Source organism: Lactuca saligna, chromosome 4 (genome assembly GCF_052625555.1).
Source record: "Lactuca saligna cultivar CGN05327 chromosome 4, ASM5262555v1, whole genome shotgun sequence".
In the NCBI taxonomy this organism is placed as follows: Eukaryota; Viridiplantae; Streptophyta; class Magnoliopsida; order Asterales; family Asteraceae; genus Lactuca; species Lactuca saligna.
In genome coordinates, this window is record NC_136420.1 from 118,981,911 (window position 1) to 119,053,999 (window position 72,089).

Sequence of the window (72,089 nt, forward strand, 5' to 3'; positions counted from 1 at the left end):
ATATATATATATATATATATATATATATATATATATATATATATATATATGTAAACTAGGCGAATGACTGTGCATTGCGTAGAAACACTTATATAATTGAAGTCTTTACAAACATATGTTTATATAACAATAACATTCTTGGTAAATTTGATATAATAATTTGTATACTAAATTCTTATAATATATTGATTACTTTGAATTATTTATTTTGAATTGTATGATAATATATATATATATATATATATATATATATATATATATATATATATATATATATATATATATATATATTATAACTTATAATCTCAATCGTTTGAATGACTTCTACCCGCGAGTTACACATGAATAAAATTAAATAATATATGATTTAATGTTATTTTTAGTTGTTGTTATTGTTAATTAACTTTTTAAAATTTATTTGCTTACTGTTTTAATTTTTATCATTATAATTATTTAAAACATCAAACATTACTTTTTTATTTTAAAGGTAACAATATAATCATTTATATAGAGTTATTTTTAACTATTGTTATTATAAGTTATTTTAAGCTACTCATTTGGAAACTTTAACAATTATAAAAATATATTTAAGAAATATTTTAGTTTAACTGAGAGTACAGTTTAGTTTTTGCATTTATCACTGCAATTTATCAATTTTAACTATTTTCAAAATACTCTTTGGTATTTTAGGTGAAACTCAAATTCATATTTAAGTTGACATTATAATGCGCAGAAACACCTAAATAGTTAATGTCTTTATAAATATATGTTTTTTCAATATAACAATAACGTCGTTGTTAAATTTGATATAATTATTGTTATACTAAAATGATATAATATATTGACTATTTTGAATTATATGATACTATATACATCTATTATAACTTCATAATCTCAATCGTTTGAATGACTTCGACCCGCAAGTTATACATGAATAAAATTAAATATAATATTTGGTTTAATGTTATTTATAATTGTTGTTATTGTTAATTAATTTTTTAAATTTTAGTTGCTTAATTTTTTAATTTCTATCATTAGAATTATTTAAAACATTAAACATTATTTTTTGATATTAAATGTAACAATATATTCATTTATATTGAGTTATTTTTAACTATTGTTATTGTAAGTTGTTTTAAGTTACTTATTTGAAAACTTTTAACGATTATAAAAATATCTTTAGAGCATATTTAGTTAAATTGAGATTACTATTTAATTTTTGCATTTATCACTACAATTTATCACTTTTAAATATTTACAAAATATTCTTTGGTTTTTTAAGTGGAACTGAAATTTGTATTTAAGTTGATAATGTAACGTTATATTTAAGTTAATAATTTAAGTACTTTATAAAACTATTCTCAAATTGTAGCTTTAAACTGATAATTGTTTACATATAACAACATATTAAATCTAATAGATTAAGTATAATATGTTAAAAGTTAAAGACATAATTTTATAAGTAGAAGAAATATATTATTTTAAAATTGAAATTTAGTTTGTTTATGATTACATTTTAGGTTTGATATTTATTTAACCTTATTAACCAACTTATAATCATTATTAGAAAGACACTACAATTTATTATTTTTAACTGTTTACAAAGTATTCTTTGGGTTGTTTAAGTTGAACTAAAATTTATATTTAAGTTGACATTGTAATGTTATAATTAAATGAATTATTTAAGTATTTTATACAAATTGTTCCAAAATTATATCTTTAAAATGATAATGGTTACATCCAATAATATATTAAAACTAATAAATTTAAGTATAATATGTTAAAACTTAAAAAACATAATTTTATAAGTAGAAATAAATATATTATTTTAATATTAAAAATTATTTTATATATGATTACACTCTAGGTTTGATATTTATTTAACCTAAACCAAATTATAATTATTATTAGAAAGAAATTGAAAAGTTATGGGAGTTTTAAATGAATGTAGTGAAAGTAAAAATGCTTCGTTTATAAGTATATATATAATGATTAAGTTTTACATATAAGTAATTAATGCATGTTTGTAGTTTGGGGTTAGTATTTAGTTGTGTTGTGTTATATAATATTTATTGTTATGTTGAAAAGGATACATTGGATTAATTGATGCTTATTTTAATGTGTAGGTTTACAATTACTTGATGCCTATTTTGGCTGGGCAGTTCTGGATGATGGGGAGTACACAGGTGTTGTTGATAGTGCCAAAGAGTTGTTGTGGGCTGTTGATGTTGTTCATAGACTTACAACGAATACCATCACATTCCAATGTGAACACCCACATCATTATGTTAAAGGGGCATTTAGGATAGGCCATGAAGAGGATGCGGATCGACAAAGATGTTGCATGGTTTGTCGTTGGTATGTAGAGTATGGTAGGTGTTGTATATTTCTTAAAAATTTAAATGGTTGATAATAGATTGGACTTTGAATATTAGTGTTCATATTGTATTGTATATGAAGTTGTATATAATTTTATTTTGGGCTTATGTTTACATCATTCTGTTAAAAGGGCATTTTAGTCATTTTTTCTTGCTATGTTGTTTGAGTAGGATGAAGTATAGTTAAAACCCAGGTTATTTTGGTGATGGAGTATATTTAATTGTTTTACCATTTTTCATATAGGCACGTAAGATCCGGATAAACAACAAGTATATATCTTACCTTTCCAAAATGCTATTCAAAAAGTGAGATCATATAGTGTATACTTTGTCAATGGTTACAAGCATATACTCCTTATCAACATTGCTATGGAATAGAATTTCGTAACAAATGCCGTCACAAATTATCTAGGCTTCTTGTTCCATATCAAAACAGGTAAACGAAATCAAATTCTATAGCAGAATTGTTAAGAAAATACCTACGAATGGCACTTCCATAGCAAATCAACTATGGAATTGGTTTCCATCACTAACTTCGTTGCATGGTAACCACAATAATTAATTCCATAGTAGTAGTACAATGGAAAGTAATTTCGTAACAAATGTCATTGGAAAATTGCTACAAATTTTTGTTCCATAGAAATATCGGTAGCATAATACTAACGGATATGAAGTCAGTAGCATTTTCCCTAGCAAGTCCCATTCTCGCTACCAGAAATAAAATCCGTAGACAATGTGGTAGCAACATTGCTATGGAACGACATTCCATAAGACAATGTGGTAGCAACATTGCTATGGAACGACATTCCATAACATGATCCATTGCAGATTAACAACGAAAATACGTTCCATAGCGACCTTCCCTAGCAAAATCGCGTTTTTCTTGAAGTGATAGACCTTGCCTACAAACATTCTTGTTTAGGTTAGTACAAACTTATTGGAATCAAACACCAAAAAAAATCCATGTTTATTCAAAAACCATCCAAACTCTAAGTTCTTCTATGGAACATACAACACATCATTAAGTGTTAACTCTTTTCTATGTTATACCATTTCTGGAATGTTTTAAACATCAAATTTAAGTGTTTAGAATCACAATTTCAAAAATAAATTTTGCCTCAACTTTGACTACCTTATAATTCTTGAGTCACTCCCTCTTTGAGCACACATGACATGTAGCGTCCATCTCAATCCATCACTCAATGGAGTTAGCATCCATAGAGTTTACTTCGGAAATCGTTTCACTTTGGATGGTGACATTTATGAAACCATTTATACCCTAAATATAAATGTTTAGAATTCTAATTTTCTAAAAAATATTTTTGCCTCTTGCTTGGACAAAATTCAATATAATTAAAAATCTTTATTTGAACAATTACGAAACTTGATTTCTGATGCTGAAATTCTAAAATTTGTTTTCTCATGCAGAAAACGGATGCATATATTATAATATCAGAAAACATGATGTTTTCTTTCAACAAAAATATTTAAAATGTGATGTTTTAAATAAAATCAACTTGTTTTCTAATTTCCAAAGTTGTTTTAAATAAAATTGAAGTCATTTTTTACTAAACAGATGTTTTTTGTTTCTCACAAAACAATACAGTCTGTTCAAGACTACTTTAGCCCCACTTAAACCTGTCAAAAATGAAATCTAAGTTCATAATCCAGTAGTCCTGACTCTTAGCTTTCCAGGGACTACTTTCACAAGTTCATACGATTTTGATACAGTTTATTATGAATTTTACAAACTATGTATCATAGCTACTACAAAACTAACCAGTCAGTGAAAACGTATTTTTCACCATAGTTAGATTTGTTTCCAGCTTTCTGCCAAAATTAATTAAATGAATTAGACTCATATACAAAACTCTGAGAATTGGTTTCAACAAAAATTAAGCATCCATTACAAAGTTATAATTTTTCAAAAATTAGGACAAATTAGAGCATTTCACAGCAACTCGTAAATTGTGTTTTTGAGTTAAGCTAGCTTCTTAATGCATTAGGTACTTAATGAAATTAGTATCGAAGCTGGAAAATTCGATACTTAATAAAAAACATGTCTTAATGAAATAATGACCAAAGGTGCTTCAAAATCACAAAACAATCCATTTTTTTCTTATGAAAATCGTACAATATCAAAATAATGTATGTAGAATTGTTTCCAACTTCTAGTTTGATTCGTACAAACGAATTTTGATTTAAGATTGTAAGAATAATATTCCGGTTGTAAAGTAACAAGTGAAAGACATATAATAGATAAGGTTTCGTAATATTATCAAAGAGAAGTACAAATACAAGGAAAGGGAAAGACATAATATATGGACTACCTAATTAGGGTTTCCTAGCGAAAAGGCCAAATCATAAAACCCAATACAAAATAAAGCCCAAAATCTTATTAGGTAACACCCCCCCCCCCCCCCCTCAAACTCACAATGCAACATCAATAAGGATTGAAAGTTTGTCAGACAGAAAATGGAATCGAGGAGCAGTCAACGGCTTCATAAGAATATCAACAATCTGCAAAGAGGAAGGAACATAAGGAAGGGAGATAGTGCCCTTCTGGAGATGACGATGTATGAAATGACAGCCAATCTCAATGTGCTTTGTGTGCTGATGAAACACTGAATTCTTGGCAATCATTTTCGCAATCTCGTTATCACAATACAAAGGGGTATGCTGAGAGATGTGAACGCCCATATTTGCAAGAAGCCATCTCAACCAAACAATCTCACAAGTGGCCATAGCCATGGCTCGATACTCAGATTTTGTAGAAGATCGAGAAACAACATCTTGTTTCTTGCTTTCCCATGATATAAATGAATCTCCAAGAAAAACACAATACCCAGTAGTGGACTTACGATCATAAATATCACTATCCTAATTTGCATCACTATAGGCACGCAACTCAAGAGAGGATGTAGATGGAAACATAACAGTGCGGAACTAAGTATCGCGTAAATATCTCAAAATACGAAGAACAACTCCCCAATGAACACTAGTAGGAGCAGTAACAAACTGGCTAACCACATGAACTACATGAGCAATATCCGGTCTAGTAACAGTAAGGTAAACTAAACTCCCCACAATGGTACGATAAAGACTTGGATCTGATAATGGGACACCGTCAGTTGGAGAGTAGTTTGCATTACTCTCTATAGGCATATCAACTATTCGATTATCCGTGAGTCATGCATGTTCAAACAAATCTGAAATATACTTCGTTTGAGATAAAAGATAACCCTTTAGAGATTGAGCAACTTCAATCCCCAAGAAATAACGTAGCAATCCCAAGTCTTTCATAGCAAAACAGTAAGTCAAATCAAGCTTTAAAGACACTATACCATCATGATCATCACCAGTAATAATCATGTCATCAACATATAAGAAAAGAATAACCCGACCGGCATTCATACATTGAATAAATAGAGCCGAGTCATGATTACTTGGTTGAAAACCAAGAGAAGTAATCACCGTATAAATATTCTAAAACCAAGCACAAGAGGCTTCTTTGAGGCCATATAGTGCCTTTCGAAGTCGACAAACTTCACCTGGTTGGTGAGCAATACCAAGGGGAGGAGACATGTATACTTCCTCATGAAGATCACCATTCAAGAAAGCATTCTTGACATCCATCTGATAAATCTTACATTGGCGAATGGAAGAAATTGCAATCAAGGTGCGAACAGTCGTCATTTTTGCAACAGGAGCAAACGAATCCTCATAATCCATACCGTACTTTTGCGCGTACCCTTTCGCAAAAAGTCTAACTTTATAACACTCAATGGGTTCATCAGAATTTGTTTTGATTTTATAAACCCAACGACAACTAATTGTGTGTTTTTCGGGTGGAAGCGAAACCAGATCCCATGCATGAGTCTGATAAAAGAGCTGCAAGTTCCTCAGCCATAGCGATCTGCCAAAGGGGATCAAAAACGGCCTCTTTGTAGGATGTTGGCTCAGAGAGATGTTGTACATTAGCAATAAAGGAGGCCAACACCAGTAAGTAAGAGGAATAGACGAATTCAGGAAGCTTTGTGGACTTTTTATTATGATAATGCCTCAATAGAGGGGGGTCTTAATGATTTGCAGGAAGAGGATCAACGATAGGTGGTGGATCAGCCGCATGTGGTGGATCAGCAGTAAGTGGTGGATCTGTGACATGTGGTGGATCATCAATGTCAATGCTAAATGGATCAATAGTACGAAGCTCCTCTTGGGTTGCATCATGTGACTGAACAGGAATGCTATGGAATGGAATATGCTCCAAAAAGGTGACATTGCGAGATACATATAGTTTATGATTTGAAGGATCATAGCACTGATAACCTTTCTAACCAATACCATATCCCAGAAAAATACAAAGAGTTGATTTTTAAGATAACTTATCTCTCTCTACATGAGGTTTCAAGATAAAACATGTACACCCAAACACTCATAATGAAAAATAATATGGGAGTTGTCCAAACAACATTTCATAAGGAGACTTCCCCGAAGTGTACGCAGTAGGAATATGATTAATAACATAAGTGGAGGTATGAACAACTTCTCCCTAAAAAATATTGGAAACTTGAGCAGAGAGTAGTAAGGATCTGGCAGTTTCTAGGAAATGTCAATGTTTTCTTTCTGCAACACCATTCTGCTAAGGAGTGTCTGTACAAGATGATTGATGTATAGTGCCATCAGATGCCAATAAATGTTTAAAATCATTGGAGTTAAATTCTCCTCCCATATCACATTGAAAACATTTTATGACAGCAGAGTGTTGAGTCTTGACAAGAGCTCTGAATTCACCATATATGGTGAAAAAAATCAGACTTGCGCTTCATAAAATAAACCCACGTATAACGAGTGTAATCATCAATAAATGAAACCTAATAGTTAGCTCCTGATTTGGAGGTAATCGGAGAGGGACCCCACACATCAGAATGCACAATATTAAAGGGAGCAACAGAACGGGTGACACTTTTATTAAACGGTAAAGTAGAAAATTTTTCCAGTTTACAACTACAACAATCAAAAATATCATCAAATTTCAAAGAATATAACACACCAATGGAAACCAAAAACTATGAACAAGATGCTGACACATGTCCCAAATGAGAATGCCAAAGAAAAAAAAAAGATGATGAAGGGTTTAAATGAAAAGACGACAAATCGATACTAGATGCAACAACATCAACAACATGTAGCTGCTCCAAGACATAAAGTTCCCTAAGTCTACGGCTTATCCCAATCACCCTACGAGACCGAATGTCCTATACACAGCTGAATGAATCATAAAAGAAGACCCAACAACCAGATTTACACAACTGACTCACCGATGCAAGATTCAATACAAGTGTAGGAATGTAATACACATCTATTAAAGATATATAAGGAGTGACAATAGAACCAACACCCTTTACTGACATGGGTGTAGCACTAGCAGACATAACATAGACAGGTGTACAAGAAGATAATGAAGCAAAAGATGAAAAATTTGGTGACATGTGATGAGATGCACCATAATCCAATATCCACAATGATGAAAGAATACATGACATGTCGGATGAAGATAGACCTAAATGAGACATGGAAGCTGACATGACAGTTAGATTGGAAGCTATGAACTATATGAACTGCTCAACAATATGTGGATTCAAGGCTGATGCTGGTGTGAAGTCTGATTCATTCTCAACTGAAGGTGTAGCAGCAACGTACTGTGGTGGCCTAAAAGATGAAAATAAGAGACATGACTATCCAGAAGACTTGTTCTGTTGTGAAGACTGAGACTGTGCTGGTGATCTTGTTTGTTGTTGCTGCTGATTTCCTTTGCTTGTCAGCAAAGGACAATTTGCCTTCCAATGGTTCTTATTCTTAAAGAAAGCACACTAATCAAATAAAACTCTGGGATGATTTTGGTTTGAAGATTGAGGTCGTTGTGGAACAGCAAAGACAGCAGGAGTGGTTGTCTTGGGAGCTTTTTCAGTATGGGACTTGATATGAGTTTCTTCAACAATCAACTCGTAAACAACCAAATCAACAGTGGGAAGAGGTGTATGATGCCAGATTCATCCACACATACCTTGAAAATCCGAACGTAATGCCATCAAGAACTGAACCAGAAGTTTCTCTTCTCTTCTATCAATATAAGGCTTAAAAGCCTTAAACACATCAGGTTCTTTAAGAGCTAATTGATCCTACAAATCCGACATAGTTGCATAAAATTCCTGAACACTGAGATTGTTCTGTTGGAGGGCTCGAATATTAAACTCTAACTAATACTACTTTTCAAAGTTAGACTGAGTATACAACCTAGCCAAGTGATCCCAAACCTCCTTTGTCGTGTCATACTTCGCCAACTAAGTACCAATAGACTAGATGACAGAATTATTAATCCAAATAATGATCTTGGAGTTATCAGTCTCCCATGAATCCAATAAGGTTTCATAATTATTGGCCTTTTCGTCTGTTGGTTTCATCTTGTCACCTGTAACAATCCCCTACATAGTCTTGCCCCGCAATAAATTTTCATAACATAACTCCGATAGGCATAGTTTTCGCCATCAAGTTTAATACTAATGGATTGAAGAGAATCATATTTTGGGGCCATATTTCAATATCAGTCAAACAGTAAATACGAGTAGCAGCAAAAACAATTAAGATCTCGAAATCAACAAACCTAGACAAAACGAAACCCTCAAGATCGACAAAACGAACAAATCAAACCAAACCGAATACAGAAACGAGCAAAAAAACCATGCCCAAAATTGCAAACAGTATCAATGAACAGTGCACGTGAATAGTACCGATGAATAGTGTAATGTACCGATGAATAGTGTAATGAACAGTGTCGATGAACATTGTCGTCGATGAACAGTGTCACCAGTGAACAGTAACGCGATGAATAGTAATATCGATAAACATTAATGCAAACAGTATCACTGGTGAACAATACTAATCGATGAACAACACTGATGAACAATAATCGTCGATTAACAATAACTCACCGATGAACAACAATCATGAATAGTAATGTCGGCGAACAGTAATCGGTGAACAATGCAGATGAATAGTAGCTCGCCCGCAAAACACGAAGGGTACAGATAATCAACTGAGCTCTGATACCATGTAAACTAACAAGTGAAAGACATATAACGGCTATGGTTTCGTATTATTATCAAAGAGTAGTACAAATACAATGAAAGGGAAAGACGTAATATATAGAGTAGCTAATTAGGGTTTCCTTGCAAAAAGGCCCAATCATAAAACCCAATACAAAATAAAGCCCAAAATCTTATTAGGCTAACACCGGTAATGTACGAAAACAAACAAGAAAATAGAAAAACTAAGGCAAGTGTTTAACACGTTGTCCTTAAAACAAATTCGTCCGCTACCGGGTGTTTGTTTCGCAGGATACAACAGTTTGAAGTGGTTCTTCTAGACCACCCGAACCCTCAATAAGCTTGGATTATATCCTTAATATAGCTAGAAAAAAGAAGAAAATGAAGTGGGGGAAGAAAAGAGTTTTCTTTCATTCTTTTGTTGTCTTCAAATGGTTGTAGAGTAGTGATATTTATACTACACATTCTATAACCTCTCATTTAAACACTTCTATTAATCATAAATATTAATGTGTGTTAATATGTAATTAAATTGTAATATTAATTACAATTTCAGTTACGAAAGAAAGAAATATTTGCAAGAAAGGTCCCTGAACTTTTCTTTTCTTTCTCCCACCCATTAAACTCTTTTATTGATGTCTTCCAAAACCCTACTTGAAGGATTAATTTCTCATTCATATTAAATCCATTTTGGACGTGTTAAAAACTAAGAAAAACCCATCTTTATAAATTGGTTAACACCAATTTTCCATCAACTTTTTCACTTGATATTAAGTTCTTGCATAAACAACTACTTACAAAATATAGTAAAGTTATTAGTAATAAATAGAAGTTGAGTTTACAAGTCATTATAAAAGCTAGATGGTTTTATTAGGGAAATATGATAACTGAGTATGGATTCCATATAATTGCACCAATATTTTCTGCCTTTTGATGATGACAAACTAGAGGTGTTTTGTTAACCAAAAATTTAATATGTTTTTAAAATTTTCCTCAACTTAGGTAAAACTACACTCAAATATCTCTCCTCCTTTTGTGGAAGTAAAAAGAGACTACCCAAGCTCCTTATTTAACCAAGTTCCCCTCAAATACACATCCCATGATAGGTGAATAGGTTAAAACGACAGTTTAGTTGGAGGGTAAATAGTCTAGAAAAATAATAATAGTATGTAATGCAGACATGCTAAACTAGTATTAGGTTATCTGTTGGAATTTGGTGGATCCATGATGTATACAAGGGGGTAAGTACATCTACACTAACTCAGAGTCCAATTTTACTATTTCATTGGTTAAAAGTGTTCAACTACTATACAAATATTACATACAAGCATACTCGAATCGTAGGAAAAAACAAGAGCATCAATCAAAGATTATGTATGGCTTAAAAAGTTAATATGTATGTTTAGTCATGCATGTCCCAATATAAGTTAAGCCTTTAACAAACTAATAAATTTCTAAGGTGTAGCGATGGAGATAAAATGATTTAGTGTGATCAACTGTCCATTAAAGATGGTTGATCGAATTTTCTACAAAGAAGCATGTAAAATATGCATTTTAGAATAATAATAATAATAATAATAATAATAATATATTTGAAGTATTATATAACTTTTATAAAACAACCATGTCTTTCTTAAGTGACATCATATAAAACATAACGATAAGATATAAATTAAAACATATCATACATATCTAAGTCTCACAACCTTAGTAACATTTATGATTTATCCAAGGTATGTGACATTGGTGTTTGTTATGTTGGGGTGCAAAGACTTGATCAGAATAATCGAAAATAGAATACCTTCTTGGTCAGTGAATGATCAAAGAGAAAATGCCCTCTTGGTGAGTAAATGCCTAGAAAGAGAATGCGCTCATGGTGAGTGAATGGATGGAGAGCGAACACTATCATTTATCAACATAATGCTTCTTTGGTGGGAGAATACAACCTTGGAAAAATAATTCTAAGTAATTAATATGATTGTGTATTTGGAAACTATGGTAGAGAATTTGACTAATTTTCTCTTGATGTTGTAAAGGCGTTGTTGTTATTAAATGTGCTCCTGACCTTCATAGATGTGATACATTGCTATTGAATGTTCTTAAATGAAATAAATATGCTTCATGGATGTACTGGTACTTCTTTATGTGACCAATGTCCTGCAAAATGCGCTCCATGCTTAGTGGATACACTCCTGATGATGGAGAATGTGCTCTGAAGTTCATGAAAGGTGGCCATGTGCACTCCTCAAGGTTGAAGATATTCTAGAAGCATTTTCATGGTGTTTTGTGATTGGTTGATTCCATTTATGGTCTAATTATGGATGGGTTTGGCCCATTATAATTTGGGTATATGATATTGGTTAAATTAGTCATACAATATAGGTAATTATTTTAACATTTAATAAACAACAATTGTAATTTAATGATAAATATGCTACAAGATGGTTAAAATGTGATAAGTATTATCAAAATCTCATGATAAGGCTAAAATAAGAAGATTGGAGGAAAATATGGAGTATATAAGGAAGAAAATCGAAGTTACCTTAAATTACGCGGTTAGCACCGCAACCGATGAGGGATAACGTCGCAAAGAAGAGTCTTACTTCAAGAACAATCTTTGAAGATCACGTGTGGCGACGCGAAGACGAATCCTCAGTGACGCTAAGTTTTATTTTCTATAAATACAAAATGTTTACAACCTAATTGGTGTTCAGGAAAAAAAAAAACCTTGTATATTACGACAACTAAACCCTTTTATCATTTAGAAGGTAAAAGAGATCAAAGAATGAGTATATTTGAAGATTTTCTGAAGAAAACTTGAAGAATTCATTAGGTTTGCAATGTTTAACATTCTTTTTATGGTTCATTCTAGTTTTTCTGTAAACACGAGAGGCTAACAAGATTATCTTCTGCTTAGATGTAGATGAACTAAAGTAGTATGGTGTAAAAGTTGATTTGAAGTTATGAAATTGATTATTTATTACTTTTTGGATTAATTCTTTACCTTATTTGTTAAAGTTCATATTTTTATTATTTACATCCGGGTTGTATGTAATTTAGACCATTAATATAATTATTGTAACTTGAATCTTAATGGTTTTGAACATAAATTATTAAGACCGGTGATTAAACCAATCCTAGAAGTTAAGTAATAATAATTGGTAATTTTGACATTTAAGAGAGCATTAGTTTAACCAAACTATGCTAAATTTTTATTTATGATCAATAAAAGATAGACATTCAATTAATTCATAAGTAATTCGTTAATTAAGTTGGTTTTTAGGTTGCTATTTTTATGACTATTATTAGTTACTTATAAATCATTAATATTAGTAATTGGATCTTAATTGCTAATTGTCTTATATATGGTAATCGTTTCACGAAATTATTGCACTATCAACAACATCACCATAGGAAAAAGGGTTTCGAAATCTAAGTATAAATGATTTAATATTATTGTCTTCATTAAAACCTTTGTTTGATAATTCGAGATTAAGTTTAAAAGTAACGTTTAAAGACAAACACCCCCTTTAATTTTTTTTTTCGTTTAAGTTAATTTAATTTCTTATCAGTCATACTTGTTTCTCAAGAGGTCGATACCCTTATCTACCACAACTATATTATATACTCGATCAGGTTCACTGTATGTGTATATTGGTAAAGTCATGATAAATTAAGGATCTATAAATTTCACACTTGAACATTTTTAGTATAAAATTAATACATTCAGTTTTTTGCATAGTTACCGAGGAACATTTTAATATATATATCAGATTATTTTAATTTTGTAAACTGTTAAATAAGTTTTTTTTAGTTAGTTCTTAGATAATCTAAATTCATGATATTTGGGTCTCGAAAGCCAAAATTGATTATTAGCGACACATTACCAATAAACCTGCTAAAACAAAAGTTTTAGAAAAATACGATGTTTTTTTTAATAAAAATAGTAGGTTTAAACCGAAAAAAATCAAAATAGAAAGACTTTTATATAATTAATCAATATCCTAAACATTCCATCCTAATTATTGGTGAGTTTAAAAAATCAAATTTTAAAAAGGAAGCTGAATCGTATATAAAAATGACATTTTTTTTCTTGAATATTATACCTTAACATACATTGTTACTGATAAATAAAAATTGTTGTATAAGAATTAAGGACATAGAAAAAAATCAATATCATCTTAAACTATCTTCTTTGCAAGAGTAATCAAAATTGGTATGAGGTCGTAGTACCTTGTTAAGTTGGTATTTGCTAAAACTTTAAAGGATTTCTAAGCAAAAAGATTTTAGAATTATGATGGTTGGAAAATAAGGTTTTTTTTTTTTTTTTTTTTTTTTTTTTTTTTATAAATATTTGGATTAGCTTTATAATGAGAAAAATCAATAAGTTAATAAGTTATTTTTAAAATTTGTTTGTCTTAACTTATACTATATATATATTTAAAGGTATTTTAGAGTAATATTATCTTTTACATATCTAAAAGTTATATAAAATTAGAAATCCTAACTTGTTGAAATTCTTAAAAAGATCGATAAAAAGTTATTTTAAAAGTTTTTTCATTTTGTCAAACGATTTTATTTATTTATTGATTTTTTAAAAAGCTAATAAGTCAATAAATTGTTTTTAAATGAAATCTCAAACACCCTCTAAAATTGTTATACTTATAAAACATCATGAATTTTCTTCATATAAATTATCTAAAAATTAATAAAACTAAATTTTTGTTAGAAATAATTTATTAGATTCAATCTCATATTGTTCTTGTTATAAAGGTAAACTAGTCTAGGGTTTATAAATTATTCAAAGCGTTACAAATTTTTTTTTTTTTTTTTTTTTTTTTTTTTTTAATTTTTAATTTTTTATTTATTTATTTTTTTTTGTTGTTTGTTTGTTTTCTTTACTGTGAGTGATACTGTAAGGATTGATATATTTTTTCTTTGTTCTAATAGCAAACTAGATGAAATTCTTTTCTCTCTAATAAAATTAATATTTTGATATGGAGAATTCTCGTGCTAGACCTAATATGTTAGACCAAGAGTTGGATATTTCTGTCTATCCATTGTCTCGTTTGTTAACTTGATCATTTATTTATTAGATATTTAGATTAGATGTGGAGTGGTGATTAGAACCTAGAATGCAATTTGGAGATGGGTGGAGGGGGAACAATTGAGGTTTCACACTGTTCATGAATTGTTCCAAAAAATAACCAATTGTCTCTTAGTTCAAAAAAAAAAAAAAAAAAAAAAAAAAAAAAAAAAAAAAATTGATGTTATTATATGGTATCTTTGGAGGTTTAGAAATAATCACGTTTATGTTTCAAGAAAGATGAAACAAAATGATATTTTGGACTCTATTGGGGAATATTCTTTTCTTTGGTTTCTAATAGAAATATGAAATCTTACCTTTTTTGGGACAATTGGTTATAAACCCTTTGTAATTATTTGGTTTTAGCTTCTTATTAGTTTTTTAATTTTTTTTTTAGTTTTTTAATTTTTTTTTTTAATATATGGTTGGCTTTTTCAAAAAAAAAAAAATAATAACGGAAGTTTTGGTTCTTTCTAAAAACTAATGAAATTTATGATTATATTTTAATTTACCGTATACGTCAAAAAAATATTATAAACATAAAAAAAGGTCAAAACTATCAAATACTATCTCTGTACGAGTGGATTATAGTTGTTATCAAGCATTAAAATAGGCACGTAAAACTATGAGAAAACGCTCATTCAATTTAATTCAATCCAATCCTCCTAATATTTATGTAGTGTATCGATTCTCGTAAATTATACAACAAGTGTAAACATCTTCCATGACACCATTCATTTACACCCATGCTTTTCAGCAACGTCTCCATTTTCATCTAACACAATTTGATTTTTCATACCATATTTACTGTCTTAAAAAATTATATAATACAAATTAAATGATACGTTAATATTATATTTCTTTTAACTATATATACTTTAAGATAAAAAAGAAAACCTATCAACCCACAAACACATCAATTGCTCAACAATGGTGGTGCAACACCACATTCTAGTGTTCATATGGCTTTCATTACTCTTGGTTACTTCGTCTATTTCCGAACCCATCACCACCGATCACCACCGTCAGTTTGACGTGGACGAGAGAACAATAAACCGATCTCCGGTGAGGAGCCGTGGAAGAGGACGTAGCCGTGGTGGTGGTGGTCGAAGGGTGGGTGGCGGTGGTCAAAGGGTGGGTGGTGTTGGTAGATCAAGAAACCGAGGTGGATCATTAAACTGTGATCCATTATACGAGTATCTATTTGGAAGATGTGGTCAATGGCCTTTCTCACGTACTTCCCCTAACAACCCTTTTTTATCCCGGCCTTCCCCTCGCCGTCCGCCACCTTTACCTCCACCGGTAATCCCGTCTCCGCCACCTGCGGCTCCACCTCCATCTCCTGCGCCTGCTTCACCATCACCACCACCTCCAGTTGTTCCGTCTCCTCCTCCACCTGATCCATCGCCTCCGCCGCCACTTGTTGCTTCACCACCGCCACCGGTCCCAACTCCACCTGTTTTGTCTCCACCTCCGGACTACATCCTTCCTCCTGCTGTACCTGAACTACCTCCTGGTAATTCGTTTCAGGCCCCACCATTGGTCCCAATATCGTTTTCGCCGCCTTGGAATGGTGATTTCAGTCCTCCATCGCCGATAGTTCCTATATCATTCTCACCGCCAGCCGGCAATACCAATCCGCCGGACTTCTCTTTCCTGCCACCACTCGTTCCTATATTTTCTCCACCGCAAGGAGGCACCGGGACACTTCCAGAGTTGCCGCCGATTGTCGATCCTGGACAGCAGTTTCCACCGGAACTCAACCCCGGACAACAATTTCCACCGGTAATTGACCCTGGACAACAGTTTCCACCGGCATTCGACCCTGGCCAACAGTTTCCACCGCAACTGCCGTTTACGTTTACACCTCCAGTAGAATGGGCAACGCCAATACCGGGGATAGAGCAGTCGCCAGAAATCATAATGCCACCACCGGTGGATGAGAATCCAATGACGGAAGGGCAGCCGTTCTTGTCAACGAGTACGCCGGAAACACGAGAGGTTCCGTTGGATCTGCCACCAGAAGGGATGGATTCTCCCCCGCTAGCTTAATCAACTTGAGTGTATGAACTTTAATTTTAGCTTGTAACATATTTTCTGCCTTGTTTTTATTCAGTCAAATTAAGCTAATGTTATCCAAATTAACATGGTGTGACGATGAGGATTGTACCGCGGGTAACACTAAAATAAAAATGATTTATTTTTTTGATTAAGTTAGGCGTATTTGGAATTGTTTTTTAAATTTTAAAAGGGATTTTGATAAAAGGATTTATGAATTATGATTTTTTTTAAATGAGTTTTTTTAAAAAGATAATCGGATTACCTTGGGAAAAGCCAATAATTTAAAAGATGTTTGCTTAGTTTATATTATATATCATAGATCCAAAATGATTTAGGTGTTTGTTTTTTCAAAAAAAAAAAATATTTACAATCTGTGGATCATATTTGCAAACATTTGCAGTAGAAGATGTGGACCAAACGTTTGTAGTTTGAAAAAAGAAGATTCTTTGTTTTTTAACATCTATAGTATTAGAATAAATTAAATTGATTAAAAAAAACTTTAAACAGTTTTTCAATAATTTTATGATTTTATTATAGATAATTAACAAATATAGATTAAATTTTGTTGATTATTGTATAAAAAGTGAAAATAAAATAGTAAGAATTATTGTATATATTTGATAAAAACCAACAATTTTTTGTGGTAAAGTTTTACCTAAATATTGTAATTAGGGATAAAAGAATTTTAATACATAACATGAATGCAAATAAACTTTGATTTTAAATGAAAATTTTCAAAGTTTTTATTTTATTTTGTCAATTAAATCAATTAAAAACTGACCATAAATAAATATTCCAAAAAATGAATGATGCTACATTAAATAATGATTTATAAAATCTCTATTTTAATAAAAGAATAGTTTTATTCTCATTTGTATATGTATCATTTTATTAGGTTTCTTAATTAATGCATATGTTATTCTTTTTTTTTTACCATGTCTCACTTTATTATGCCATCTAATTAATGAATGTTATTTATCAACCTATTGATTCTTCATTTTAAATTTCAAAATTCAAATTTATCACTCTAATTACATTAAATTAATAACATTAGAATAAATATTAAAATAAAATTAATACAAATTATAAAGTGATATAATTTCACATATTTATTTAAATCAATGATTATAATTTCATATAACTAAATAAATCTATTAATTAATAATTTATTTAAAATAATTGATTAATAATTTTGAGTTTTTATTATAAAAGTTCAATTACTTTTGTAACCGTGATTTCCACAGGTTATAAACTAGTTTTGCATAAAAAAAACCCTATTAGTCCCGTATTAATATTCAATGTTTCCTTTTTAGTTTGTTCCAAAATAAAAGCCTACTTCTAAAAATAAATATCATTTTTACCAAAATACCTCTCATTATTAGTTAACCTACCATGGAATAAAATACAAAAAAATGTTACAATTGTCATTTCATTTAAGAAAGTTTGTGATGATTAATGTTTTCTTAAGTGGTTTTTATCTGTGGACAATAATTTTGGGAATGAGGGTGTATAAGACAATATTAGGATATTTTTTTTCATATCTATATAAGCAGCTCTACTAACTATTATTGTAATTAAATATTTATTTATAAATTTGGCACAAAGGTCATGATTGTGTTGACGAACCTTTTTTTCTTTAAGTATTGTAACTTCTTTTTTTTCAAATTATTTATCATATATAAAGTTAGAATAAATATAAGTTTAGAAAAAAAAAACAAAAACAAAAATATATATGTTTTTCTAGGCTAGAAGATATCTGAAGAGGTTTAAAGACTCTGGTCCAAATTTGTGTCAAGAAGATGACGCATATGTTTTTTTAAGTTTGTAGTCTTAAAAAAAAACAAACAATCTACAGAACCTAATGTATATGTGCGGTCAGCACGACGCGTACAAAAATGGAAAGAAGATCTAGAGACAAAAAAACAAACAACACCTTATTAACTTTTTGCTTTTTCAAATAACTTCTTGAAACTTGCTTTTTCAACCTTACCAAGAAGCCAAATTGACATTTTTTCTCCTTTCCAAATAGTTTTTTACTTATTGGCTTTTTAAAAAAGTCAATAACTTAATAAGTTTTTTCAAGAAGCAATCATAAACACTCCCTTATTTTATTTGGTTCATATGATTTTCCCTAATTCAATTTCATTGCATGATATTGTTCCATATACAAAGACTATCTTACTTATTTTAATATGTTTTTGCCCTTTTCATTTTACTATTAACATACTTTAATAAAAAAACATAATACCCCCACATCTCTCTCTCCGTCTCTCTCTCTCTCTCTCTCTCTCTCTCTCTCAAGCATGACCATGTTCATGACTATACTCTTGTTAGAGTTCATCCATCCTTGACTAGCGAAAGTATTAAGCATACCCTTGTTGTGGTGTTGAATCTGCAAAATGACCTTTCTACAATTTGCAAGCCTATTTATATTAATATGGAGAGGGCTATATTGGTAATTGTAGTTGCAGGAGATTAAGTGGTCGTGGTGGACTTGAACTTTGATCTCTTTCATGTGGAAGCTTGCAGTTGCATGTTTCGCAGTTGAAAGATTAAAGAGTACCATCTTCCCCAGTAGGCATGAACTCACCACATCCATTTGTTATGATCCATCCAATGGAAATTGTTTGGTTCTTGATGTATTCTTTGTCCCTTATAATCATCATGGTGTGTTATTGTAGGTGTAGATTCATGTGGGTGGTTATCTAGATTCATGATGAAGATGGGACAATGTGATTGTTTCATGCAGTTCATGATGATTGCATTAAGGAGCATTTTGTTAAACATATTCCTTGCACTACAAACATACCCACAAAGCCATATACATCTGAATAAACTCTACTCCTACATGTAAATTACTATCTAAAACCCTAATAATTACTTGATTATGAACCCATCCTCCCAAATACGAACCACCCTCACCCAAACGACTCACACCCTTCAAAAAAAGAAATACATAAGAAATAGGTCTTAACCCAGTAAGTCGTGCTTTGTTTTTTGCTTCACATGTAAGGAGTTTGGAGTAAGCGTGAGCAAAAACGAACCTGGAAACCGACAAAAAACTGACGAAACTGAAACCAAAGCATAAATTGATGGTTTGGGTTGGTATTATTTAGAAACCGAAAATTTTGGTTCAGTTTCAATTTTAGGAATGTATAAAACTAAGAGAAACCGAACTTTATAAAATATATGATCCACTACTAGAAAAACAACTTTTTACGACGCGCAATGCGTGTCGTAAAAAGCTGTCACAACTAGCATTTTTGCTAGGAAATTCTACTTTCATGCAATCATTCACCTAGTGTAATAACTTGTACAATAAGTGAATATGATACTTCATTCTCATTCAAATATCTCTCATGTTCAATAAAGAGTTTGAAACTCTTAAAATTCCGATTCAAGTTTGTTATGGACTATGAATTCTTTATTGGACCTAATGGGCCAATAAACCATTAACTTAATTCTTTTAAGCTAAGAGTCTTAAGTTGGGCCCTATTTGAAGTCACATTCATTAAGATATAGTATTTTGGGCTTTAATGGGCCTAGGATGACCCACACCTTTCTCATGGACCTTATTTGAAACGACCCAAAAACACGACCCAAAAATTTTCGTTTTTCAATATAATCTAAACCGTAATATAAGTATCATAACATAAAACATACGCGATGTATCCCCAAAAGATAATAAAATATTGTGCGGAAAACTGTATCATACAACATCAATCCAAAACATCAAAAGACATCCCCAGGATAAAAGCTATGCTGTGGTGTGTGCGATGCTCTCACCCCGAGCTCTTCCCTTTGCTTGCGGAAGTACCTGAAACCAAACTGAAACTGTAAGCACGAAGCTTAGTGAGCTCCCCCAAACTACCACATACCATACAATAACATATAAACACATATTGGGCCTTGCCCACTGCATCGGACCGAAGCCCGGAAACTGCATCGGACCGAAGTCCGGAACTGACTGGGACCTTGTCCCCTGCATTGGACCGAAGTCCGGAACTAACTGCATCGGACCGAAGTCCGGAACTGACTGGGACCTTGTCCCCTGCATCGGACCGAAGTCCGGAACCAACTGCATCGGACCAAAGTCCGGAACTGTCTGACTGAACATGGCATAGTATAACACATCAACTAGCATAACACATATACGACATGCTACATCGGGCCGTGGCCCGGAACACATAATACTTAACACATAAAACATAGCACACAAATCCTATTCGAACCACGAAGGCATCGAACATACCAACTACTGCATCAGACCTAAATCCGGAAACTACTGCTAACTGAACGGGTTGGCATTGTGGCCTTAGACCCGTTCCTACTGGAAGGAAACTCACCTCGTAAGCTGGCTGCTGAGTGTGTGGCTCGGAAAGCTAACGGCGGCTGCTCCTGAATCTCCTCGGCTACAAGTCCATAAACACACTCAATCAAATACTAAACACTGCGCTTGGGGTAAAATGACTCTTTTACCCTTGGTCAAAGTCAACTCTCCTTTGGGCTGACTCGCCGAGTTGGGCCACCCAACTCGCCGAGTCCTACTCTCACTTTTCACTTTTACTCACTGCTACTCGTCGAGTCTGGCATTGACTCGACGAGTACCCTCTTGATCCAAGAACTCAGACAATCTTCATCCGACTCGCCGAGTCGTATGAACAGACTCGACGAGTTGTTCTTGATCCCAAGAAGATTGCCTTGGACTCGCCGAGTTGATGAACAACTCGCCGAGTCCCTCCATCATTGAGTTCACCCTCAACTCGATGAGTCCACTCTCTAACTCACCTCGTCCGCTCAACACTGACAAAACTGAAGAACTCGGAACTCGCGACCCAACTCGTCGAGTCGTTCTTCCGACTCGCCGTGTTGCCGCCATGCAACTGATTTTTACTTGATTTTGTTTGAATCCAATGCATACAATTGATAGATCTGAGTCCAATAAGCTGATTTACCACGTAAAGTTTCCAACTTTACGTGCACAACCTCATGAATAAGGGAAATAAGGCTAAAAGATGCATAAAATGGGTAGATCTATGGTTATCATGCAATATAACTCCAAAAAGACAGTAGATCTGGGCTCTACAACACCCCAACATTCAGATCCATAGCTATTTCGACTTAATAAGACGTTCATGCAAGTGTAAGGCTTGGAACAAGCATCAACTAGCTCTTAGGAGAGCTCTAATGGAAGTTTAAAGCATATAACAAGATGGAACTCCGAAAATACCTCAATTAACTCTGATTTGGCCTTGGATCTTTGCACTACAACACTTCTCCTTGCTTCTTCCTTCTTCTCCTTCTTCACACCTTCACAAAATGGCACCAAAACACATATAAGCTCTTCAAGGGAGGTTTAGGGTTCTAACACTGCGTTCTCAGGGTGAGGGAGGCGAGGATGGGGGCTATAAGGTGGTATAAATAGTGAGCAACCCGGGGATTTTAGGGTTTCACCCAGACAGATGGACTCGCCGAGTCAGGATATGGACTCGCCGAGTCCCCGGCTCACGCGTGCCCTCAGGCGCGACCCTACTCGGCGAGTCAGGCTAGAACTCGCCGAGTCCCTCTTGAAAAACTCACTATAATTACCAATAAATCAACATACCGGGAACGGGTCGTTACATTATTGGGCCGAGACCCTTAATAAGGGCCCAATAGGCCGAAAAATATTATTAAACTTCGTAAATTCGAACAAGACCAATAATGGGCCAAATCAATTCATCATCATCTCTCTTAAGCCCAAATTTTTGGCCCATTACCCATTATCCATTAAGCTTATTAGACAAAAAAAAAAAAAAAAAAAAAGGAAAATGAGGAAATTTGTACATTGGACACCTCATGTTTGCATGGTGGTTTTCCATGCAAACATCACCTCACCATGTCTCTCTCTCTTCTCTTATTAATTTCGCCCAAAACCCCCACCACCCACCTCCATTCTCATTTCAAACACCTCCAAAAACCTCTCTAGATCACCTCCTTCTTCCTCTAAAACTTCGAGTTTTTGAGTGTAGCTTCAAGAGGATTCTTCACCAAAATCATCATCCTTGGTAAGTTTTTGCTTAGATCCATGGTCTAGTTTCCTTATTACTTCAAAAATCTCCTCTTAACTCATGGAATTTCGTGATCTTGTATCTTAGAATCCATTCAAGCCCTAAAACCACCTAAGGAGCTTACTAGGACCAAAAATCACATCATTTTCTTCCATTCTTCTTCTTAACCGAAATATCCAAGCAAATGTGAGTTCATACCCCTTGTTTTCTGTTTTTATATGATTTTTGGGGGAGAATACAAGTTGCTTTGTGTAGATCTATGTGTATATGCATGACTATGTGTGTTTTCCATGAATTATTTGGTGATTATGTGTTGATTTCTTCATTAATCTAAAAATATGTCAAGAACTTGAACTTTATCACTTGGATCCTTATATGAATCTTGAGAGAAGTATGTTTTATCAAACATAATACATGTAAACTAGTATATACTGGATTTATACACTTGATATAGAAAAAATGAGTGTTGTGGTTAGAGATCTATAAACTAAACTCACAAAACAGCCTTTGACAGAAAAGTTTTGGTCCAATCTCGGACTGTTTTGACCATCCAAATGGAAGTATTTTTCAAAATTTTTTTACATGGATAAAGGTCAGGTTTATACCTTTACAATGACTACTCGCACGTTTTCATACGATTTTTCTACAATTTTTGGCGAATTTTACAAAACTGTCTATCATATTTGAAATAATTTCGGACCAACTTGTGAAGATGAGCAATTTCACACTTGTTAGAAACCATTAAAAATTATGAGAAAATTTTTGAACAAAGTAGACAAAATTTCTAAACTTTGAGAATTTACAGATTCAAATTTTGACTTACGATGATTTTTCTACAAGTTTTCAAACAACTAGGTCGGAAAAGCTCAAAAACCAGGAAATGTGTATTTTCGCAAAAACCAAGCCAAAAATATCACAAAAATGGGTTTAAAATGTTATTTTTACCACAAAGTAGTCATCAACACAAGTTTTTTTAACAAAACTGGAGATTAAAGTATTATGCTTACAAAAATTGGGTCTTAATTGTAAATTTTGGCTTATTGGGCCAAGAACGTCATTTTTACAAAAAGCGGGCTTTTTATATCAACTTGGTAAATAATCAAGCTAAAATAAACAAAACAATAACAAACGGGTTAAAAACGATATTCATATCCTTATTGGACCTGGAAATAATGTACGTGTTTAGTGGGCCTTAGTGTCCTTTTACATGTATATTGGGTCTAGGATAGACATTCACATTCCTTTTGTGCCTGGAAATAATAGACACGTATAGTGAGCCTTAGTGGTCCACTTACATGTTTATTAGGCCTGGGAATGGGTTTTATATGCATTCTCCTATTTATGCTATTTTAGTGAATACTTGAACTCAAACCAATGATAAACCAACAAATGGATTTAATTTGATCATTTTCTAGGTTATTGGGCCTTAGTGACCCATTTCTATGTGTGATAGGTCATATATACTACTTACATGTTTATTGGGCCTCATTGACCCATTAACATGTACGACGGACCTTGGATACTATTTGTGTGCTATTTGGGTCTGTAAATACTTTATATGTGAAATGGGCCTTAGTTGTCCTTTCATATATATTTCGGGCCCATGTTATATAATCTCATTCCATTTGGTTCTTGAAATGATTTACATATTTAGCGACGCCTTAGTGGTTCACTTACATGGATCATTGGTCCTAGAATGAGTTTATACATTTTCTTCGCGTAAATTCGATTAAGGATCTAGCGAGTTTTTATCGGTTGGCACCTATTAAGTGTATGATCGTAGCCTGTAGTTATAACCAGAGTCTCCTGGAGGGAGAACGGGGATTTGTGTATAGATCTATACGGGGTTGACACCCCACACCTCAGCTGTTCGCTACAGTTAGACTTACTCAGTCTAGGGTGACGAAAACCTTATTCTATTTTCCGTCGGTGTCCAACGGCGCCAAGACACGTGAAATTGTCATTATTTAGTATGGTTATGACGACTCACTTAGAGGAATTAACGTTATGAATTTACGAAAGACATCTTTTTTTTTTTTTTTTTTTTGGCAACGTTGGGTTGTCTTGGAACATTCTCTTTACATGCTCTTACACTCTCTCTACATTCTCTTTACCTTTTTAGTCAAATAAGCAATAGCATAGATGCATTAAATCAAGATCTAACACAAACACACTAAACGGTTTTCAGAAAATATCGGATTTTCTGGTGGTTTTCAAAGTTATACAAATCATTTTCACAAACATGCTTATGAACTCACCAACATTTTTATGTTGACCGTTTTCGAAATAACTTGTATTCTCAGGATACCGCTGAAGCAGGATGAACGAAACAAACTAATGGATATTGTGTGATATTTTGTTTCATCATACTCTTACTATTTTGGCATGTAATATTCAAATACAATACTCGATGTAAACAATGAATGTTGTAATATTACATGTGTGATGATGATGATGTTATGTTTCAATTATATTCACTGTAATGATATTTCAAGATGAAGTAATGCGCAAGCCCCCAAATGTTTCCGCCGTTTGGTTCGGGGGTGTGACAAACGCTCAGATGATGCGCAAATGCATGTCAAGGAAAGCCCTGTCATAACGAGAGACGACACGCTTTTGCTAGTCGTCTATTTACGACACTCATTTATGACACGCATTTACAATGCACAGTTATGACACACAATGTGTATCAAGGAAGACCCTGTCATAAAGGAAGACAACACGCATTTGCGTATCGTAACCTTACGACGCGCGTGTTTATGACACACAATGTGTATCAAGGAAGACCTTGTCATAAAGGAAGACGGCACACATTTTTGCGTGTCATAATTTTAAATGTTTTTAAAATTATATATTTTTTGATAGATTTACTAAATTTCAAATTAAATAACATATTAAAAGTCTCATAATACAAAATAAACTACTACAAACAATAAATATAATTCTTTGCACTAATATGTCAAATACATATAATCATTCCGATAGTAAGTAAATGTAACACATTGCTAATATTGCATAATATTTATTATAGAAAACAAAACATGTACAACATTAAAAGAAACCCATGACTAAATTCTCCTTTGACAATTTCCTTTCTAAGAGAATAACCTGAATGCAGGAACTTTGAGAGGTTGCAGTGCATAAAAGGAGGTTGCTAGAGCTGTCACAACCTACACATGGAAAATCGGTAACTTAACATGCAATACAATACAAGATGATATGATAGAGACTGATTTAAGTCATTTTCCACAAATCTTATATCCACGTGAAGGTGGGTATGATTTCTATAACTTCATTAAGTCATTTAAGACTGAGTGTATACGAGTCTTGATCGTCAAAGTCAGAAACTTGCCACTAAAGGCATAAAATTCCCATTTTACCCTTTATGGTCTAATTGCAAAATCTCTTGCCTTTCTTCTCTTGAACCAATTTATCTCATCTCATAAGAATGACTTAGACTTATATCGACTAATTTCATGAAGCTACATCTTCACAAATTTATAAAATTTATCTATACCCTTATGGTTAACTATTCACTCAAAGTCAATTCTTTTTAAACTTTGGGTTCATACATGATACCCATATTAAGATATAAAGAAGAAGGATAGTGGTTTTACTTGGAGTTCAAAGAGTCCTTCAAAGAAATCTGATAGGTAATGATCAGGACTAGTGGAGAGTCCTTGACCGACATTATCGAAAGTAGGACTTAATCTTGTGAAAGTCTCTCTCAATTCGATAGCTTAATTTATATTATCCTATATCGACCGACCTTGCAATTGGTTTATCTATAGTTTTAATCCAAACAAACCGAGTCAAATAAGAATCTGAAAAGTCCTCTGTAGCATATAAATATGATTTTACTACTACCGAAATCAGATAAATAAACAAAAACATATAGTATCACTTTGAAGGTCAACTTCTTAAAAACAACAAAAGTTAGTATTGTTTCTCTATGTAAGATTCACTTTCGTTAATTTGCATAACAATTGAGTTCTATAAAAGTTGAATCAAACTGGGGAAACTCGCCTTGAAGAGATGAGAAACATATTTGAATTTAAGAACTCCAGGGTTGGGTTGTAGATGGTGGCGTTGGTCGTCGTGCTAACTCTTTCGATTCAACTTAAATATCATATGTTCTATTCTTGGAAGTCGGATCTATGGAGGACATTGTTCCTTCAACGAAGACAACATTGATACTATTTTTACTTCTAACTTGAGGCAAAGCGCGAGGTCTAGCCTCCCCAGCCAATATTGTTCAACATTTAAGGTAGATGCTATTTTAGTGTATGTATGTATATTGTATAGAGGGTCCTAAATGTTTTTAATAATAATTAAAATAATTATTTAAGATAATAACAGATAAAATAATAAATAATTAAGTATCTAAAATATAAAATAAAAAATAAAAATGCTCATTTTAATATTTAAACCGGATCAAAACCACATCCTGAAACAAATCCATTTTCTTTTGCAAAATACAAACACATGGACCAAATTTGCTGTTACTCTTTATTTTATTCATATAATTGGTAAGTCACATCCAAAATTCAAATCGATGTAGCTTCAATTTTGAAGGCTCTTAAACAACTATATAATAATTGGTATATGGTAACTCATTCAAATTTCAAATCGAGTAAGCTTAGGTGATGGCGGGTTCGACCCGATTCCGTTGAAGGTTAGTTGTTAACTTTCTATAAAATAATCATTTCCATATTCCTCCAACAATTTCCATATTCTCTAAACCCAAATTACAATTTCCACTTTCACTGTGCTTTTACTGTTTTATGTGTTCAAATTTCTCAAACTGGATTTAATCACACGATCTCCAGTTTCCAAATCGATCACTTGAAGCTTTTGCTTCCATCTTCAATTGTCAATAGCTGGATCAAAAGATGGCGCAGTGCTATGAAGAATTGCCGGAGGAAATCTGGGAGTTAATACTGGACGGATTGGGCGATGATCGCCACTCAGAGTTGGAATCACTTTCGCTCGTATGCAAACGATTGATGGCGTTAACTAATCGCCTCCGTCTTCGTTTCACCATTGTTGATCAGACGTATTTCATTCACGGTACCATTTCTCCCCTAATTCATCGATTTAGACACCTCAAAACCCTAGATCTCAGTAAATTAAAGCACGGTTATCTCGAAACCGCTCTTCACGAGGTCGCTCGTTCTTCCGTTGCCTTGAATTTGGAAATTCTTGATATCTCCAACCACGATTCGATACCAATTGAAGGTTTGAAAGAGTTGGGATTGAGTAACAGGAAAATCAAGGTGTTGAGATGCGCCAATGTGATCAAACTGCGGGATGAGGATTTGATCTCGATAGCAAAATTCCATCCAGATCTGGAAGAATTAGACGTCAGTTTTCCTCGTCATAAATTCACAATCTCTGCGTTTCGTAATCACAGTATAAGTGAACTTATGATCACCGATGAAGGAATTCAAGGTTTGTCATCCGGTCTCAAGAATCTGACTAAAATCAACATCTCCATGAACCATCTTCTTACAGACAACTCTCTTTCTTATCTATCTTTAAATTGTTTGCGCTTACAAGAGGTGTCATTCATAGACTGTACAATGATCACCATGGAAGGTGTTCGATTCATGCTGCACAACAGCCCTAATATAACATCAATCTCCATGCGTCTCATCTCTAACCTCCATAGATATTCTTCACTTTTCATCAACCCTACTACCTCCGGGAAAACCTTAAGCAGTCTCCACTTCAAAGATTCAGATATTTCTTACGAATTCCTCGAAGCAATCACAAAATCCCAAATCCAATTAAAAAGCATCTCTCTTTCTAACTGCAAAGGTTACACCATAGATGGAATCTGGAACCTCCTATACACATATCAATCTCTCGAGTTTCTCGATCTTTCCAAAAACGATTCCCTCACCGACACCTCCATCACAGGCTTATCTCACTACCTCCATCATCTTATCACCATAAAGCTCAACTCTTGCAAGCTAAAAAGTAAATCCCTGCTCACTCTCATAAAAAACTGCCCCTCTCTTGAAGAAATCGAAATGAAAAACACAGATCTTGGTAAAGAAGAAGAAGAAGATACAGTTACGGGTATTGCAATTCACCCAAATTCAAGTATCAAGTTCTTGAATTTATCAGGAAATGCAACTTTAACAGACGAATGCCTAATCAAGATCGCATCAGTTTGCCCTAATTTAAGATTTCTTGATGTGAGCTCATGTTCAAGTATCACATCCTCCATAGATGAAGTCTTAAAAGTTTGTCCTGAAATTATCCATTTAGGGATTGAAGATTGTTTAGGGGTAAAAAACATAGGATTAAATAATGAGCCTTTGAGATTAAAGAAAGTGTATATGGGTAAATCAGGGGTGAATGATGAAGGATTGGTGGGGATTGGGGTGAGGTGTAATGAGCTTATGAAGATCGACATGAGAGGGTGTTTTCATGTGACAACAAGCGCTGTAAAATATGTTGTTAAAAGATGTGAGAAGTTGAAGGAGATTAATATGATGGGGTGTCCTAATTTACACGTGTATATGGTTGATTGGATGGTGTTTTCAAGGCCATCATTGAGGAAATTGGTCCCACCTTCTTATGCTGTTACTAGTGAACATCAACGCAAGCTTCTTTTGCGCCATGGATGCCAAATTTGTGATAAGTAGGTTAGGTTGCTGTTATTGGAGTTGATGTGGGCGTTTTGGTCATTTTGTTTGAAAATAAGTTTACTTGAAGTTGCATTTATCTTTTGTATTCTTCTTGGTTTGTTTTGTTTGTTTTGTAATTAGAATTTGTTTTGTTTGTTTGTAATTAGAATGGCATGTAGATTGTGAAACAAATGTGTGCAAATTTAGATTTAGCTTTGGAGAGCTTTTGTTGTATATTTGTTATGTGTAGTTAAAATTTAGAAAGCATGTTTACCAAATTATAGTATTTTTGAACCTATTTCCCATATAATCGTATTTGCAATGGATGAAAAGTAAAAAAAATATATATATATTTTTTAATATTTGTTTTTACTTATAATAACTTTTAAAATATATTTTTTCGTTTAAATCATTATAAAATATGTATTTAATACATCATACAGTTGAAATATTAAGTCCTAAACACGTTCGAATCCATAGAAAAATAATAAGTTGTATATCATTTCCAATTGAACATGATACCCTAAATATCTCCTGATTTGGAAACTAATTACACATATTTTGATACAAAATATGAAATTCATTCAATTTTTATTTATCCGTGTAAAATCTTAAACCACTTTACATGACTTGTTTTGAATAAGGAATCATAAATATCCAACAATTGTATTGGTAAATGTTTTTTTTTTTCTCAAAATGCCATAAATATTCTGATAAAAAAAAACTCATATTCTTATTTGTTAAAATTTGATAGTTATAAGGAAAAAACAAAAACAATACAATCCCAACTATTTTTATTTCTAATCTCAAACAAGTAATAATGAAATAACACATAGAAAATTATTCAAAACATAAAAGTAGCCAATCACCTTTTTATGTAGTAGTACTGTAGCAAGGTGCTTGATCTTTTGTAGTCAGTTGTTCCACTGAAAAATATGGTCAAAAAGTATATAAACCAAATAACTTGCAACCACTAATCAGTTCAATCTATATTCTTATAACAAAAAACACAAGAATCAATGTTGAAATATAACTTGATAAATGGTTTATAATGATGATCTACTGCACTATTCATCTACTTTTAATATCTGGAAATCTGAATTGGTATCTAAGGCAGATATCATGAAAGGATTCCCAATAATGCATTTTTATATTTCTAATCTCAAGCAAGAGGTAAGAAGACTACAATTGGGAAAAAGCTTATGCTTTTTATTTACAATAGAAAGAGTTGATAAAAGTGATTACAAAAGGAATGAAATGCTAAGCTGTTTATTATAATAAATACATAAATAAATAAACAAGCTAAGAATCAGGCTCGTTCCATTTCATGTGGTATTGGGCTAAGTGCAATAAAAGTTTGGACCCTTAAAAAGATTCAAAGTGTGTTGATGTTACGAAGGATGTGTTATTCGAAGACATTTTTCAGAATTACAAGTACAATGTGTTAAGGGGAAAGGATGAAGAGTCAGAGTTCCCGATAGCAAAATTTTCTCTTTTCAATCCGAACTATATTGTAGAATCTTCTAAAAGTTGTAGCATCAATGGATCAAATAGTCTTATCATGAATGGATCGTGTAGACTCCTTTTAAGCATGTTAGAGCATTCATGTTTTGCTATTATCATGAGATTGCATTGTTAGATTATGAGTTGGCTACGAAGTTCAAAAAGAGTGTTCCTATCCTAATACAACATCGAAGAGCATATCAAAGTTTAAAGATGGAGAAGATGGAGATATCATTCATGAACTAGAATGGGATGCCTACTCATACAAGAAGAAGAATAGATCCTTTGAAAACTCATTTTTGAAGATCAGTGATAAAAGATAAGTTTCTTTCGCAACTCTACAAAGTATTTTGATTAGAGTTACCACGCTTGATTCTAATTTAGTGAAAGACTGAAAAATAGATTATGAACTATCTGGTTTCGTGGATAGCTGTTTAGAAATCGTTTGTTAAGTGTTGTTGATTTGTTATTTGATTGAAGACTTCAAATCTTATGGGACTTGTCACAACGGGGGAGAATGTTGAGACATAGTTTTTTTTTGTGACAGTCCAAAGCTTTGTTGTTTATTTCCGAAGTAGTTTTTCACAATTCGTAGTATAGAAGTGAAGTTTTGATGTTTGTATTTGAAGTAGTTTGCAGAGCATATTATACTCCTTCGGATTGGATTATCACATGGAGTATAATATACTCTACGAACTACTTCAAATAAAAAAACATTAAAACTTCACTTCTATACAAATTAATGTGAGAGTCTGTATATGTGTTTGCTCATGTGTTAATTTATGATTGGTTTTGTACCATACAAGAATCACTATCACACACACTCTCTCTCTCTCTCTCTCTCTCTCTCTCTCTCTCTATATATATATATATATATATATATATATATATATATATATATATATATATATATATATATATCAACGATTTTTGTAAGTTTTTATATTTATTGGAGCCATTTTACTTTTCTTCTAAGATCATTCAAAATGCTTACAATGTTATTTACATCATTTTTTATTTTTAATTTCATATTTTACAATTGGTCATTCTTTTCTTATCCTAATAGATAAGAATGAATGTGGATTAACAAGAAACCCCTTTGAGATAGTCCAAGCAAATAATAAGAGATGACGAGGAAATGTCCAAATACTAACTATCTAAATGTTCTTATTTCCTCATAAGAAAAATACACATATCTAATTCTTAGCTGACAAAAAAATATATCTAACAGTTTTATTTATATTTAAACAAGAACAAATACAAAATTGAAAAGGTAAGACAGATGTATCATAAGTACCAATTAAATACAATAAATTAAAATAAAAATCAAAAGTTTTTATAAGTTACATTATTTAATTATTTTGTTCTTACTGCTCTAATAATGTTTAGTAAAGGTTAAAAAATAGATGTATCATAGGTACTAATTAAGTACAATGAAATAAACAAAAAGACTTCAAAGATTTTTTTAAATTACATTATTTAATTAGAAAAGTGTTGGTCGATTAGAAAAGGAGTGTGTGCTTTCGGAAAGAATTAGATAGAAAAGAGCGTATGATCGATTGTGGACAACAAATCAAATGAAGATGAAGACGATGAGCATCTGGAAACGGCGAGAGTGCATTTCATTGGAGGTGAGCATCAGGCATTGGCCAAATGACAGGCGTTAATGGAGATTTCTTGAGTAGAGCAAAGAGGTGGTATAAGAGGAAACACTCACAGAGGGTTGAGGAAGGATGAAGATGAAGGCGGTGGGTTTCTAAGATAGTGGAATATACTGGATGAGAGAGCGGTGCGGAGGCAGTAACCATGGTTGAATAAGTAAACCTGATGAATAATAGCATCTGTTAGGTACAGTTCATAAGGGGGTTTGGTTATATATATATATATATATATATATATATATATATATATATATATATATATATATATATATATATATATATATATATATATATATATATATATATATATATATATATATATATATATATATATAGACACACACTAGGTTAAAACCCGTGGAAACCACGGGTATGGAAGAAGAAAACTATTGATAATTTAAAATGGTAATGAAAAGGCAAAGATTTATAAAAAAATTTAAATTTAGACGTTTGTGTATAAGTTTGTAAGGATTACTATTTTCTTTTTGAATTACAAAAACAAATTGCACATACAACTTTTGCTATGTGTAATTTTGTAGATATATTTTTAATTGAAGATGATATCTCAATTAAAGACATATCAAAGCAACAAATAAAATAAAACTAAACAATAAAGTAATTAACAATTGAATTAGATAATATATACAGGGATGTTCAAAAAACATTGAACATATTTGATATTGTTTATTTAATATGAAAGATAATCAAATTAATAAACAATAAAATTTATAAATTCAATAGATGAATGGAAAAAGGAAGTGTATTACATTACATATGTCATAACAATAAAGAAAACACTGAGAAATCATTTGCAACACAAGTTCGTGCAAAAAATCGATGGTGAATACTTTCAAAACTAAATCCGATTGTTAACCTATGCCAATAACATTCGTATTTTCATTTTGATTACAACAAAGGGGGAATAAACGAAGAAATTGTCGACAACTAAAGTTTGAACTATAATTGGTGGTGAAAACATTCAAAAAATGGGATTCGACATGTTAAAGGTATAAATCTTTCGTAGATTAGTCACTCATACATTTAATTTGGTTGGTGAGAGTGAGGAAAAATCCAAAAAATGTTTAATTTTTCTTCGTTATATAATCAAAGAAATTATAAATTATGATTGATGATTACTTATTTAAAGACCAAAACTTGTTCAACTAAAAGAAGAGAGGTTTGTTGCAATGAGAAGATGAAGTAATTGGGAAGAATCTAAGGGACGAAGTCAAGTTTATACAAGAGAATGAAATACTCTATTGAGAAAATTATATTGTAAACTTCAATGGGTTTAAAATTTTGATATATATATATATATATATATATATATATATATATATATATATATATATATATATATATTTATAAAAGTATGATTATGTTTTTTCGTCAAAGACAATTCATTTAGAAATTTATGATTTTTTTACAGGTGTCATCCAATTAAACATCCATCAAACCAAAAGAGGTAACCTAGTGAAATAAATATGATAATTTGATATTATAAAAAAAAATAAACGAATTCACATCGCTATTTTTTGCATTAATACAAAGACACTTAAATTTCATTAAATTGAAAACATGACACTATATAATAAAAAGGGAATGCGTTTAATTAATGGCACTAGGTACTCCTCCTTCAACTAATGAACAAATGAATAAAGTTAAAACATTGATTTGAATGATAAACCTTACAATAACCTAAACACCTTTAATGAATGATTCCCCAGAGTATCTTTATCCCTAATAATGATAATTAACCAAAAATCTTCAAACGCTAATAAAGAAAATGGGATTCAAGCAACGTGAATAAACCAAATAATCAAGATTATGAAACTAATCAATTAACTTCGGTATTGATCAAGTGAGATTTAATAAATATGAATGACCTGATAATCAAGATTATCTTACCAATCAAAATATCTTTGTTTTCCTATGTTCCTAAAATCAGATGGTAACAACACATGAGGAAAAAAAACTTTTTTTTTAATCTTCTGCTACCATCACCTGTATGCACACCAATATCAAAATATAAATCACAACAAATCACAGTGCAAATTACATTTTTCTATCTTTTGGTTGAACAGTATAAAAGTAGCATCAAGTGTTGAATAATTAAATAAATAAATGGACTAAGTTGTTTTTTATGTTTTAATCCGTGAGCTACATGATAAGTTTTAACGGGCATTCAACCATATCAAAGCACTAATATATATATATATATATATATATATATATATATATATATATATATATATATATATATATATATATATATAACTCATCCTTAAAATCAATCCTGAAATATGAAATAAATTATCCTCTCACTCTTAGTTGCAATTATGCATATAATATAATTTATTATCACTGAATTTTCTTTCTATAAATTTCACTTTGGATTCAGACACATAACCATAGAGTAAGGATAATACCTCAACAATGGACTCATTTCCCAAATCCATGAGATCCACAAATTCATTCCTAGAAAAAATAAAAAATAAATTCTCACCCCAAAAATCAATCCTTGAAAGATCCAGAAACACAACTACATTATGAGATTGATGACATTTTGATTAAGGATGAAAAGTATAACCTCTTAACATATAAACAATCTTTGAAAACATGTATGAATTACTCAGGCAGCTTGAAGTGACTCAGTTTGCTTTCGATTTGTCAAACATTTCACCTGCATGAAGGACCATCTTTAGATTAGATTACACAAGAATATAGGAAGCAAAGAGCATTTTACTGTTGACATGTGAACACTTTCCACAAAAATTGGACTTGTTGATGAAATAGTATAAGTTTGTGTTACCCTTCATAATAAGAGTAAAGGTTAAAAAGAAATTAACTAAAACCTTATTACCTTCGAGCAGCCATGGTGAATACCACCGAATCAACCATTCAATCATGTTGCATTATGTCCTGATCTGAGCCTGCATATATTACTCAAAATTAGGAGCAACAGTTGAATACCACTGAATCAACCGTCCAATCATAATCTCACAATACTTATTTGATAGTTTTAACTGTAAAAACTCTGACTTTTCTCTCAAACATTTCATCAAACAGATTATGTGCATCAGAGAAACATGCAAGAGAACTTACAATACCAGGGAAACGGTCACTAAAAACGAATGTGTACACATTCTTTTAATCGATGGTAGTGTGAGAAGATAAAAGACGCTCCGATCTTCTTCTAGATAAAAGCTTCGATACACTCTAGGCTGGGGTGGTGGTCGTATCCTTTAAAGTGATTTAGGCTAGGGGAAACTGTATGTCATTTTAAATGTAAACAATATCTCCAAGATTTGGGGATTTGATGTATTTTAAAATTTGAAGCGCTGATTTGGTTTCCAAAACCATTGGAGAAATTGTAGAAGTAACGGTTGAACAATAGAACGTTTCCAAAATTCTTGCTCTTTTTTTTTGTTGGATACTATCGATTTGAAACTGCTGAAAAGAAGGAGTATATGTTTGACTGTAAGGAAAATGCGGAATTTCACTTAGACGTTTTGAGCGGGAAAATTTTATTGGAGAGGGCTTAGCAATTGCCACGTGGCAATAAATGTACTTATTTATTAGGATTACTAGGTGTAAAACCCATGTATTACATGAGTTTAATTAAAGAATATATATATATATATATATATATATATATATATATATATATATATATATAAATTTAAAAATTTAAAAATTTTGAATTTATAAGAAAAATACGAAAAATTTGAATTATTAAAAATAATGAGACTTTAATGTATTGAATACATTACATATATAAATTCTTTTTAATAAATACTTTACATATATATTATCTTACACATTAAATATGAAATTTTAATTTAATAAAATGAAAAATACAATAAAATGACAAGTGGAAAATAGAAAATTTAAAAAATCTAGAAAATATCATGTGTTCAAATGAATGAGAAGATGACATGTGGCAAAAAAACCCTTCATTTATTATAGTACTAGGTGTAAGTCCCATATATTACATGGGTTCATTTTAAAGAAAAAAATTGAAATTCTAAACATTTAAGAGCTTTGAATTTATAAGAAAAAATTAGAAAAATATTGAAATTAAAACTAAATTGTTTGTTTTTCTTTTAAATTAAACAAATAATTTAGATAAATAAAAAAGGAAACTAATGAAATTTTAATTTATAAAATTTGAAATTAGAAAGAAGTTCATTAATGAAATTGATATGTATTTATTATTACATTTATTGCAATTATTAAATTTTAAATATTATGTGGAAATTAATAAAATAAAAAAACCACAAAATGTCATGTAGAAAAAAATTAATTGAAAATAACCATAAAATAACATGTGACCAAATCAATGAATCTGACATGTGGCAAAAAAATTCTTTATTTATTAGGAAGGATATATATATATATATATATATATATATATATATATATATATATATATATATATATATATATATATATATATATATATATATATATATATATATATATATATAAAATAGTGTTGTCGCTAATTTGATAAAAATAAGGTTAATGTTATCATGTGGACCAGATGTAACATATATGTACGTTAAGTTCTTAATTATGGTGGTGACTGTGCCCATTTGATGTTCCTTAACATGTTTAACTAATTTATTTTTTATTTTATTATTTAGTGTAAACTATATTTTTCATAATTATAATCACTAACTTTTTTGTTGTTGAGATGCTTCATTCATCTAAATGAACATTTTCATCTTATTGATATTTACCTACACAAACCATAATCTTGAACGGTTTATAGTATTTTTTAAGCTAACTTCATAATATTTATAAAACATGTTTTAACTATATAAAGCAAAGGTGTTTTAAATCGAGTGTCATACAATATAAAAAATAAAAGATGTTATTGGAATTTATATTTACAGGTTCAATTGAAATATAGTCTGAGATAACTCCAACCACATTAGATAAAATTGCAAAAAAAGTCTTTGTGGTTGGCAAAATTCTGTAATTTTAGTCTAAAAAAGTTTAGTGGTGTATTAGTGGTCCGATTTTGGATATTTTTAGTGTTTTTGGTCCTTATACAGTTAAAATGACTATTATACCCTTTAGATTTCTATTTTAATTTTTTTATATTTATATTATTGTTTTTAAATAATTAAAGATATTAAAAGTCTCTCTCTCTCTCTCTCTATCTATCTCTCTCTCTCCGTCTTTGACTTGTGAAAGTCAAATGGACTTATGAGGAAACACGCTAAAGCACTTTCCTTCCCTGATCAAATTGAAGCCATATACAAGTGAATGAAAGAAAATTAACCAGTTCTTCTTTTTCTCCTCGTAACCATTCACCACCTCCATCCTGAAATGGTGTTAAATATAGGGCATAACCCTCTACATCTTCACGAATCTACAACCTAAATTCATCAATTCTTAAACACCACCATTTCACCAGCCCCTTACCCCACCATAGGACCACCTTGTACAACTCTCTATTGACCAAAATCACCACCAAATACTACCCAACCTTCACATTTTATGTTTACCTTTCTTCCTTCACTGTCGAGAATAGGCACCACCAAGGAGTGGTGTTGTTGTAACCATCGAACACCACTAAAAAACACCACTGGTGGCTTTTAACCACCGTGAACCACACCAATAACCTACCACAAACTCCACCTTATATCCCCTACTGTTAGATTAATCAAACACCACCTAAGCACTCTCAAACACCACCGGTCACCATCCATAGTTTCACTAACCACCTCCTCCCAGCAAGGTTGCCGGAAAAATGAGAAAGAAGGAAGTTGGAAAAAATGAGAAAGAAGGAAGTTTGGCAACCCACTGCCACCATCCTCCAAACACCACCCAAGCACCCTCAAACACCACCAGTCGCCATCCACAGTTCCTCCAACCACCTCCTCCCACCAAGGTTGCCAGAAAAACAAGAAAGAAGGAAACCTGACAACCCACTGCCACCAACCTCCATAACTACTATTGTCGAAATCCTTTCTCTTTTATCTCCAACTCGTCGCTTTAGTCAAGCAGAAGTAGGAACACAATAACAAGTGACCGACGGAGCAGCCTCCTGCCGTACGTCGCCACCAGCTGTCGCTGCAAATTTCAGAATCAAAATCCAAATCCGGATAAATCAGATCTAGTTTAGAGGATACAAAGTCGATTTCTAGGATCTGCGATTGACATTCCCCTCTTAATTCGAGTGGTCGATGACAGCGGCTTTAGGGTTCTTCAGTTGAAGCTTTCACTTGATTTTGTGATTCCAGTTGCTTGAGCCTACATTTGTTAATGGCATCAAGATCTCATAGTAGGCAATGAAACATCAAGTTTAAAACCCTCATCCAACCTTCCTTCTTCAAAAAACAATTGTTTATTCTCTCTTCAAAATTCAAACAATCTCTGCATAATGTCCCCTTAATCCGAACCACACACATACACATAGAGAGAAAGAGAGAGAGAGAGAGAGAGAGAGAGAGAGAGAGAGAGTGAGAGAGAGAGAGAGAGTTGGGTAGGGTGGGGGTGGGGTGTAGGGGTAGTAATTTCCTTTTCTTTTTCTTTTAGTTAAAATAATAATAAAGTCCCATTTAATAATTACTGACTCAGAAAGTGCTGACTGAGAAATGTCTGTCAGGGTAAGAAATCCTGATTAAGTAAGAAACCATTGTGTTTGATTGTACATCTGACCGAATGTGCCGACTGATAGAAAATGACAATTTACCCTATTGCTCTATACAGTGATGGATGAAGTTGCTAAAGAATTATAAAAATATACAAATTGTCATTCAACAATTCAAACAGTTCATTCATTTACCAGATTCACATTCATCAATCAATTTAAAAGATTGATAATCAGCCATTAATTTGAAGTTTAATAAATTTGTGTTACTTATGAGACATGCAACAAACACTAGCCATAACACTTAGAGCTAGAATATCAAATATTAAAAGGAAAACAAATGATGAACTCATATGAATACAATCACATATAATCTGAATAAAAAACATAAAGTAAAAACATCAATCCCTGAAATAAAGTGATTGCATCTTGAATTTATGGAATAAAAAATAGAATAATAAGATCCAATATTATTTCTACATTAGCCACACTACATCAGAGCTTGGAAAATCCAATAACAGATGAGTGGTCTAGCTCTTATTGAACCTATAACTTTATTTGATAAAAATTCAATTCATCACAAAGTAAAGAACAATTACACAACATAAATAGAGATTGTCTAGTCCTGTATTGTCATAAGTCATAACTCATCCAGGTGAGATATGAAAACAGCATGAACTTGATTTGGTTTTAGTAAGAGACTGGTAGGAGTTTGTTTTCACAACATAATTTGGTTTCACACATCCAAGTGAGATGAAAACAACATGAATTTCATGTAGATTGAGGCATCACATTGTTTACGAAGGGTTTCACACAGGTTTTAATAGTGGAATGACCAATCATGATGTCATGGCTCCAGGTTCAACCTAAATTGATGTACAAGCAAATCAATTGAATGATATTTAAAAGCATAAATTCCAATATTAATTGATTCAGATAGAACATGTTAGGTTTTATGTATTACAACAATCCTATGGTGCACATACAACCCTAATGCTTTGGATCTAAGTTTTCTCTAGTTATACATGCAACAAAAATTATCCAAAGCATGAAGCCTATAACTAGCATACAATTTGATATTTGAATCATAAAATACTAGTTAGAAAACTACTTCCTTTTGTAGCTTGTTGTATTTTGGCCTTTAAGAACTTAGCACCCCAAGTGTGATGCTTCAAACGGTTCACAACACACCATGAACAAATGGAGGAACTTGAGAGAGAGTATGGAGCACAAAAATCGATTATAGTTCTTCCTAGAAGACTTAGGTCAACCAGTTTTGGCTAAGGGGTAACATATATATAATGTAGGATTCCAAGGGTCTTGTGTAAACCCTAATCCATACACATGGGATTACGATCCATAACTTATGTGGATTAACTCTTTATGGATTCTTACATAAACTTAGTCTACCATGGATCAAAAACCCAAACCATATGGTTACTAGTTTACATAATTAGTCCCCGTTAATTTAATTAGTCTCTTTGGATCACTAAATTAATTCCAAATTAATTCTTGATCAATAGTAATTAAATATTATAATTTCTCAATTAATATGTAACGTCCAAACTGTCAGGTATCATTATTATTCAATTTAGGATTCATGTTTTAAGGTCTACTCGACGAGTGGATGATATGACTCATTGAGTAGCAGCGGGATGGGACACGTCATTTAATGATTTAACTCGACGAGTCGGGAAGGGGACTCGACGAGTAGGAGTTGGCGGGGTTTTGGGGTTTTGCACCCTATATAATGGACCATTAGCGCCTCCCACTATCTTTTATCACCCCTTGAGAGCCATAACCCTAATTTTCGTGTCTGTGAGCCTTGTGAGTGTTTTGGAGCTTTGGGAAGTGATTTAGTGAAGGAAATTTGTAGACCGAGAGCCTAGCATCAAGGAAATCCATGTGGATCCAGAGTCTACTTCAGTTTGGGCACATTTTGGAGGTAACCAACTGATTACCTTGATCTCTTCCCTTCTAGAATCTCTCTTTTGTAAAGTTTAGGGTTTCTTTAGCTTATTTATGAAGGGATTATTATGTGGGAGCTAGATCTGAAGTTGAAACTTCAGATATGAACCTCCTTTGGGTCCTAAGTTCATAAAGTTCTTAGTATTGTCATGAGAGAACCCTTCCTTATGAGTAAAACTTCATTCCAAGCTTGGATTCGAATTTTGAGGCACACAAATACGTAAAGGTAGCAAGTTTACTTTGCTAATGCACTCTATGGGACCTAGATCTACTATTTGGATCGGAGGAATAATTCAGAATCGCTTGATCATGGGAGTATTCGTATAGACCCGGCGAGTCTGGGAGATGATTTGGCGAGTCGGGTAGGGTTTTTATCTGAATTGGTCCCGCGTGGACTCAACGAGTCTGGGAGATGACTCAGCGAGTCAGTTTGGGTTTCCAAGCACTGGGTCACGTATTGACTCGGCGAGTATGTTAGAAACTCGGCGAGTTGAGTCGAGTAACTCTTAAATCAGGATGAACTCGATGGAGAGAAAGTTGCACTCAACATATAGGGAAACATGGACTGTTGACCATCGACCAATGACCTTGACTTTGACTAGGGAGTGTCTTGTGCCTTCCAAGGGCTTTTTGGTAATTTAAGTAATTATGGAGTGGACCACTTGTGGGTACAGGCGAGGTGGTTGAAGCTACATCTGGAGGGGTAGATAGTATTATTCGGAGCTGCTAGCGAGGTGAGTTATCCTCACTATATCACTAGGGTCTAAGGCACCAAGGCCAGCCCTTTAGGTTTTTATATAGATTATAGTATGTTGTATGTGGTTATGATCTGCTAGATCGGTATTCGAATAGACAAGATGTTGTTATGCTTTATGATTCGTTAGGATCGGTATGTTAGTGACCTGGTTAGGTTGGTATTCTGGTTATAAGTGATTGCTATGATAAATGATCTGTGAGATAGTCATATCTGATATATGTATGCCAGTTTATGTCATTTATGTGAACATGATTATTTGTTTGATGATTGGGTTGAGGCGGTCCTGCTTGTGCTGAAGGCCAACACACTCGACGAGCGGCCCGGATAGACTGTCGGCCCTACATGACGGTCCAGTCATACCGAAGGCTCAGGATAGATCTTGATAGACTCTAGGCCTTGCAAGGCGGTCCAGTCAGACTAAAGGTCAAGTATGCATGTTGTTGTTATCTGTTATTGATATGGTACTATCGGTGTAGTATTGGTATTTTGGGGGTATCTCACTAAGCTCTCGGACTTACAGTTTCAGTTTATTGTTTCAGGTACATCAGGAGATCGTGGAAAGGCAAGGGCGTGATCGTGGAAAGGCAAAGACCATGAACAAATGGAGGAACTTAAGAGAGAGTATGGAGCACAAAAATCAGTTATAGTTCTTCCTAGAAAACTTAGGTCAACCAATTCTGGCTAAGGGGTAACATATATTTACTGTAGGATTCCAAGGGTCATGTGTAAACACTAATCCATACACATAGGCTTATGATCCATAACTCATGTGGATTAACTCTTTATGGATTCTTACATAAACTTAGTCCACTATGGATCAAAAGCCCAAACCATATGTATCACTAATTTACATAATTAGTCACCGTTAATTTAATTAGTCTCTTTTGATCACTACATTAATTCCAAATTAATTCTTGATCAATACTAGTTAAATATTATGATTTCTCAATTAATACATTAAACTTATAATATATTAGTAAATCATAAATAACCTCTTACTCAAATATCCATCCTATCAAATTGTCTTGGTGATATGCAACCCGAAATGGACCATGCTACTCTAACAATTATAGTTATGGGCTTAGACACCTAATCCAATAGAAAAAACCAACAAAATCAAAATAAAAAAACATAAATTGGATGGTCAATTTTAATTCATGGCATATAATCCAAAATTAAAGAACAATCCCATATCAATTGACAGAGGAAGGGACATACCTATTTTCTCGATAAAAAAAGGAAGAAATGGAATCGATGGAAGAAGGAAGCGATAACGATGGCGATGACGACAATGATGATGATTTTCGTCACTGAGAAAAGGAGCAATTTGGCTCAAGACCGGAGGAGATGGACAAGGGGTAAGCTTGGGAAGTTTATCAGTCAACAACTTTTTTTTTAAGCTCTCGTTCAGATGAAAAATACCATGACAGATGGAAAAATGTGCAAATCAAACTGGCTGGATCGGATTGGGTCAGACAAAAGATCTGACCGGACCCAGTCAGACCCAAATTAAACAGGACATAATTTAAATAAAATAAGTTAAAATGAATTATTTAAGGGTATATTGGTCATTTTAGGTGAGGTATGGACTAAAACCACATGAAAATACCAACCATAGGAACTAAAACCATACAAAATATCTGAAATTGGACTACTGATGCACCGTCAAACTTTTTTGGACCAAAACCACAAAATTTTGCCAACCACAGGGACCATTTTTGCAATGTTGTCACCAAATTATTTCCGATAACCTCTTTTATAGCATTGTAAAACTAAATTCTTAAATTTTATAAACACGCATATATTGTAACATACCGACTCCCAGGTATAATATTTAATAAATTATATTCATTTTGTCAAGGCAACTCGATGAGTTGGAGGTCCCAACTCGCCGAGTAGAGTTTGAGATGACCGCGTGATTTTTAGAGTCTACTCGACGAGTTGGGGGGACCCGACTTGACGAGTAGGAGTTGAGTGTGAAAACCCTAATTTTCAGGGTTTGCACCCTATTTAAAGGACCTTAATTCCTTTACCTCGCCTCCCTCATCACCTTAGCACACTGAGAGACACCCTAATCGAGCTATATTCATTCAGAGAGAGAGAGAGAGAGAGAGAGAGAGAGAGAGGCTAAGATTGTATGTTTTTGTGCTTTTTTGGAAGGAGTTTAAGGAGCAAAAGGCTTAGAATGAGAAGGGCTCTTAGATCTAGTGTTCTTTCAGTGTTAGCTGCCACTTGGAGGTAAAAAGATATTGCCTTGAATATTTGTTTGTTAGATCTCTTCACTAGGGAGTTTATGGCCATTTCCATCTTCTTTTTGAGTCCCTTAGTGTTTGAGCATGCCTTGAAGATGGGACTTTAGATCTGGACAGTATGAGGTCCTTTGGGCGTAAAGATTCAAGCTTTATCAAGCTATTGGCCAACTTTCATGCATTAAACCCTTAAAGAGCTTTATTTTTGGCATATTGAGCCCTAGATGTCATGCATGGACGTAAAGCTTGCAGCTTTACGTGATATTTCAGCCTTGGAAGGCTAGATCTAGAGTATGGGGCCTTAGTTTTGCTTAACAACGTTTGAATGTGAGAATGGACTGAAGGGACTCGATGAGTTGGTGAGCCAACTTGACGAGTTGGTTAGGCTTTTCCCTAATATTCTAGACGCGTTACAAACTCGACGAGTTGATGAGACAACTCAATGAGTTGAGTTGGATTTTCCTGATATTTCAAAGAAACGATGGAACTCGACGAGTCACATAGATGTACTCGACGAGTTGGGTCAACATGGACTGTTGACTCGAGTGTTGACTTCCGTTGATTTTTAGGGTTGGTCAAGTTATGGATTATGGAATAGAGGGGTAAAATGGTCTTTTAGGCTTTTCGAAAGTTAGAAAAAGGGTTAGCTTAACAACTTTAGAGTTGTTGTTATAAAGTGGTAATCAGAGACGATTATGATATGTAGGCGGAGTCCTAGACCGATTGTTGAGTACAAGACCCACTTGCTTACATATGAGGCGAGTATTCTCACTATACTTACCTGAGTGGTAATAATGTGTGACCAGAGGGTCTAATCTGAGTATTGACATGAGGGTCTTATGTGCTTATACTGAGTTACATGATATATTATGCATTCTATCTTTGTGATTTATGTTGTATATTATTTTGTGCCTTATTGAGTTAGGACCAGAGGGTCCAAAACGAGCTGTGAGACCCGAGGGTCCTTACGGAGATACAGGACTGGAGGGTCCAACCCAAGCTGTGAGACTGGAAGGTCTTCACTAAGATATTGGACCAGAGGGTCCAACCCGAGGTATGAGACCGGAGGGTCTTCACTGAGACACATGACCAGGGGGTCCTTATCGAGTATAGCCATGAGAGGCTAATTATTTGTGTGTGTGGTATTTTAGGGAACTCACTAAGCTTCGTGCTTACAATGTTGTGTGAAATGTGTTTCAGGTACCTCTCAGGATCGCGGGAAGGCATCAAATACTTAGACCTTTATATATAGATATATATATACACACACACACACACACACACATATATATATATATATATATATATATATAAAGTTAACCCATGTAATACATGGGTCTCACTACTATTATATAAGTAAAGACACTATTGGAATTTATATTGAAAATGAATGTCATTAATTTAAGAAATATAAAAGGTAATTTCAATTTCAAATGAACTAGGGAAGAATCTTGCGTTGCGGGGTTGGATAAGAAAAGAATTTCTTTAGTTGAATTTTAATGTTTGACTATTGTAGTGTTGTCATGGGCTATAAAATTCATACACAAATAAAAGTAACCAAAGGGATGCCGAAAAAAAAAATCCTCGAAAGTGGTTTTTTTAACCTCTTTGCATTTAAAATTGCTATAATGGCAACAATTTGAAGGCCCATTTTGTTTGTGAAGTATCATTTGCTAAGAAATCGTTCCAAAAGGCTGACACTTGGGAACATGCATTACTCATGAATCAATCAATGCATTTGGTATAATTTGATTCTATTGTTGCCCATTCCATTGAACTTATAGTTAATTTGATTGCAGAAATTGTAGAAAACTTAGATTTTTGATTCCCCGGCTAGGTTTTTGACATGCTAAATTGCAAAGAAACAATATATGAAAAAATATTAGTTATCAACAAATCTAAAAGAGAAAATGAAAAAAAAAACATTCAAATGTACTTTACTTTGGCAATTACATCTCCTTTTGTGCTTTGCTGTGACAATCTAACACTCTATTTTATATCTTTTCAATTTTATGTTGTCCCACTTATATAGATATGATATAAATTAATAACTTATTTAACTTATTAATAAATGTTTTTTAAATTATTAATAATTGTTGATAGTTGATAAGAACATGCCATGTACCATAATTTATAGCAACACACTTTCACGTATTCAAATATATCCACTTATCATGCAAATAGAAAAGCAATTTTGACATTTGTAATTGGGTAAAGCATTCTACTTTGAAACTATAATGCTATGATCGGGTATTATTTAAAAACAACCACCCACTTATAACATTTTACTTGGAAAGTACAATGCTTTTATAAGAAAAAGAAGGAAGTTACCATCTTGAATTTTAGTCACAGCTGGTGTCCGGTTGACACGAAGATCTCCAGAAAATGATTTCACTTTTTCATCAATTACTTTCTTTCTCTGGTAAAACTTCTATAGTAGATTTTATGGCTGATGCATAAGCTTCTATTACATCTGATATGTCTATAGTATAAATTGATGAAAAGAGAAACTAACACGTGTAAACTCTAAATACGTTGCTATTTAGTGTTTCTTATCTGGTATAATATGGTCAAATATTTCCAAGCATATGAGTAACATCTACTAAGATCAAATATATGTTAGAATTTAGTATCAACCAACAACCAAAATAGTTTTTATATGTAGATTTGGGGAGGTGATTGGTATACCTGGTAATAACAACTTAAACAACCAAATCCACTTCATAAACATGAGAAAAACCAAATATAGATCCTATAGATGAAAATATAACTAAAATTAGTAAACATAAAACCTAGATTACTCAAATAAAACAATGTCTTACATCTATTGCATATGTCTACCATGACCAACAACTTTGTATGATCACGTCATCTAATTAAACTGAAGGTGTCATTTATTCATGTAACACACACTTATGGTTGCAATTAATGGTATGAAAAGTTCGAGGATTGGAATTCCGTAAATACCGTTGACTATGTCTGTTAAAAGATTGTATAAGGGTTGGTCTGTGTATGTTATGGTAAAATGAAGCAATCCAGAGTAGCATCACCTACATATCTTAAAATGGGTTTTCATATAAAAAATGTAAAGAACATATTACTTAATGTAAAGAGTTGAACATGTACATGACAGTGTCCACAGTTCTGCACTAAATACAATATATGCGGCCTGAAAATAACATTTAGATACATCGGCAATATGGAGGACACTATTTGACCACTTTGGTTACCTCTTCTTGATCTTGACAAATTATCAAATAAAAAAACATAAAAATCAATCTACCACCATTGGATACAGTTGATTTGTAAAAAAATTATAGGAACTTTTTTACTTTGATCGTAAAGAAAAATGTGTTAATGGTAAACCCGGAAAGCAATCAAAATATAATAGTCTTTTTTGTAATTGACCTTTTTATTTCTATAATCAAAAGTTTGTTAATTTATTAAGGTAATGCATAAAATAATGTTTAAATTATACATTGTATCTACAGGTAATATACACATATTATATGCAAACTAATTTCATTCCTACATATTAATCAAACGTGAGCATGGAATGTAATGATTCATTCCATTCCATTGCCCCATCATTCCGTTGTCCAATAAAACGGATCGTTAGAACCTACATGTAAAGTAAAAAGGCTAGAGAGAAGTCATATTACTTAAAAAAAAGTTGTTGTTGATATAAAACAAACGTAGATTATTTATATAATCTTCAATTTCTAGCTTCTACAACAACCTTACGCATGAAGTCCTCAGCAACGGTTGGTGTAACAATGAAAAAATAAAAATTAAATCGAGATTTTTTTTGTTGAAATGGCCTTTCGAAATCTGATAATGTATTTGAACAAATAACACCCTGTAAGAAATTGAGAGAATAGACTCAACGATTATTCAGGGCTAAGACTCAAGAATTTTATGTGGTGCGCAAACGCTTCAACATTTAATAAAACTCAATGTTGGTATCGGCCCATGCAAGAAACCTCAGTCCCAAGGTTTGTGAGCTTCAACTCAGAACAACGATATGTTGTTGTTTTTCTATGAAACCGAACAGTTCCTGTTTCACACAATATTCATTCAGATCCATAATCCAAAATTTGTCGAATCAATTTCATCTATAACATAATAAATGGTTGAAATTCGATGATAATGTACCCTTAAGCAATCATAAATGACTTTAGAGGGGATGTCAACTTCTTATGTTTACAAATCAGTAACCAGTTTGTGTTTTCCTCGAAGTCGCGCACTCAACAATAGAAGATGATGGTTGAAGATGACTTCTTAAGTGTGGCGGTCACAGGTGGAAAGAAAATAGAAGCGTAAAGAATAGAAGGAGGCGATGGTGAACGGTGACTGGTTCGATGGTGATGAAGGTTATCTGATGGTGAAACCAAAACCAATCGAGGAAACTTAACTTCGTATCTTGCAAATAGAGGGATTGAGGGAAGAGTGAGAAGGGGTTGAAATGGAATCTGATGAGTAGTCGATGAAAGATAGGGAAGAAGGACTGACAAAATCAAGCAGTGGCGGTGGGCACTAATCTTATTTCTATTGGCTTCCGGAACACTTAGACAGGCATTGACACGTAGTAGGTAATCACTATCCCACCCACTATAGAAGATAAAAACAATAAATAACAAAAAAGAAAAAACCATCAATAGAAACAGAGTACTATTCCCTAAAGGACTTTTAAATTAATCTAGATATATAATATGCTTTAAGATAGCAAATTATTTTTAACCGCATGACATCTTTTATACTATAAGATAGAAATAAAAAGGGAAAATGACTTGTAAGGGTAATGATGTTTTACCCGTGTTCACATTATACCATTAACGTTTTTTTTTAACACAAAATACCATTAAAATGTTTTTTCTGTACATACTTTACCATTGGTAACCGGATACAATAGGTATCCCGGTAATTTATTTATTAAAAAAAAAAAAACAAATTATGTGGAAAATACGTGGCTCACCCCTCTCCATTAAACACCCTCACCCTCACCCTCAACACCCCGTTGTGTAATTTTCTCAGTCGAAGTTGAGATCGATCATGGCTGGTCCATCTAATGCTTCCTCCTCCTCTACGTACACCTCCAACACCAGATCGAAGAAAATCAAGTCAAAAATCGAAACTTGATTTTGCAAATCCCTGTGATTGTGGCTACCCTTCTCGTATCTGGACTTCAACGACCAAAGATAATCCTGGAAAAGAGTTTAGGGTTTGCCCTAATTCAACGGTATGTCGGGTTTATTCTATATGTAGTAAGGTCTTTCAATAATTTTCGTATATTTGTTTTAGGATAACCCAGAAATTAAATGCAAATTCTGGGAATGGGTTAATGAAGAAGATACAGTCAACAAGAAGAAAAGAGATGAAGTGAGAGCACAATCCTGTGAAGTAAGGGCACAATCTTGTGAAGTGAGGATTGCAATTATGGACCATGATTTCAATATTTACAAAAAGAAGACAGATGAAGAATTTGATAAGATAATTAGAAAAATTAGCAGTCTCAAAACATATGTAATTGTGTTGTTTATGTTGTTTGTAGTATCACTTTTAAGGGCATAAATGTCAAATTGTAATCGGATATTATGGTTGTTTTGCTGAATATGATTGAATGAACATGTTTTGCTGAATACGATTGAATGGACATGTTTAGCTTAAGTTTGAATATGATTTAATCTTAAGTACAAACAACATTGAATGAGCATTCATGCATTGTCTTATTAGGGTAATAATGTGCAAAATGTTACCCCTGTACAAACAACTTTGCAGAATTTTACCTCTTAATGTGCAGAAGGGCATAATGGTCAAAATGAAGGGCATAATGGTAAAAATATGATTTAATGTGAGTAATGGTAAAAATAACTTTGCAGAATCTTTTGTTTGAATATGATTTAATGTGAGTAATGGTAAAAATAATGTGCAGAATGTTACCCTTGTACAAACAACTATGCAGAATCTTGTGTTTGAATAATGGTCAAAATGCAGAATCTTGCAGAATTTTACCTCTTAATGTGCAGAAGGGCATAATGGTAAAAATATGATTTAATGTGAGTAATGGTAAAAATAACTTTGCAAACAACTTTGCAGAATCTTTTGTTTGAATACGATTTAATGTGAGTAATGGTAAAAATAATGTGCAGAATGTTACCCTTGTACAAACAACTCTTGTACAAACAACTATGCAGAATCTTGTGTTTGAATAATGGTCAAAATGCAGAATCTTGCAGAATTTTACCTCTTAATGTGCAGAAGGGCATAATGGTCAAAATGAAGGGCATAATGGTCAAAATGAAGGGCATAATGGTCAAAATGAAGGGCATAATGTGCAGAATCTTGTGTTTGAATATGATCTAATGTGAATAATGGTAAAAAATAATATGAAGGGCATAATGGTCAAAAACAAGGAATCATATGTAAAAGCAACATTGAACGATGTAGATTATATTTAAAGGGTAATAACAAACAAAAGCACTGTTTTTAATGTGCATATTTACATCAAAAGACAAGCATGGTTTTTAGCAAAAGACAAGCATAGTAATTTCATCCTTAAACAAACAAAAGCACAGTTTTTAATGTGCAGATTTACATCAAAGGGAATCATTCCAGTGTAACAGGTTTATTCACACTTAAACCACATCCATCCTTGGTGTTGACCACCCTACTTAATGCCACTTTAGTGATCCTCTCTGAGTATTTCCTTTTCCTCTTCAATGGTTGTGCTCTTTGTTCAACTTCAACAACGGGTTGTGCAGCAGGTTCCTCAACAACAGGTCCATGAACTTGGTCCTGATCAGGTTCATGAACTTGTTCCTGATCAGGTTCAACAACAGCTTCAACTTGTTCATCAGGTTCAACAACAGCTTCAACAGCAGGTTCAACAGCAGCTTCAACTTGTTCATCAACTTGTCCCTGATCAGGTTCATCACCATCTTCAGCCAGCTCTTCAATCTCAGATTCAGACTCAGATTCATACTCATTTTCAACTTCATCCATCTCTTCAATCTCAAATTCAGACTCATCCTCAACATCAGGAACATGTTTACCCTTCTTCTTTTTGGCTTTAGTACTTGGTCCTACATTAAAATTTATAATGCATTAATAGATAATACTTATATTTTTTTTGGTAAATGAATGATACTTGATATGAAAAAAACCTTCTTTGGACAATGGACATGTTATTTTGTTGTGTCCTGGTTCTCTACATATGCTGCATTTTGTAATAGCCCCTTTCTTGCTAATAGTATGACGACCTTCTTTTTCTGAAGCAGCCTTCTTCCTGTTGACTTTAGGTCTGCCAGGTAATCTTTTACGTTTCGGGGGCAACATAGGTTGACCTTCCCAAGATGGCCACATTTCACTTCCATTTAAAGGATTAATTGTATACTTATAGCAATTTCCAAACATTTCTGTTGTGAACCAAGTTGCCACATAGTCTTCCACATTCTCATTTAGATAACTAATAGCAGCCATGGCATGTATACATGGTATACCGCTTAGTTGCCATCCTCTACATGCACATGTTCTTTGGTTCAAGTACACAGCATAAACCTCATGTACTGACCTCACCTCAAATTGTTGCACTCCACTGGGAATTACATACCAATACCTATAAAATAAAGGAATATAGTATAAAATTAGTACTTGGGAATTACATGCCAATACCTATAAAATAAAGTATATATACCTTAGATGTTTCCTCTTGTCCACTATTTTCTTTCTAATAGATGGACATATGGCTAGATTCCATTTCTGCCCCTTCAATCTTTTACAATACATCCTATCCATCACAAACCTCCTAATTTCCTCTAACATTGTTATAATCGGCTTTTTCCTAGCATGCACAATTGCAGCATTAAAAGATTCACAAATACCATTCTCAATGGCATCACAAGACCTGTCCAATACAAAAAAAGCCCTAGACCAGGATTTTGGATCTCTTTCCATCAAGTGATCATATGCTTGTACATCAATCGCCCTAATCTCTTTCATTAAACCTTCAAACCTCTGCACAGTTGTGGCCTTTGCAGCCCTCCAAAACAGCTTCCTATATGCAGCACCCTTAAATTTTTTCTTGAAATTAGCATAGACGTGCCTAGCACATTGCCTATGCTCAGCATCTGGTACTCTTTCTTTAACAGCCTCAATAAGACCCTAAACATGCAACATAAACATAACAATAAGATAAACATAACATTAAGATAAATAAAACGGTAACCAATTAAAAAACAGTTAGGATAAATACCTTGTGTTGGTCAGAAAGTAAGGTTAATCCTGCCCCATTTCCCATGTTAATGTCCTTAAGTAGTAAGTTTAGAAACCACTTCCAAGTTTCTTTGTTCTCAACTGCAACTACTGCCCAAGCAATGGGGTAAATATGGTTGTTAGCGTCTCTACCTACAGCTGAAAGAAGCTCACCTCTGCAAATACCTTTTAAAAAGCAACCATCTACACCTATAACCCTCCTGCATCCTTCAATCCAACCATCCTTTACACCTTTGATACAAACATACATCCTAGAAAAATAAATTGTGGAATCAGGCATTGTATCCGTCCCAATTTTCACTGTTGACCCTGGATTAGCTCTTAATATCTCAGCTCCATAACTCCATAATTTTTCATAATGTGTGTTCAAACTGCCTTCGATCTCATTAAGTGCAAACTTCTTTGCATTCCTGCATTGTCCAACACTAACCTTCACATTGAAAATTTTCCCAACTTTATCCCTCATTTCCCTGTAACTCAATTTGGGATTTTCTAAAATATCATTAACAAAATGTTTCCCTATCCATGAGTAAGTAACAACTGACCCAAACTTGAAGGTTCTAGCACAGTTATGCTCATTACGTAAGGACTTAATTTGGAATGACTTTTCACTGCTCATCCAAGTAGCCCATAGTCTAAAAGGACATGCTGCCTTTCCTTCACTAGTTTTACAACACCTGACTAACAACCTAGTTTTATCATTTTTTTCATACCAAAGGTTAAAACCGTTTGCTACTACATAGTTTGAGACAAGCTGTTTAAGTTCTTGAGGGTTACAAAACCTCATACCAAGGATGGGTTGCATTGTATCCCATTTCTGAGTTGAGTCGTGATAAGGGTAAATTGGGGCTTCTTTGGTTCCATTATCTGAATCATCATCCTCATCAACAAACTCATCTCTAGGGACAACACTAATATAGTTAAGAAAGGGATCATCAGATTTAGTCAATGGTATTACCTCTTCATTGGGTTCATGATCAACAGATAGAGCATCAGACATGACCGAGTCTTTATCTTCATCAGAGCTTTCACTATCAACATTTTTTTCTTCCTTTTCTTCCTCTATCCAGTTAAGCACCGAATCGTTGTAGTGATCAATATATACATTAATCTTTCCCTCGTTACCATGTGCAACATCAAGAAACCTCCTGTAGTCATCATCGTTTTTCAGTGGTGTCAACCCATCACGCATTGACTTATGCCCAAGACAGTAGTAGACAACAGGACACTTCCCCTTTGTGACATCCTCAAGAACATGAATGAACTCCTTGAAATTTAATCTACCAAAATCGACATCTGTAATTGACGTTTTTTGATTCAGGTAGTATATAAGATGAGGAATGGGGGAAAACATTCCATCGTAATGAACATCTACTTGAATGTAAGTTGATCCTTTTGCATTAGATGGACCAGCCATGATCGATCTCAACTTCGACTGAGAAAATTACACAACGGGGTGTTGAGGGTGAGGGTGTGGGTGTTTAATGGAGAGGGGTGAGCCACGTATTTTCCACATAATTTGTTTTTTTTTTAATAAATAAATTACCGGGATACCTATTGTATCCGGTTACCAATGGTAAAGTATGTACAGAAAAAACATTTTAATGGTATTTTGTGTTAAAAAAAAACGTTAATGGTATAATGTGAACACGGGTAAAACATCATTACCCTTACAAGTCATTTTCCCAAATAAAAATAGATAGATTAACACTAGGTAACAAATTAATATTAATAATGTTTTATATGGTGAAACTTCCTTATACTCTTTTAAATAGATACATGATAATACCCATACACCTAAAAATAAGATAAAAAGACAAATTTAGCCTAAACTTTCGATTACCATTTGTCAAGAAATAACCAAAAGAAAATTAAAAATAAAAAGACCAAAATAGCTTATGAAATCGTGGATCCATCGGTATTTTGCTAAAAGTATTTTAGTATTATTATTATTATTATTTTAATTTTAGTCATTTTTTCATGCGAAGTCGTGGATGACATCTAATTTAGTACCGACATCTAATCTAGTATTTCATCTCCTAAATGAGATTGTAAATGTGTCTAATACATAAAATTATGCATTCAAACACTTTTATAATCTTAATTGAAGAGAGAAAATCCCACATGAGATTTTGGAAAAAAAATAAATTACAATGCTTAAATTTGATTTTGGCTAAATTGTTGTAGATTATTTATTATTATCCTTCACATTATCACAATGTCAAATCTGGAATTAAAAAAACATGTCCTTCCATAATTAAGTAAAATCGATAAAAAAAAAAACCAACATTACTTGTGGCACGTCGAGTCGGATCAAATCAGTAAAAACCGTGTAGTTCAAAAAAAAATTAATTGGACCGATCGAACGTCTTGAAAAGTAGTAAAAACCGGCTACTCAACCATTAAAATCGGATTTTTGAGAAAATGATAATCAATTTGCACAAGGAAAACTTGTTTTTTTTTTTTAAAAAGCTAAATTGCCACAATAATTTTTTCACAAATGTTGTGCTGCTTATCAACATCTCCTATAACCCTTCACCATTCTTGTTTATAATATCAAACACCTATATATTTTTCTCTTTATCATTCATATAAAATGGGTTTTTAATATACATTAACCATTGCCTTTGCAAATTTAAATATAAATATTCTATCTTTCATTTTATTTTTTTATTTTGTGTAACACTGTAAGAGAGGTTCTAAATTTTCAGATAGCAGGAAGATTGGTACAAACAAAAAATAAAATTTAATTTCTTAACTAAATTATGACTCGCGTAAAACATGAGAAAACGTATAAATATGCATAAAAATCACAAAAAAACCGGCACAACAATTTTTTTTTTAAAAAAAGATAAAAGTAACAGAAACAAACTTCGTGTTATTGGTTATACTGAAAACTCTAAAAAATAAAATAAAATGTCTGAATATATATAATCGTTAATGTACCTCTTTGTAGATAATATTTTTTGTTATATTAGTTAGACAACATTCCTTTTGAAGACGGGTCTACGCAAGTACAATCCATCATTTGATAATAACTGTCTTTAATTTTTGTTAACGGTCAAAAAAAAAAAAGTTACGGTTCGTTGAACACACAAGGGAATGCGGGAGAACATATAAGTGTATAACAAGTTGGCACAAAATAATAAATAAAAATAAAGTAATAGAAACAGAATTAGCATTATTGGTAATATTGATATGTTTAAAAAAAACAATGAAATACCTGAATATCTATAATTATTGAAAGATTTTTTTGTAGACTACTTATTTTTGTTTTATTTAAGGAAGATTGTCTCTTTGTATTACATAAAGACTTTATAAAAATCACAACCAAATAGAATTGTCTTGCCTCCAAATGGTTTATGCATGTCCGATGAATGGATATTGTCTCTAAGTGTCCTATATAAAATTCTTAAAATCATACTATTAATCAAAAATAGATAATAATATGATGTTATAATAAACCAATAAAATACAAACTTTTTCATCTTCTTTGACACCCTATGTGTCTAGCCCAAACATATAAAATGGAGAACAATTATATATATATATATATATATATATATATATATATATATATATATATATATATATATATATATATATATATATATATATATACACTATGTTAACAAAAGGAAAAAAAAAACTGTTTAGATGAAAAAGGAACATGGTCATAACAAATGTCACATAGAAATTATTTGTTGCCTTAATGAAGATAAAGTAGAAAAAATGTATATCACTATTTGGAAAACAGAAAAAGTAAATAATGAATTTATTGTTGTTTATTTTAAAAACGAATAATAATAACAGTTTATTTGGTTTTGTTTTTCACATAGTACACATCTGCAGTGAAGTAGCCTGAAACATTGTAGCAATTTGTCAAGAAAACCCTCAAGTTTCATAAATAACTACTTTTTCTAAATTTTTTTTGTTTTGGGCAATTTACAATTGTTTTAAGATAAATGTTTTATTTTTTTAAAAAGGTCGAAAGGAATAGAATCAAAGTTAGACGACCACCAAAGGAAAGACTTTTCACCTTCCACCTCAATAACTTGGACCGAAAACGGTCAACAATAGGGGACCAAGCTGAAACCCTAGACATACATTGACCAACCAGAATACTCAAATGAACAAAAGGAAGGTAATCCGGGGCACACCCTAACTTGCCGCCACCAAATCTACCTGATGCTTAGAGACACCAACCCCAATCAATTTGATTTTTTGCAAACTAATTTTAAGACTAGAAACTAGATAATAACATCGCTGAATACGAAGAATTGAATTAGCATTCTTAAGATTCCAAGGAGACACCAAAAAGAAATCATCTGCATAAAGAAAATGTGAGATATCAATACCAAAAATAGAAACACCTCTAAACACATTTTGAAGATGAGCTTTTTGCAAAGCAACATGTAAACCCTGCAGTAACAAGATAAAGATAAAATGAGATAGTGGATCTCCTTTTCTCAAACCTCTTTGAATCTGAAATTCTGGAGTAGACAAACCATTCAGTAAGACAGATGCCCTAGCTGAACATATAAGTTCTAAAATCCATGAACACCAAATAAACCCAAAACACATAATTAACATAATTTCCAAGATATAATCCCAAGACTCCGAGTCACAAGCCTTTTCAAAATCCACTTTAAAAATCATCAAATGACTTTTCGACCACTTGCTCCAAGCCACCACCTCATTAAGAAGAAATGGATTGTGACATCCCCAATTTCACGGTCAGAAAAGACCGATTTGTTTATGCTTTGTTTTAAAATCAAAGTAATCTTTTAAAGAAAACAGCTGTGGAATTTGTTCCCAAAACAAAATATGATAAGAACTTATCAAAACATTTCTATAAAGAAATGTATTTTCATTAAATAAAAAAATCTCGGGATGTCATGTTCCGATACAGACCAAAAGCATAAACAATATAAAATAGACCTTACAACAGTTATTTATAACTACTGATTTATAATCCAAAATCTCTCGTCAACTCCACAAACTTATACTCTTGTGTCATTACCTGTAATGCAAAGAAAACAGAGTGGGTCAAGCTTGGGAGCCTGGTGACCATATAGGGTTTTCAACCCACAATAATATATTTATTATATTCAATCATCAAACAATCAACCCAATTACCCGTCCCAATTATCTTCTTTATTTCTTAAGGTTTTACCCTAAGAATCGACTATCATTCCTTCATTCATTCTTAAGGATTTACCTAAGGAATTGGCATGAGTCCATTGCTGCCAAAGTTTATCTATCAGGTACTAAATCTATAGCTATCAGGCGCTAACTCCATAGTCACCAAGGTTTATATAATGGGCGCTAACTTCATAGTCACCAAGGTTTATGTAACAGGCGCTAGCTCCATAGTCACCAAGGTTTATGTAACAGGGACTAACTCCATAGTCACCAAGGTTCACTTAACTGGCGCTAACCCCATAGTCGTTGGGGTTTATCTCGTTTATTGACCGTATTGGTTCCGAGACATCCTCTAGCAATACATATCAATCGGTTTTTAGAGTACACCAGTGAACATCAAGTGCACAACACCTATAAGTTGTGAGCTTGCTAGTGTTCCACATGACTGTCTAGAATAGTCTGTGGTTGTCATCCCTACTCTGCTAAGTGCCGGGGGCCATCGTTTGGGTAAAGGTTTCACTCATTTTTCACTTGTCACCCTCATCTCATGATCTATATCATATTTCGTCTCATCCTCAAACTAGTCTTTCCTCACACACCAACTATTTCATCTACCCATGTTCTACCCAACATATTTGTAGATATAAATTACATATATAGTTTAAATCAATTAAAAATCTGTATAAAACATTCATTCAACAACCATCTCAAGTAAAAAAACAACGTATAAATACATAACACGTATTTCATAGCAAATACTTCATATCTATGTGGTAGAAGAAAGTAACTACATACTCACACCAAAAATATACTTAATATATTCAAACAATACTTGTATTAAAATCGTGTTTATGAAAGGGACTATACACTCAATTGATCAGAAGATGGTCGGACAACACTACGACTTGTAGAAGTAGTACTTCTTCGGTGAAAACGGGATCACTTTGCACACCAGGCTTCTCGTGGGCAGAGCTTCTACTCGAAAACTCTTTTCATCTCGGGATCTTCGGGACATCGGGAGTTACTTCGTGTCTGAGTGTGATACCAGGGCTTCGGGGGGGGGGGGGGGGGGTTTAAAATAGGGCTTGGAGAGTGTATTAGGAGTGGGAGAGAAGAGATTGAGCAACCAAACTCGGTTGCCCCTTGAATTCTATTTATAGGGCCATTTTTCTGGATTCACGTCGTGAATCTCAAATATTCACGTCGTGAGTTCAATAGTCATCAGGTGCGTCATCGCAACTTGTGTCTGTCAGGCTCCAGAAGTCATAAATACTGAGTTCACGTCATGAACACTGTATTCACGTCGTGAACTCTGACAGTTTTGGGGTTTCGCGCCCCGAACTTCAGAAATTTATAACTTTCGCATACGAGCTCCATTTTCAACATTCTTTATATCCACGCGTAGGTGAGATTATACTTTACAACTCTCTTTTAGACTTCGTAGGCTAATTTTGATTTTATTTTTATTATATTATTTTTAGTAGGCTGGGACAGAAAAACTCCGTTAGAAATCAATAACTTCTTCCTCTGACGTCCGTTTTCGTTTGTCTTTTTACCGTTGGACTACTATCGATGAGATCTTCGATTCTCGTTTAGATCTTTTCGGCTAAATATCGCTTGATCTCATATTCGAACTTTGGGCTGCATACTGCTAATGCTGAAACTTCAAAAATCATAACTTCCTCTTACGAAGTCAGATTTGGACATTCTTTTTATGAACGCTCTCAGTTTAATGTATTCTACGACTTTCATTTAAATTGCTAAGGCCAAATATCGCTCTAACGTAAATTCACCATTTACGTCGCGCTGTCGTGCCGGTTCTGTCGCGAAACTTCGACAGGTCATAACTTTTTCGTTATAATTCGGATTTTGGCGTTCTTTATATGTACAGAATCCTTGTAACATATACTATAACTTAGTTAAGATTAATCCTTGATATATGTATTTATATATATATTTTTATGCATTATATCGTAATATTTTGGCCTTTATTATTCTCTTTTAGAACTAAAAAGTACTTATAATGCTTTGAATTATGATTTGCAGCTATTCGTTGTCGATAGAGCACAAAAGAAAAGACTGAAGCGGAAATCGGGTTTAGAGGCTAAAAGAAAGGAAAAATGTTGGAGGAGCCATTTACGCCCCGTGTAATGAACTTGTACGCCAAGCGTAATGGCTAAATTAGAGTTAAACCCAACGTAATCTTCATTTACGCCCCGCGTAACGGCTGGCATCAGATAACTCCAGTCACGTAAGAATCTTCACTACGCCCAACGTAATCCAACTTACGCCCAACGTACGTAAGTCGGTTACAAGGGTTATAAAAGTCGATTATCAGCTAACCAGAAGGGGGAATTCGACTTCTAACCTAATTTAGTCGATAATTAACTTCTGTTAAGCCGTTTTGAGGGTCTAGAAGGCGGCCGAAAGGCCGTTAAGCTAACGGGAGCGGAGAGCGGAAGGATTGGAGAGCGGATACATGTCGGAAATCATATGGGTTGTTAACATGACCATGTTTAGCATTCCATTGAGATACTATTATGTGTTTACTTTCTGATTTAGGTGTAAAAACCTTTTACTTTGAGTTTATAATTAAATAAAACCTTGATTATTGGACTAATTGCTATATTGGAATTTTTTTGTTTTTGTTTAATTTATCTTACCAAACTTGCTAAAAGATCCTTACGTGTTAATGATAATTATTTGCTGTTAATTGCCAAGTAAATTGAGTTGTATGAACATCTACTTGATTGCTTGTCTCTTATGATTTTGATGACCATCGAGATTATAAGTCTAGGAATAACGAATGTGAAACTAGGATTAACTTGGGAATAAGTAAGTTAATGTGTGAGCCTTGTTTGATGACCATCAACAAGAGGTTAGTTGAATTAGTAATTTGATTAACTATTATTACAAGTCTTGCTTGATACGAACTGAACACTAGGAAGCATGTTAGTTTAATCAACTGATAACTGTTTGAGTTGACTTGTTTGCTAAAGGATTAGTTATAGTGAACGCGAATCTAATCATTTTAGGAATCAGTGAACATGTGTAAATGAATTTGTGTAAGCAATTGTCTATGCTTTTAAGGTGTAATTTATCTAAACCAAAGTACCTGGAGAGATTTGCTTTCCTGTTAATTTATCAAGAATTGTTAATTAATTGTTAGTTTGAAATTCAATAACCATTTCTTTGTTTCTTGCATGTGTCTTACAACCTATAATCAAATATTTTAAATTAGTTTACCACCGTTCCCTGTGATCAACACCCGACTTACCTAAGCTATACTGTAATCTGACTAGGTACACTGCCTATAAGTGCATAGTTAATCTAAGTTTGTTAGGTTATAAATATTAAAATTAGTGGGTACTTTTGTGCACATCAAGTTTTTGGTGCCGTTGCAGGGGAACAACTTGTCATTAATTTAGTTTATTTGATTATTCGTTATTTGTTTTTAGTTAGTTTTTTTATTTTTAGTTTTATTTTCGTTGATATTATTTCACTTGTCGGGAAAGTTCTTGTTGTTATTTGCAGGAATTTGGGAACATACACATTGTTTGACTTCACTTTTTGCATGGGTTTCGAGAATGCAAGCGATTAGGGAATTCTTGACCTGCTTAGCCTACTACTTTGTTGATTTGTCCAACTCAATCCATGAGGCGTAGTATAGCAAGACGTAATGTGGTGGTTAAGTGGAAGACCGAGCTCTTGCTGTTCTTGACTAGTTAGGTCACTTCTTGTTCTACTTTTAGTTAAAGGTGCGAAGAAAACAAAGGAAATATTCTAACGGGTCCCGAAAGTGGTTGTTTTCACAAACCAATTCTTGCGTGCAAGGGTGTTAATCAACCATTGTTGTTTGATCTCGACAAAGACAAGTGATCATGACGTCTCATTTTTTTTTTTAAATTTCACTCATCGGAAAGTCATGGCTGTTGTTGAAGTAATTAAAAGAAAAAATTAATTAATAATAATTATAAGTTTCCCAAATTAATTAGTGGAAAAAGGAATTTCAAATAAGGAAAAGGAAATATTTCAGTTCAATTACGCTCAACGTAATTTTAATGTACGCCAAGCGTACTCAACCACTGATCGCGGATGGTTATTTCTCGGAGTTGGGGTTACGCCCAACGTAACTTCATGTTACGTCCAGCGTAAATCAACGATCAGGTTTTATCATTTTACCCTTTGACTTTTTTTTTTGGTTATTCTTTCAATTCCTCTTCTCTCGCATACGCTGTGACGACGAGTTCTTCCACAAGACTCTCGATTGTGCTTCTTATCTTGTAAATTCGACACAAAGGTATGTTATTCGGTTACTCGATGGCTTTGATTTGTGTTTAATTCGATGAAATAAGTTGCATATTTCCTGTGTTCGAAATCTAGGGTTTATGTATTTCTCGAATTAGGGGCCGATTTCAAAAATGTATGACTGATTATGGTTTAAATAGACCGATTTACATCAATAGACTAAACCTTAGGACCTAATTTGGTCTTAATTTTGTCCAATGACCATCGATTTGAGTTTGGGGATGGACGCCTAGCGTACGCCCTATACTCCGTTCGATTTTTTTTAACTGCCCCATTGAAGTTTTCTCTGTGTAGTGTTTGCTAATCTTGAATAGACAAGGAACGAACAGGGGATTGATTCATATTCTTGGACATAAGTTTAAGGGTGGTCCCGTTTTTTTCTACTGCCTTGGACCACGTAGTTGTATGTTCGATATGGTCTCGTTTTCTAATCATGTATGCCCCCCCATGTGTTTGACCCCTGGAGTGTTTACTACACTACTTGCGTATATGCTTAATTTGAAAGCTTTGTCATGGGTTATGATGTTATAACAACAAGGGATTGTTACGTATTCTTCGACATATGCCGTGGAAAATACCCCATATTTTTTTTAATGTCTTGTAGAATACTCCTGCTGATATATTTATGTATTGTATGGCCTTTGAGTGAGCAGAGGACAGATTCGTAATACTGGACGTACGCCCAACGTATGCTGGATGTACGCCCAGCGTACAGACCAGGACCAGGACTATTATTTCACCTGTTAATACTGTGATATTTTTTTTGGTTTTGTGTTGGTGTTTATTTGTGAAGATTATGGCCCGAAGAACTCAAAGGACCAACCCATCCGAGGACGTGACCGATCACCGTTTCTTACAATTTCCGCAAACTCTGAACGATTCAACCCGGGCACGATATGTCAACAATCTGAGTCTACTTCTCACTAAGGAGATCGACATAGCGCCCTCATTTGACGGGGAATTGGCGCCCCAGACTGGACTTGCTGCACTGATCCAGGATTTTTTGCAATACACGCACTCGGACGCTAGTGGAGTGCATTTGTTCGTATGTTAGGGATGGGCACGATTGTTCAGGATCCAGGAGCCTGTTTATCGGGAATTTTTGCTGGAGTTTTGCGCTACAGTTTCCTATGACCCTAGGAAGGCACCCGATGATAGGACAGTTTTTTCCTTCAGAGTGGGGGGTGTGAGCCGGGAATGCAGTGTCCTAGAGCTTGCCACTCGAGTGGGGATTTATACAGCAGATGAGACGAGGAGTATCAACTTCCCGGCATTCCGTGCTGCTTGTCTCATGGATCGTCCAGATGACTATAATGAAAACACGTTTTGGGCCGAGATTACAGGGGGAGTATATACACCATCTACTGCACGGGGGAGGATGATTCGGTCTACTACATATAGACTGCTGCACCGTTTGATTTCCTGTAACACCGTAAATTTCAAAACAAAATTTTCAAATTTTTATAAAACATAATTCATTTAATATTCAGAAAACAACCATGTTTAATTATCCAATTCAAGTAAATACAAAATCTCAAGATCTCAAAATCATAACTCCCATGCGTGTGTACTGATCAAGCCGACGCCTTCCCGCGATCGTCACTAGTACCTGAAACAATAACATCAAACACTGTAAGCACAAAGCTTAGCGAGTTCCCCAAAATACCACATATAACACATAGTAGCCACTCGAGGCTATAACTCTGTGGGTCCGTGCACCCAATCTCTGTGAACCCTCAGGTTCTAACTCTGTAACATGCACAACATAAATCACATAGAAATAATGCAGTACAACACATAACATACATAGCATACAAATACTCTATCACATACTCTCGTTACCTACTCAAGGTAAAGTATAGTGAGAAGACTCACCTCGTGTGTCTCGGTAAGTCGTGAATCCTGAAATCACTAGTGCTCGATCTCCCGAGCTATAGTCCTCCTAAATCACAATACATCTCTAATTAACACTTTCCTAACTAAGGTTGACTACTCTTTAACAAGTCAACTTAGGTCAACGCTGGTTAACGGTCAACGGTCAACTTTGACCGGACTCGGCGATTGCACTATAGCGACTCGGCGAGTCTGAGCGTATATACTGATTTCCCTGGAATCCTCCCTTGACACGTCGAGTATTCACCTAACTCGACGAGTTCCACCTGGCATGAGTTGTGGGGCCACCACGACTCAACTCGCCGAGTCTCAAGAACAACTCGGCGAGTCCAGCTTAATTCAGTCCACCTGACCACTTTGACTCCCCCTGACTCACTGAGTAAACCCTCCCCAACTCGGCAAGACCACTCGCTGTGCGGTCGGGCAATATTCATCCTACTCGCCGAGTCTGTTCTTCAGACTCGGCGACTTCGTGCCATGCAATGAATCAAACTTGCTCATAAGGTCAGATCCAGTCCATTAACCCATAGATCCAGTCCTTCCAAGCTTATTTAGCACGTAAAGTCACTATCTTGATGCACATACAATATCTATATGACCATATATGATGCTTTTGACCCATATACTACAACTCAAGGTCATAAAATCCATTGCTATACATAAAGCTTGATGAGTGAGGCTCTCTGAACCTCTATGGATCCAGATCCAGAGCCTCAACACAAGAAGGGAACTATTTGGCATCAAATCAACCCAATAATGAATACCTGGAAATTTCGGGCGGTTACAATTCTCCCCCACTAGAACTAGACTTCGCCCTCGAAGTCTCACTCTTCAAATAATTCCGGATGCTGCTCTCGCATTTCCCTCTCCGGTTCCCACGTCATCTCGGACCCCTTCCGGTGCTGCCACCGAACCAATACCAAAGGTACCTCCTTGTTCCTCAATACTTTGATTTTCCGATCTCTGATGGGCACTGCTCTCTCAGCATAATTCAGGCTCGCATCCACCTGAATATCATCTAATGGAACCACTGACGAATCGTCGACTATACATTTCCGCAATTGCGACACATGGAAAGTGTTTTGAATCTGCCCCAACTCTGCTGGCAAATCCAAGCGATAGGCTACCCTGCCTACACTCACGACTACCCGAAATGGTCCGATATATCGGGGCCCCAACTTGCCCCTCTTCCTGAATCGGATCACTCCCTTCCAAGGAATGACCTTCAGGAGCACAAAATCACCGACCTGGAACTCAAGTTCGGACCGGCGTCTGTCTGCATAACTCTTCTGTCGACTCTGAGCAGTCAGTAACCTTTGTATGACCTGTTGGATCTGCTCTGTCGTCTGAAGCACTATCTCAGTGTTGCCCATAACGCGCTGCCCGACTTCTCCCCAGCAAATGGGGGTCTGACACCTCCTCCCATACAACAGCTCAAAGGGTGGAATACCGATGCTCGAATGATGGCTGTTGTTGTAAGAAAACTCGGCCAATGGCAAATACGTATCTCAACTTCCCCTGAAATCCAATACACATGCTTGGAGCATGTCCTCGAGGGTCTGAATCGTCCGCTCACTCTGTCCGTCTGTCTAGGGGTGATATGCGGTACTAAAATGCAGCCTAGTACCCAACTCCTCATGGAACCTCTTCCAGAACCTGGAAGTGAAACGCACATCCCGTTCGGAGACAATCGAGATCGGCACCCCATGCCGAGATACCACTTCCCTCACATATATCTCTGCTAACTTCTCTGCGGAAGAACTCTCACTGATGGCAAGGAAGTGAGCGCTCTTCGTCAACCTGTCCACAATCACCCAAATTACATCAACTCCCCGAGCAGTCCTTGGAAATTTGGTGATGAAATCCATGGTGATCTGTTCCCACTTCCATTCGGGAACCTCCAATGGCTGCAACTTACCATGCGGCCTCTGATGTTCGGCCTTAACCTTACGGCCGGTTTAGCACCTCTCAACGAACCACGCAACATCTCTCTTCATACAGGGCCACTAATACTCCTTCCTCAAATCCAAATACATCTTAGTGGCCCTAGGATGGATCGAGAATTTCGACCGATGAGCCTCTTCCATCAAAATGGCATGCGCACCTCCCACGAACGGTACCCAAATATGCCCCTGAAAAGTCATAAGCCCCCGACCATCGGTAACGAACTCCGATACCAATCCAACAACTCGCTCTCTCTTCTGGTTTTCCGACCTCACTGCCTCAGCATGTGCTCCTCGAATGGTGTCCAACACCGGAGTCATCACTATCAATCGCAAACATACATCTCGCAACGGGGTGCTCTCCGCCCGACGAATCAGGGCGTCGGCTACCACATTAGCCTTGCTCGGGTGATATAGAATCTCACAATCATAATCCTTAACCACATCCAACCACCTCCTCTGTCGCATATTTAGGTTGGGCTGATCCATCAAATACTTTAGACTCTTATGGTCCGTGTATATCGTACACCGAACCCCATACAAATAATGGCGCCAAATCTTGAGGGCGAACACCACTGCCCACAACTCCAGGTCATGGGTGGGATACCTCGTCTCATGAGGCTTCAACTGCCTCGATGCATACGCTATCACATGCCCTCTCTGCATCAGCACCGCTCCCAACCCCAAAATCGATGCGTCACATTATACAACAAAGTCCTCCATTCCCTCCGGGAGGGCTAACATCGGGGCCTCGCATAACCTTTGGTGAAGCGTCTCAAAGGAGGCCTGCTGCTCGGGGCCCCATGAAAAAGCAACACCTTTCCGGGTCAACATAGTGAGTGTCACTGCGATCTTAGAGAAGTCCCTGATAAATCTCCGATAATAACCGGCCAACCCTAGAAAACTCTTGATCTCGGAGGGTGACCTCGGCACTTCCCAACTCATCACTGCTTCCACTTTGGCCGGATCGACCAATATCCCATCCTGGTTAACAAGATGTCCTAGGAACTGAACCTCTCGCAACCAGAAATCACACTTGGAGAATTTGGCATAAAGCCTCTCCGATCTCAGAACTCCGAGGATCTCCCTCAAATGCTCCTCATGCTGCTCCCTAGATCTCGAATATACCAAAATGTCGTCAATAAATACGATCACCGACCGATCCAACATCGGCTTGCATATCCGGTTCATGAGATCCATGAACACTGCCGGAGCATTGATGAGCCCGAAAGGCATCACCACAAACTCATAATGCCCATAACGCGTCCTAAACGCTGTCTTCTGGACGTCCTCATCTCGTACCCTCACCTGATGGTATCCAGACCTCAAATCGATCTTGAAGAACCAAGATGCTCCCTGCAACTGGTCGAACAAATCGTCGATCCTCGGCAACGGGTAACGGTTCTTGACCGTCAGCTTGTTCAACTCCTGGTAATCAATGCACATCCAGTGTGAACCATCCTTCTTTACAAACAGAATGGGCGCTCCCTATGGCGAACTACTCGTCCGAATAAACCCTTTCCCCAGCAGCTCCTTAAGCTGCGAGGATAACTCTTGCATCTCTGGAGGTGCAAGACGATAAGGCACCTTAGCGATAGGCGCGGCCCCCGGGACCAAATCAATACCGAACTCTACTTGCCTCACGGGAGGCACCCCCGGCAACTCCTCTGGAAAAACATCCGGGAACTCACGCACTATAGGAACCTCCTCCACCGACCTCGGCCTCTTGGAATCGACCCGCGTATCTGACACGTACGCCACAAAACCCTTACAGCCCTGCTGTAAACACCGCCTCACCTTAGCGGCCGAACAAAATGCTGATCCAGAATGGGTACCCTCACCGTACACTGTAAGAACTCCCCCACTAGGGTCTCGTATGGTCACTAGCTCCCCCTCGCAGTCGATAACCGCACCGAACTTGCTTAACCAGTCCATGCCCACGATGACACAAACATCCCCCATGGTAATAGGAACCAAATCAATTGGGAACTCAACACCGAAAATCTCGAGTCACTCCCGGATCACCTCCGTGGCATATCTCGCCTTCTCGTCAGCTATGGAAACTCTCAGAGGCCGACTCAGCGCCTCGCGACTAACACTGATGTGCTGACTAAAAGCCAAAGACACAAAGGACCGACTTGCACCCGAGTCAAATAATACCAAGGCAGGTATATAATTCACAAGAAAAGTACCTACGCATAACATAATATGAGCATAATATTTCAACATATAATAAATACACGAAAGAATACATACCAGCCACGACATCGGGCGCTGCGCGGATCTCCTCCGCGGTCAACTAAATCGCTCTCCCACGTACCCTCGGCGCCTCGGCCTTCACTGGCCCACTCCCGGTAGCTCTGATGGTGGCAGGGGCAGATCTCTGAGGTGCTCCCTGAGCTGATCCCCACAACTGTGAACACTCCGCCTTCCGGTGTCCGGTCTGGTTGCAGTGAAAACATACTGTAAACCCCTTGGGGAAGTCCTTGGCCATATGCCCCTCCTTGCCACATTTGTAGCAAGATACCGCTCTACGCACTCCATCATGACCCTTGCCGCACTTTCCACAAGTGTAGCCCTTCTGGCTCCCTGATTTGGGATCAGCGGGCTTGGCCCGTGATATGGGCATATTTAGTTATAAAATTCATACATGATCTTAATGCTTTATGTTGATTTTGTCTCATTTAATGAACAAAAGGTGCTTAATTAGATTAAATATTTCATTTTCAGCAACAAAGACATGCTCGGAAGGAAAATGAAGCGGAACTAGCTATTGGAAGCTTGGATCTTGGATTTTGAAGAAAGAAGGATGTTGCTGGACAGTTTGACCCCTCGTCAGTGTTTTAGCCATATCTCATGCACCGTAACTCCGATTGATGATATTCAAAATGTTCTAAAAAGTAGACACAATTTTGGACAACTTACGTGTTTTGAGAAAATGCTGATTCGAAACGTACTCGGCGAGTTGTATCGAACTTTCGCGATTCTGGACGCGCTGACTTGCCGTACACGGGTTTTAAGTGATGTACTCGGCGAGTAGGTCACTGGACTTGCCGAGTAGCCCCTGTTTTGTGAAAATCTATATAAAGGGACTTTCAGATCGATACCCTAGCAGGGAGATGAACCCTTGGAGGCCAATTGTCGACTAAAGGTGTTGTTGGAGCATGGGAAGCAAGGGAATCAACCCTACATTCAATTTTAAGGAGAATCAAGTCAAAATCAAGTTTACTCTTACCTAATCTCTTGTTTGAACTATGTTTTTACCAATTGATTTCGTTTTTGTGCTTGTTTCTGCTGTAATCATGAGCTAAAAACTCATAACTTCTGTTTAGGTAGATGAATTTGTGAACATGGATTGATTATTTGATTAGGATTAATTTTAATTGGTGATTATGTTTTATTAAGCTTGTTAAAGAACCTTATGTGTTAACAATAACTATTCTTTTGTTAATAAATTAGTAATTAAGTTGTATGAACATCTCTTAGTTGCTAATTTCATATGATTTACGTGACCACATAGTTGTATGTCTAGGAATAACGAATGTGAAACTAGAATTAAACTTGAAGATAGGTAAGTTAATGTGTGAGCTTGTGTGATACACCATCAACAAGAGGTTAATTGAATCACCAATTTGATTAACTATTACAAGTCTTATTTAACCCGAATCAATAACTAGGAAATCCGTTGATTTAGACAACTGGCCACTGCTTGAGTTAATTTGTTTCCTAAGGAATAGTAATAGCGAATGTGGAACTAATCATCTTAGTCAGTAGCTAATGAAGAATTAATCCGATACATCGAAATCATCCATGGGAACAAATGAGTCGAACCTAAATAGAAGTCCTCTTTATTATTGAATTTAGTTGATTTTTATTTGCTTAGCTCTTGGTTTCTTAGTTTAAGTTTTAGTTAATTGTTTAAGTTTCTAGTCTTGCAAAACTAGAGAAAACTCTATCTATTACTTGTTTTATTTAGATAATATTAGCATCTATTTTAATTGTTTACCGTTCCTTGTGTTCGATACCCTACTTACCTGAACTAAACTGCTAATCGATAGGTACACTGCCTTTCGTGTGTTTGTCTTTGTGTTTAAGTTAGTAGGATTAAAACTAGTTGGTTTTACACACATCATGTTTTTGGCGCCGTTGCCGGGGAACGGTTCTCAATAGTTAATTTTATTTGCTAATTGTTATCATATTTTTTTATTTGTTGATTAATTTTTTTATATAGTTTAATTTTTATTTATTATGTATTTTCCAAATCTCGATGCTTTTGATGCTTTTCTTGAGGAGGTAGTGCAGGAAATTGAGCAGGAAGATGAGGATTATGACTCAGATGATGATTTCAAGAAATTTGGAAGATGGTTAGATAACTTCTTGACTAACAAACAAGAGAAATCTGTGTTACAAGAGCTAGTGTTAAAAGATGAAGAATTTAATCCAGAAAGAGACTTGGAGGAGCTGGAAAGATTGCTAGCAGAGAGGTCAGACGAAGAACAAGAACAAGCTGAATTGGAGGAACCAAGTTATGGTTTGACCATTACCACGACATGGCCCCCTGTATTTTCGATTTGAGTTTCGAAGCATGGGGTGACGATTCCAACTTTGGAGAAAGTTCTAAATCACGATCCATTTATGATTAGTATCCAACCGGTTCCAACCCTTGTCAATATTCTTGGGTTTTATGAATTCAAGCTCGTTTGGCCAATTTTTGAAGCAAAGAGCCAAATTTTACGAATTGGTCCAAAGAAAATATTTAATGCAATGGATGGATGGGCATCGAATTTATTAGAAGTTTATTAAGTTGAGAGTCCAGCTAAAGACTCGCACAAAAAGAAGCGCTTGCGGGAGGCAACCCGTCATTAGAGTTTTCTTTTCTTTTTCTTTCTAAACTTCTAGTGTTTAAGGATAATTTATGATTTTTTTAATGTTTTTATTATTATTACTTGGTTTTTGTTTTTGATCTTTTCAGTTTGAAGCTTAGGATTGCATGTGAGGGTCTAGAGTTAAGGCTAACGAAGCGAGAAATCGAGTCTAGGCGAGAGAGGAAACGAAGTTTTGAGTCAAGCTATGAGTCCAATTGATAGAAGGGTTATATAGTGTTTATTACCTAAAGAAAAATGAGGGAAATTATTAGTTTATATAACCCCCATACATCAGAAACGGACTTGGGCAGAATAAAATTTTTGTCACACAGCGGTCTACTCACCGAGTGCATCTTATGGACTCGCCGAGTCCATGTGAAAATCCACGATTTTTCTACCCATATGACGATTCAACTCGGCGAGTCTCCACATAAAACTCGACGAGTTGCTCATTCTTTTATCTTTGAGTCGACGATTTGATTCAATTCAAGGCGGCAATTGGCTATATTTTTGAAGTTCATTTCCGAGCATTTCCAAGAAGCTTTTTCCTCGATATTTTAAAGACTGTACCACACAAGATTTTGACACCCAAGACATGGATGAGTTGTTCTCATGTCTAAAGTCAATTGAAGATGGAGCTGAAGAGAATAGATATCAACCTCGCCACTACTATCCCAGGGGAGTTTGTTCCAATTATCTCCTTATTTTTATTAATCTTTATCATGCATGATATGCAATGGAGACATTGCATAAATTAAGTGTGAGGTAGGGGGTTGGTTAAATTAGTTAAAATTTTAGTTAAAATTCGAAAATCTTGAAATTTTAGTTAAATTTTGAAAATTTTGCATTAAATTTGCTAGGATTAATTTAGAAAATTTTGGTAAAGCAATTAGGGATCATGCTAGTATTATATTTGATGATTGCATGAAAACCCAAATGTTTAGTTGAGCCTATATACGTTCTAGTGCATTTGTGGCTTCCTTATTCTAGTGAAATCATGGGACAAAAACACGACCTCGCTTAGTTTGAAGGATGTAATATGTTTAGCATCGTGTACTAGAAATATATCCAGGAAAATTTTATCGCTAACCAATAAAGGTTGAAGTTGAGCGCCCGTGCTTAAGCATGTAGGGTTTTGAGTGAAAAAAAGTGAGTTACATGTTAAAAAAAAAAAAAAAGAGAGAGAGAGAATTACAAGAAAAGTTTGAAGAATTTTTGGAGCATCAAAGTTAAGTATGAAAATAGAAGATCAAAAATTCTGAAGAAATTAAAAAGTTGAAGATACCAAAAATCAAACAACAAGGTGGTGAATTCAAAGAAATTAAAGATCAAATGTCAAAGAAGTGAAGAATTCCAAAGAGCTCCAATGTGGTATCATAAATTGTAATTTTCTAGATTATGTATGCTTGGGTTGCTCAACCAAAAATACCTTGAGGTTAAGAAGTTTTCTGAGGATGGATTCGGAGGGATGCATAAAATGAGCATTGTCCGGAAAAAGTGGGTGAATGTGTTATGAGGATTGTGAGTATTTGGAGTATGGGGGGTTATTAGGAAAATTTTAGACACAAATGCATGCGTTGCGGTCTTGGCATAATGGTCG

At 34.4% G+C, this 72,089-nt stretch overlaps 2 protein-coding genes across 2 annotated transcripts; one reads left to right on the top strand and one right to left on the bottom strand.

The window, feature by feature from the left end:
• The first annotated feature begins 27,231 nt into the window (after window positions 1–27,231).
• LOC145042689 (RNI-like superfamily protein) lies at window positions 27,232–29,629 on the top strand. The gene is made up of 2 exons (XM_078991153.1): window positions 27,232–27,356; window positions 27,511–29,629. The coding sequence occupies exon 2, from the start codon at window positions 27,574–27,576 to the stop codon at window positions 29,335–29,337; it is 1,764 nt and encodes a 587-aa protein (XP_078847279.1). The 5' UTR covers window positions 27,232–27,356; window positions 27,511–27,573; the 3' UTR covers window positions 29,338–29,629.
• Window positions 29,630–50,670: 21,041 nt separating this feature from the next.
• LOC145040086 (uncharacterized) lies at window positions 50,671–53,752 on the bottom strand. The gene is made up of 4 exons (XM_078988069.1): window positions 52,316–53,752; window positions 51,758–52,224; window positions 51,228–51,679; window positions 50,671–51,146 (listed from the first exon to the last, which is right to left on the bottom strand). Exons 1-4 carry the CDS (start codon window positions 53,750–53,752, stop codon window positions 50,671–50,673), a joined length of 2,832 nt encoding a protein of 943 aa, XP_078844195.1.
• Between the last annotated feature and the right edge of the window lie 18,337 nt (window positions 53,753–72,089).

Bases quoted from the DNA above. Each gene is read 5' to 3' on its own strand.
- LOC145042689 (XM_078991153.1), top strand. From the start codon at position 27,574: ATGGCGCAGTGCTATGAAGAATTGCCGGAGGAAATCTGGGAGTTAATA.
- LOC145040086 (XM_078988069.1), bottom strand. From the start codon at position 53,752: ATGGCTGGTCCATCTAATGCAAAAGGATCAACTTACATTCAAGTAGAT. The intron at 51,680-51,757 runs GTATATATACTT...TTTATTTTATAG, and splicing joins GACAAGAGGAAACATCTAAG to GTATTGGTATGTAATTCCCA. The intron at 51,147-51,227 runs GTTTTTTTCATA...ATTTTAATGTAG, and splicing joins ATGTCCATTGTCCAAAGAAG to GACCAAGTACTAAAGCCAAA.